Source organism: Gastrolobium bilobum, unplaced genomic scaffold, assembly GCF_033153095.1.
Source record: "Gastrolobium bilobum isolate Gb01-03AN ecotype WA unplaced genomic scaffold, APGP_CSIRO_Gbil_v1 utg17830, whole genome shotgun sequence".
NCBI classification, from domain to species: Eukaryota; Viridiplantae; Streptophyta; class Magnoliopsida; order Fabales; family Fabaceae; genus Gastrolobium; species Gastrolobium bilobum.
In genome coordinates, this window is record NW_026897053.1 from 130,565 (window position 1) to 191,512 (window position 60,948).

General features: G+C 32.6%; 9 protein-coding genes across 13 annotated transcripts in view; 3 read left to right on the plus strand and 6 right to left on the minus strand.

Moving 5' to 3' along the window:
* Window positions 1–3,567, minus strand: part of LOC133303762 (probable WRKY transcription factor 12) — a 6,063-nt gene extending 2,496 nt beyond the window's left edge. The window contains exons 1-3 of the mRNA XM_061503734.1: window positions 3,186–3,567; window positions 2,896–2,972; window positions 2,295–2,456 (exon numbers count right to left, since the gene is read on the minus strand). Coding sequence (XP_061359718.1) covers window positions 2,295–2,456; window positions 2,896–2,972; window positions 3,186–3,434 — 488 coding nt within the window. The 5' untranslated portion in view covers window positions 3,435–3,567. The remainder of the gene's footprint in view (window positions 1–2,294; window positions 2,457–2,895; window positions 2,973–3,185) is intronic.
* A 15,104-nt stretch (window positions 3,568–18,671) lies between these two features.
* Window positions 18,672–19,717, minus strand: LOC133303761 (transcription termination factor MTEF1, chloroplastic). The gene has a single exon (XM_061503733.1). It carries the CDS (start codon window positions 19,665–19,667, stop codon window positions 18,822–18,824), a length of 846 nt encoding a protein of 281 aa, XP_061359717.1. The 5' UTR covers window positions 19,668–19,717; the 3' UTR covers window positions 18,672–18,821.
* A 1,350-nt stretch (window positions 19,718–21,067) lies between these two features.
* Window positions 21,068–23,867, minus strand: LOC133303764 (uncharacterized). The gene is made up of 3 exons (XM_061503736.1): window positions 23,719–23,867; window positions 22,518–22,848; window positions 21,068–21,348 (listed from the first exon to the last, which is right to left on the minus strand). Exons 2-3 carry the CDS (start codon window positions 22,844–22,846, stop codon window positions 21,339–21,341), a joined length of 339 nt encoding a protein of 112 aa, XP_061359720.1. The 5' UTR covers window positions 22,847–22,848; window positions 23,719–23,867; the 3' UTR covers window positions 21,068–21,338.
* A 1,887-nt stretch (window positions 23,868–25,754) lies between these two features.
* Window positions 25,755–27,918, minus strand: LOC133303742 (pentatricopeptide repeat-containing protein At1g71460, chloroplastic). The gene has a single exon (XM_061503708.1). It carries the CDS (start codon window positions 27,916–27,918, stop codon window positions 25,831–25,833), a length of 2,088 nt encoding a protein of 695 aa, XP_061359692.1. The 3' UTR covers window positions 25,755–25,830.
* Window positions 27,919–32,220: 4,302 nt separating this feature from the next.
* Window positions 32,221–33,320, plus strand: LOC133303759 (uncharacterized). The gene has a single exon (XM_061503730.1). The coding sequence runs from the start codon at window positions 32,449–32,451 to the stop codon at window positions 33,031–33,033; it is 585 nt and encodes a 194-aa protein (XP_061359714.1). The 5' UTR covers window positions 32,221–32,448; the 3' UTR covers window positions 33,034–33,320.
* A 926-nt stretch (window positions 33,321–34,246) lies between these two features.
* On the minus strand, window positions 34,247–35,223 carry LOC133303760 (uncharacterized). The gene has a single exon (XM_061503732.1). It carries the CDS (start codon window positions 35,133–35,135, stop codon window positions 34,563–34,565), a length of 573 nt encoding a protein of 190 aa, XP_061359716.1. The 5' UTR covers window positions 35,136–35,223; the 3' UTR covers window positions 34,247–34,562.
* A 694-nt stretch (window positions 35,224–35,917) lies between these two features.
* On the minus strand, window positions 35,918–39,831 carry LOC133303754 (uncharacterized). Its single transcript, XM_061503726.1, has 5 exons — window positions 39,541–39,831; window positions 38,307–39,190; window positions 37,150–37,550; window positions 36,580–36,649; window positions 35,918–36,348 (listed from the first exon to the last, which is right to left on the minus strand). Exons 2-5 carry the CDS (start codon window positions 39,086–39,088, stop codon window positions 36,285–36,287), a joined length of 1,317 nt encoding a protein of 438 aa, XP_061359710.1. The 5' UTR covers window positions 39,089–39,190; window positions 39,541–39,831; the 3' UTR covers window positions 35,918–36,284.
* Window positions 39,832–45,977: 6,146 nt separating this feature from the next.
* Window positions 45,978–51,259, plus strand: LOC133303748 (cysteine protease ATG4-like). Of its 2 annotated transcripts, none has more exons than XM_061503715.1 (9): window positions 45,978–46,097; window positions 46,882–47,445; window positions 47,535–47,620; window positions 47,770–47,820; window positions 47,997–48,376; window positions 48,997–49,135; window positions 50,429–50,484; window positions 50,574–50,644; window positions 50,736–51,259. In XM_061503715.1, exons 2-9 carry the CDS (start codon window positions 46,977–46,979, stop codon window positions 50,936–50,938), a joined length of 1,455 nt encoding a protein of 484 aa, XP_061359699.1. In that variant the 5' UTR covers window positions 45,978–46,097; window positions 46,882–46,976; the 3' UTR covers window positions 50,939–51,259. The 2 variants fall into 2 exon arrangements, with proteins under 2 accessions (XP_061359699.1, XP_061359700.1); XM_061503716.1 differs by lacking the exon at window positions 45,978–46,097 and having other exon boundaries at window positions 46,985–47,097; window positions 47,190–47,445.
* A 2,062-nt stretch (window positions 51,260–53,321) lies between these two features.
* LOC133303752 (2-dehydro-3-deoxyphosphooctonate aldolase) lies at window positions 53,322–60,692 on the plus strand. Of its 4 annotated transcripts, XM_061503723.1 has the most exons (16): window positions 53,322–53,446; window positions 53,637–53,707; window positions 53,824–53,925; window positions 53,974–53,975; window positions 54,247–54,343; window positions 55,078–55,143; window positions 55,785–55,844; window positions 55,953–56,027; window positions 56,150–56,234; window positions 56,691–56,749; window positions 57,972–58,016; window positions 58,832–58,930; window positions 59,208–59,255; window positions 59,396–59,443; window positions 59,790–59,854; window positions 60,426–60,692. In XM_061503723.1, exons 2-15 carry the CDS (start codon window positions 53,672–53,674, stop codon window positions 59,844–59,846), a joined length of 879 nt encoding a protein of 292 aa, XP_061359707.1. In that variant the 5' UTR covers window positions 53,322–53,446; window positions 53,637–53,671; the 3' UTR covers window positions 59,847–59,854; window positions 60,426–60,692. The 4 variants fall into 4 exon arrangements, with proteins under 4 accessions (XP_061359707.1, XP_061359704.1, XP_061359705.1 ...); XM_061503720.1 differs by lacking the exon at window positions 53,974–53,975 and having other exon boundaries at window positions 53,824–53,921; XM_061503721.1 differs by lacking the exon at window positions 53,974–53,975 and having other exon boundaries at window positions 53,348–53,439; window positions 53,824–53,921.
* Window positions 60,693–60,948: the final 256 nt, after the last annotated feature.

The following is a 60,948-nucleotide window of genomic DNA, read 5'->3' on the forward strand; positions in this document are numbered from 1 at the left end:
AACAAATCACGATAAGTGGGCTGATACCACATCTTAACTCAAAATCTTAAAATTGTAAGTCTATGGGTCTTTTGCACTTATATGATCTTCATTTGATCTAAGTCTAGCTTACGTAGGACTTACTTCATCACTACTCATTCACACTTGATTATTTTCAACATTCTCCGCTCAAGTATGAGGCCCAACAACAGGGTTAACATGTTTTCCTATCTATAAATTATTATTTCCTCTTCGGATTAAGTTATAGTTTAAAATTTCATCATGCTACCGCCTTTTTTTTTTTAAGTAATTGATAGTAGTTTTGATGAAAACTGGTGATTTATTTTGTTGATGATTTACGAAAATAAAACTGAAAAGCAGTGGTTGTGTCGCTTGAAATTTTAAAACATACATGTAGGTATGCCACGCCTAAAACTCAGCAAAATTAGAGTTTCGTACGTAAGTGCTGAAAATTATGGAACAAGGCCATCCACGTAGCACTAGATTTTCCTGCCAATTTGTTCTTATAATCCTTATAGAGGAGGGAACTGAGAAAAGGTGCAAGGAAAAGCTAATAAGCACTGGGTTACTTAACAATAAGATTTTTCCTCTTTTAAAATTTTTATTTTACTTTATTAAGACCTCTTGTAAACGGATGCATTTAATGTATGAGTAATCTATTTACCTTCTATATCAAAGCCTAAAACTTGTCTAGATCACCACATTTTTAGAAAGATCCCGTTATGTTTCAATTGGCGCAGTCACACCTAGAACACTGCTTTTTCTTTTACCGTACCTGTAAGTGATGTTGGAACTAACTTAGTCAATTCTTAGCTTTTATATACCCTTAATATATAGCATTAAGGCACATGTCAATAACTGTTTGATTTCCTTTTATAGGATAAAACTTAGGTAAAATTTTTATGATGATGTAACTGAAAAATAATATGTGTTGTTTTTAATGGAGAACATCACTACAAGCGCATAATTAAAGGACTTTATCAAATTTTTGTCTTACAACTTAACATCATCCACAATATATTATGTCAATTGTGACTTAATAAAATTTTATTATCCTAAAACTTGGATTTATGTCGATTATTGTTAAAAAAAAAAAAAAAGATTGAAACTCCGACAGACTACTTTCAATTCAATTAAAAAGTGACGATATGACAAACATTGAGAGGAAAATGACATATTTCCCTCAGATGTACATGCATGTAAAGAAATTGTGAGAACTTTGTATGTTATTACTGTATTTGAATGGAGAGTCCATGCACGAAACCAATAAATCATTTAGATTAAAAGTAATAATAGTAAATGATCTAATATTAATACCAAACTAGAAAAGAAGGAATGTAATAGAAACAATTAAATATGATTGTAAGGTTTCTTAGATGAAAATAAACATACGATTTGGAAAAACATAGATAAATGATTTTGAGTTACAAGGAAAAACTTTACGTTCAAGTGCGACCTTTTTCAGAGATAGATGAATGTGTGGGAGCTAGAAGTTTGTCATAGAAATACCATGACAAACTGGATGGTTTTGAAGTAGAGTACGAAAGAGGGGACCCTATATATACTGCACCTTATATATTGTCAAAACTCTAATAATAACCCACACCAAATATACTCGGTGATATATCTATCCTTATTTGTTTTCTTCCCCCTTATCAATTTTGATTTGAAGTTAAAGCCGAAGGCTCTTTATGTACCAACAATCTTCTCTCTTCAGCCTTTCATATAGTATTGGAAGAAATGGTATATCTTGAATGAGAAATTAAATTTTCCTTATAATACGCTATGGATTCCCCCTCTTTCATTTGTCTCCGTGTGTTAATAATCTTTCATATATGTCTTTTTCTTTTTTTTTGAAAAGAAAAATCCAAGATAAATAACTATAATCTTGTGACTTGAGTTGTGACTATTTGATTGAATTATTCACTACCGACACACATTTTCTAAAAAGGACATTTTACCTTCATTCTTCCGGGAATAATGCCTACGATGTTGCCAGTGTACTCAAAGATACAGTTAACTTATGCATTTCATAGATAGTTTTGCACACCAAAATAAAGTAGGAAAATATTATCCGAATAGACAGCAATAATTTCTCTAATTTTTACGGGTTTCAGCATCTTGATTAGTTTATAGTTTTCTTTTCATCTCTCCCTCCCTTCTTTAACGTTTTGTAATTAATATTATGCTTCAATAATCCTAATTATGGCTTCCAATTTATCCAAAACAAATGCTGCTTTAAATTCAGTTTTGCATATATATCAATAAATCAGAAAGGGGTTAATCAGGATTACCTTGGATGAAGGCTATTCTTGACAACTTTCTGGCCATATTTCCTCCATTTGTAACCATCATCAAGCACATCTACATCACTTCTTGTTTGGAAACAAAACCTTGGTTCTCTAAGCTTCCTCCTTGTTTTCACCTTGCTCTTCTCTGTAGCTCCACTCCTCCACCTACCACAATTAATACGTACAATAAATAATATAATTATACTTTAAAATATTAATTCACCTACTTTCATCTCTGTTAATGATCTATCTTAAATTAGAACACGGTTAAGCCTTAAGATAAAAATAGAAAAAGTGATATGTTTGATAGAATATGCGAGTCAGTGATGCACTACTAGCTAGTGGATTCGAGTATCAATAAGTATCAAGACTTTTTGAGCCTTTGCCCTTGCTCCTCATAACCCAAGACACAAAAGAAGCAAACCCTTCCATATAATGGTTGTAGAGTATATATCATTCTTGTCGGAAGCCTAATGAACAGTAACTTCTTAATTAGGTATCTAAATAACTATTTACGTGCGTGCACTGTGTGTGTGAGAGTGACATGAGGGGAAACATAAAAATTGTAAATAGGGTAATGAAATTGAAGAAGGAAGAAGGATACCATGAGTTGTTGTCACCATCACTGGCATTTCCAGTGAAATTTTCATCGTTGCCAACTTTGGGATCCAGATTTCCCACCTAAAAGTTTATAGTACCATAAGCAAAATCGTTTTAAGGAAAAATGATGAAAAGAATACCCTAAAATCGAAAAGGACATAAGAAGAAAAAAAAAAAAACACAAAAGTAAATAAAATTCATAACAAATTATTATAAGGGTGAAGGTTATAGAAGTTTTAGTTCTTTTATTTATGAAGATTAATGAGCAGAAGAAGTACTCTCGAAGTGAACAACCTGGTCGTTATTCCAAGTTCTGGTGACAAGTTCGTTATGACTAAATCCGATGGTTGTGGTGGCGGCGGCGGTGCTGCCAGAGTTTAAGGATTGAGAGAGCTGAGAAGATTGAGATTGTGCTGAGGGTGACAAGAATCCAAGGACCTGATTTTCTTCAAATTGAACAAAACCCATTTCGTTCATGGCTTGTGGGGTGTTGGTGAATGAAACTTGAAGCTCGTAGTTTGGAACACCTCTCTCTCCTTCCATATCTCACTTTTGGATGATTCGAACTTAGATTCAACACACTAATTGGCTTCTTTTTTCTTTTCTTTTCTTTTTTGCTATTCTTCTTCTTAGTCTTCTTCCTAGCTAGCTAGCTATCTCTTCCTCGCGTGGAGAATACCTCAAGTTCTATTCCATGTGAACGTAAAGAACACAAAGAATGGGTAATATTTCAAGAGTCCGGGACAAGGGTTTTGTAGTTTGGTCAACGCGCTTCTATAAGTTTCTTGGAAATTATTCCTTTCCTTTTTCTTCTATGTATTCTATTCGGATCCAAGTATTGTACTTATTGTCTCTCTGTTGAATACACGTGCACATTATGTCCTCCAAACGTTTTCAAGGGAATCTGTCTCAATTGGTGCGAGATGAATGGAATCTGTAAAATTAATTATGTTAATTGCACTCTTAACACATAAAATGAATTAGTTCTGTAGTATATAGCTTTGGACTGCGATTTATTTTATGAATTTTTTTATTTTATTTTTGAAATATTCTAATTGGTTCATCACTTCACGACTAGTCCAATTCGAGGTGTAAACATGATTAAAGCTTTAAATTCCTCCCAAACTGAGAAGGATCGAATACATACTCTCACTCCCACCTGCTTAACTCCAATACGCCAACTGCACTATTACCATTTGATTTTTTTAGTAAAGTTTCAGTTAGCTAAATACAAGTTTATTATTTTAAGAGAGAGAGAGGACTACATTTTGTTATTTTGAAGGTTTTATTTCAGTTGCACCTTCCCTCTAATCCGCCATCTTGCTACTTGACTCAAATATTAATGGCAACTTCCCCTCCATCTAAACTTTCAATTGTAGACCATACCTAAGTGCACCATGTGTAGGAAATGCTATATTCTATTATATTAATTGAAACAAAAGGTGACGAGAATATACCTTAGAGGGGCGTTTGGTTCAGGAGAAAAAAATTTGAATACTAAGAAAATAGTGGAAAAGTATGTTTGGTAGGAAAATGTAAAAAAAGTTATTTGGTTCGAAAAAAAAATTATCGGAAAAATTAAGTAAAATTTATAAAGTCTATGTTTGGTTAGAGATAAAATATTGATGAAAAATGAGTTGCAATTACCAAAACAACCATTTTTATAAAAATTTTGAATCACCAAATAACCCTTTACCCATATTGAAAAGTGAGCTGTTAGTGTGCAATTATATTTGGTAGCAGATATCACTTTCAGCAATTAGATTAGGTGAGGGTATGTTCGTCAGAAAATTGTTACTTTTTGGAACATTTAGCTAGACAACTCAAAATACCTGCTCCAAAGTGGGATTGTGTTACATGTCTATTTAGTGCAATTTACATGCAAACATGGATGGTTGGGGGAATAATTTTGGTAGGAAAATATTGTAATCTGTTTAACCAAACATGGTATAACGAGATTCCCAAATTGCTAATGTCTATCTATCTTAGGAGATAGCTCGTACCAAACACAGCCTTATCGCATAAAACAAAAATTGCTACAATGTGATAGATCAGTGTAAAATGTATCAATTTTCATTAATTGAGTGTGAAATTTCAAAATTGGACCCGAACACTAAAATTGAAAAATGAAATTTCCTTTAACCAAAATACTTTTACTGTTGATTGGTAAGTATATTATAAAAAAAAACTTTTGTTATAAAATGTTATGAATTAAAGATGAATTATTTTATTTATTTGCTTACATATAACCATATATTCATGTCCAGTTATTTCTTAAATTAATAAAAATATTGAGATAAATTAAAACAGCAGGAAGGATACCTATAATTTGTCACTAAAAAATTGCTAAGTTATTAATAAATTAATATTTTGTATGACTTATCCTTCAAACATTCATTAGTTATGCATGTTTTCTTTGCCACTGTATATATGTCGTGTCCAACAATCATCTTCAGCTAATGCCTTAACTGGAGAATAGCTTAAATTTTTGTTGTCATTATGAAGTGGTACAAACACTTACAATATGCAATTTCTTGTCATTTTTATTAGCCGTTACTTACTGAACTACTTGTGCCATTCGTGGCTTCATACAGTTCATTCTGTTATGAAACGTAGTTTTCATCAAAATGATATGATCAAAGGATTGCAGATTTTTAAATTGCATGCGTGTTGTTTCAATGGAGATTGCTTATAGGAACAAAGAGATGCTAAAATGAGTTTTGAGATAGTGCTTCAAGATTTTAAAATGGCTAAGAGACACTTTGGAAGTGATTGCATGACCTCGTCAGGGGTAACGTCTCTCATTCCTAATTTAGTTTTTTTTTTTAATATCAATCATGATTACTATTTTGAGACAAATCGACCTCTGGATATTCTCATAATCTTCGATTTTTTAAGTTGACTATATAACTAATCCTGAGTCAGAAGTCAGTTAGAGTTAAAACTTTTTGAGTGACACTACTTGAAGCCTGTTGGCTTATATATACACCACTCAGCCACACCTATAAATAATGCGGCAGCATAAGAACATGACAAAACGAGTGTGGTATATGTCTATTGATAGTGTTATTATGTATTTTCTAAATCATGTTGGTACTTGTTTGTTTGCTATTGGGCCTAAAATATATCCTACTGTGTTTTTTGGTAAGGTCCACATATATTGATATCTGTTATATCAGCTGCATTAATAGATACGCTGCCGTTTTTGGTTAAGTTGAAATTGGTTGATATTATAATACCTATCCTTCATTTATCGCTGAGTCTCAGATTTTTCAGGGATAACGTGGCATTCATTTTGTGATTCCTTGAGTTCTTTTCTCTCTCTCTCTCTCGGTTCATTTCTTTTTCTCTAAACAAAAAGGGGAAACTTTGGGTTTGTGTCAAAACCTGTGAGGACGATTTGAGTGTGCAAACTTGTGAATCTCATCTCAAGGCTGTTGAGAAAGTTGTTCCTATTACAAAGATACATAGTTTGATCGGTTTACTTTCTGGAGATTCTTGCAAACGTTGGTGAGGAGGTGTTGCATCGTGGAGCTTTTCTTGGTTGAAGAAGAGGTTGTGAGCTCTCATGGAGTAATCCACGGTTTTGGTGGAGCTGGATGCATGATTGGTGAAATCTTTCCTTTACACGTCTTTAGTTTGCAAGTTCTTGTTTTTATATGTACTGTGATAGTGTACATGTGATGTATCTTTGTAGTTCTATTTTTCTTTCTCTGTTATATGCCTTGTATATGCTGTATTGGTAGAGTTACAAGTTTAGTATCTTGAACTCTTTGTACCTATTATCTGTTTCTGAATAAGAGTGCATGCTAGAGGGCGTTTGACCCTCACTGGCCAACTTGGATGTAGGAAATTCTTTTACAAAGAATTTCTGAACCAAGTATAAATTTCTGGTGTTGTTCTTTATGTTTTCCGTTTCTGTGAGTCAGTTTTCTGGGGTGATTCTTGGTAGCTCTATACCAAGAATTGTAACAAGTGGTATCAAGAGCTTAGGTTCTTGGTTCCTTTTTTCTTCTGGTTAGTATCTGTTTCTGTTCCGTGTTCTCTGTCTTTTTCCCTCTGGTCCTCGTGCTATCTGCTGTTGGAAGCTGAAGAGGATGGGTATCACCAAGGTTGAGGTGGAGAAGTTTGATGGGAGGGGTGACTTTAACATATGAAAGATCAAGATGATGGCTGTCTTGGTCCAACAGAAGTGTGAGGATGTTGTTGGTCCTGAAAAGGATCTTCCTAATTCCCTGACACCTAAGGAACTAAAAGACTTAATGGCTTTAGCTCATAGTCTAATTGTTGTAAATCTGTCTGATAGTGTCCTTAGGCGTGTTTGTAAGATAACTAATCCTAGAGAGCTTTGGGAAAAGCTTAAGGCTCTCTATCAAACTAAATCTGCCCCAAACAAGATGTTTTTGAAGGAGAAATTCTTTTCCTTCAAGATGGATCCTTCTAAGTGCCTGGAGGACAATCTTAATGAGTTTAACAAACTCACCTTAGATCTGGATAATGCTGGGGCAACTGCCTCAAATGAGGATCAAATTTTGATCCTCTTGAATTCTGTTCCAGATTCTTATAGGGGTGTAAAAGATGCTATAAAATACAGCAAAGGGGGAATGGACTTAGATGAGATAACTGAAGCTTTGAAAGCAAGGGAGGTTGAAATACTCTCCCATAAAAAGTCCCATGCTGAGGGGCTGGTTGTGAAGGGTAAAGGGAACAAGAAGGGAAAATTTAAAAATAAATGGAAGGGAAACAATAATGTATCCCAACCTAACCATAACACACAAGGTAATAAAAATAAGGAGCAGCCAAAAGGTAAACTTACCTGCTGGTTGTGTCATAAAGAGGGGCATATCAAGAAGAATTGCCCTGAAAATAATAAGGAAGCTGCAAAGGCAGCAACTAAAACTGAGTATGCAAATCTACTTAGTGGGTGTGAGGGTGCTGAAGTCCTTATGGTGTCTAATAAGGGCTTTGAGGCTGAATGGGTTATGGATTCAGGTTGCACTTTTCACATGACTCCTAGGAAGGAGTGGCTTGCTGGTTTAAGGTTCCAAAAGGGTGGAAAGGTCCTTATGGGGAATGACCAGGTCTGTCAAATAGAAGGGATTGGGGCTGTCAAGTTTCTAATGGCTGATGGCAGCCATAAAATCCTCAAAGAAGTGAGGTATGTCCCTGACTTGAGGAGAAATTTAATTTCTCTAGGTATGCTTGACTCAAGTGGGCTGTTATTCAAGAGTGAGCAAGGTTCACTCACTGTTCTTAAGGGTAGTGAAATTTTAATGGAAGGAAGATTCATTAATGGCCTGTACATATTACAGGGCCATGTTGTTTCATCCGAAAGCTGTATAACAGCAGCCAAGGATGATGAATCTGTTCTCTGGCATAAGAGAATGGGTCATATTAGCAACCAGGGTATGTCTGAGTTATGTAAACAAGGTATTTTAAGTCCTAAGAAAGTAACTTGTGTTGATTTTTGTGAAAATTGTATTTTAGGGAAAACACACAAGTTACCTTTTCCTAGTTCTTCAAATTTTTCTAAATCTGTCCTTGATTACATACACTCTGATTTGTGGGGATCATCTAATGTTCCCCTTTCTCTCTCTGGTTGTCATTACTTCCTTTCAGTTGTGGATTCATACTCTAGAAGAGTATGGACCATGTTCTTGAAGCAAAAGGATCAAGCCTTTGATAGCTTCAAGAATTGGAAGACCCTTGTAGAGAATGAGACTGATAAGAAAGTCAAGGTCCTAAGGACGGATAATGGGCTTGAGTTTTGCAATAATCAATTTTTTGATTTTAGCAATGAGCATGGTATTAAGAGGCACAGAACTTGTGCTGAAACACCCCAACAAAATGGGGTGGCTGAAAGGATGAATAGAACCATCCTAAATAAGGTCAGATGTATGCTGGCTGAATCTGGTCTCCCTAGATCTTTTTGGGCTGAGGCTGTTTCCACAGCCTGTTACCTTATAAATAGGAGCCCATCCACTGTTATAGGTCTTAAAACCCCTATGGAGCTATGGTCTAGTAAGCCACTAAGTCTAGGACACTTAAAACCATTTGGTTGTCTTGCATACATGCATGTAAAACAAGATAAGTTGAGTCCTAGAGCTGTTAAATCTGTCTTTGTTGGTTATCCTTCAGGTGTTAAGGGATATAAGCTATGGCTCATAGCTGAAAGGAAGTGTGTCATAAGTAGAGATGTGATTTTCGAAAAAAACACATTCTATAAAGACATATCCAAACTTAGTGACAAAGAGCATCCTCCTAGGACTGTTGAGTTGGAGGTGGAGCTGCCCAACAACACTGGGCAGCAACCTGATGTGACTGAAAATGAACAATAACACATTGTTGCTGAAGTTCAAGGTGATGGGAATGACATTCCCATTGAGGAGCATGATGTGGAAGTGGATAGAGATAATCTAGAGGATTATTTGCTATCTAGGGATAGGACTAGGAGGAATATAAGACCTCCAAGTCGTTTTGCACGTGCAGATGTCATAGCTTTTGCACTCCAAGTTGGAGATGTGCTGGAGTTTGATGAACCCAGCTCATACCAAGAGGCTATGAGGCTGGATTCTAAAATTCATTGGCTAAAAGCCATGAAGGAAGAGATGGAGTCTCTTGAGAAAAATAAGACTTGGGTTTTGGTGGAGCATCCAAAGAACAAGAAGGTGATTGGATGCGAATGGATTTTTAAAAGGAAGCCAGAAATCCCAGGTGTTGAAGCTGCCAGGTTTAAGGCGAGGGTTGTTGCTAAGGGTTTTTCACAAGTTGAAGGGGTTGACTACAATGAAATTTTTTCCCCTGTTGTGAAACATGTTTCTATTAGGCTCATTCTTTCAGTTGTTGCAATTCATGATTTAGAATTAGAACAATTGGATGTCAAGACTGCCTTCTTGCATGGCAGCCTTGAAGAGCTTATATTCATGGAGCAACCCGAAGGGTTTATAAAAAAGGGGGCTGAGAACAAAGTGTGCCTTTCGAAAAGGTCCCTTTATGGGTTAAAACAAGCCCCTAGGCAGTGGTATAAGAGATTCGATGATTTTGTTTTGTCCAAAGGCTTTAATAGGAGTAGTTTTGATCATTGTGTGTACTTTAAACAACTGCATGATGACTGTTTTATCTACTTGTTGATTTATGTTGATGACATGTTAATTGCATCTAAGGACATAAATGAAATTAATAATCTGAAATCATTGTTGAAAATGGAATTTGAGATGAAGTTCCTTGGTCCAGCCAAGAGGATACTTGGCATGGACATTACAAGAAAAAGAGATGAGAGGATATTGACTCTCTCTCAATCTGAGTATGTGAAAAAGGTCTTAAAGACCTTTGACATGTACCTGGCCAAACCTGTAAGTGTTCCCCTTGCTGGTCACTTCAGGTTAAAGGCTGTAGATGGTGAGTTAACCTCGGATGAGGCTTCTTTTATGTGCAATATTCCATATTCTAATGTTGTTGGATGCCTAATGTATGCCATGATAGGATCTAGGCTTGATATTGCTTATGGTGTTAGTGTAGTAAGTAGATACATGAGTAAACCATCTAAGGAACATTGGAATGCTGTGAAATGGTTGCTTAGATACCTTAGTGGCTCTGTGGATTGCTGCATTCATTATACTGCTCAAAACTCATTTAATTGTGATATTACTGGTTATTGTGATTCTGACTATGCTGCTGATCTTGACAAAAGAAGATCTCTAACTGGTTTTGTTTTCTGTGTGGGAGGAAATGTGGTGAGCTGGAAAGCAAGCTTGCAACACATTGTGGCACTCTCCACAACTTAAGCAGAGTATGTGGCTCTCACAGAAGCTGTCAAGGAGGCAATGTGGCTACATGGAATTGTCTCTGAGTTGGGTCTAGGTAAGGACCCTCCTAAGGTATTTTCTGATTCTCAATCTGCCATACACCTGTCCAAAAATGGTGCATACCATGAAAGGACCAAGCATATAGATGTTAGGTTGCATTTCATAAGGGAAATAATTAGTAATGGTCAGGTTAGTGTGAATAAAATACCAACTGAAATTAATCCTGCAGATATTTTGACTAAGACTGTTCCTCTTAGTAAATTTAGGGAGGCTCTAAATTTGCTAAAAATAAAACCTCCCTAAATTGCATGCATAGCATAGGCCTTGGGTTAAACGTCAGAAAACTCTGGTGTGCACTGGTTCTGTTGTATGTTTAGTAAATAGGTGGAGATTTGTTATTATGTATTTTCTAAATCATGTTGGTACCTGTTTATTTGCTATTGGGCCTAAAATATATCCTACTGTGTTTTTTGGTAAGGCCCACATATATTGATATCTGTTATATCAGCTGCATTAATAGATACGCTGCCGTTTTTGGTTAAGTTGAAATTGGTTGATATTATAATACCTATCCTTCATTTATCGCTGAGTCTCAGATTTTTCAGGGATAACGTGGCATTCATTTTGTGATTCCTTGAGTTCTTTCTCTCTCTCTCTCTCGGTTCATTTCTTTTTCTCTAAACAAAAAGGGGAAACTTAGGGTTTGTGTCAAAACCTGTGAGGACGATTTGAGTGTGAAAACTTGTGAATCTCATCTCAAGGCTGTTGAGAAAGTTGTTCCTATTACAAAGATACATAGTTTGATCGGTTTACTTTCTGGGGATTTTTGCAAACGTTGGTGAGGAGGTGTTGCATCGTGGAGCTTTTCTTGGTTGAAGAAGAGGTTGTGAGCTCTCATGGAGTAATCCACGGTTTTGGTGGAGCTGGATGCATGATTGGTGAAATCTTTCCTTTACACGTCTTTAGTTTGCAAGTTCTTGTTTTTATATGTACTGTGATAGTGTACATGTGATGTATCTTCGTAGTTCTATTTTTCTTTCTCTGTTATATGCCTTGTATATGCTGTATTGGTAGAGTTACAAGTTTAGTATCTTGAACTCTTTGTACCTATTATCTGTTTCTGAATAAGAGTGCATGCTAGAGGGCGTTTGACCCTCACTGGCCAACTTGGATGTAGGAAATTCTTTTACAAAGAATTTCTGAACCAAGTATAAATTTCTGGTGTTGTTCTTTATGTTTTCCGTTTCTGTGAGTCAGTTTTCTGGGGTGATTCTTGGTAGCTCTATACCAAAAATTGTAACAGATAGCTAGCTAGTCGTCAAAATAATAACAGCCCATAACATGGGTATGGTTTGGCAGAACATACTTGGTTTCTATATATATGCTAAATTTCATTCAACAAACCACGTGGTATAGAATGCATATAATATGAAGAGAGAAATATGTAATGATTATTGGGTAGAAAAATTTTGTGTAATCTACTGTACGTTTTTATAGTATTACCTCACATTTTTACATCGTCAAATGTGAAAATTACAAATTATAACATTTGTTTTTGTAAACAACTCAGTCAACAAAAATTACGAAAAGTGTACATGACCTACCATTAAACCACGGTCATTAGTAAAATTATGAAAACTTAATAATTATAAAAAAAAAAATTTTGGATAAACCACAGATATGCTCCACGGAAGGCAATCCTGTTCAGGACGGATCCAGATTAAGACTTTAAATTTCTCCTAGAGATGATACTGGGAAGGATCGAACACATGCTCTCACCCTCGTCTGCTCAACTCTCATGTGCCAACCGAGCTACCATTATTTGATATTTATAAATAAGTTTGTAGGTGAGAGTATTATGCTTTAATAAAAAGGCTAACCGAGTTGAAATAAATAAATAAATTGAAGTTAATGATAAATAATAGTCTGAATTTAGGCAAATATTTTACCAAAAAGTATAAACCGTTTTAGGTAAAGTCTTCACTTATTTTCGTTCCTAGATACATGGTTCAATCTCCATTTCATTGGATTATGCAAAATTTACATCTTTGAGAATAGCAAAAATGTCATCTGGATTTATGGCTTATATGAAAATCCCTTGATGGCTTGAATGTTAAGAGCAGCCGCTGCCTGTTGAAGTCTGCATGTATCTCTCATGTCGTTAGCATCTATATTCACATTTATTGACTTAACTAGCTTCAAATTAATCTTAATCAAACTATGTTTTACTATGCACCTTTTTTTATATGGGCTAATGTAACTTATTCTTTTTGTATTATGTAAATTAGTTTTGAAGATCGCCATAATTAACATTCCTACACTTTACTTATTTGCTCTTTGTTGGGTATATATAGTTCAGATGACACATAAGCCAATTAACTTTTCAAACATACGTTAACTTGCTGTTTGACTAGCAGCTATGAGTATCGAACTAAGTGGGAGAATTTCGAACACCTAACTGAGTATTATTCATATTTAATTTAATTACATTTTACTTTTAATTCAATCACATAAATAATTATGTGATTCCACGTATTAGGGTTCGTTTGGGTGGGCTTGTAAAAACATGACTTGTAAAGAACCATTTCAACCCAAAATCTTAAGGTGTTGGGTAAGGGCCTTTTTAATAATTTATATTATATTCTCTAATACACCCCCTCACGCAAGAGCCCTTTGGGCTTGAGCGTGGATATTGCATAGGCCCAATTTTTGGTTTACCTTTTGTGCTTTTTTTATTTAATTCCACTTGAAAGTGGGGGCTGTGAGGATCGAACTCGTGACCTTGTGGTCACTGAAGCTCTGATACCATGTAAAGAACCACTTCAACCCAAAACCTTAAGGGCCTGTTTGGAGCATCTGATAAAGAAGATAGGATAGGATAGCTTATCATATCCTATTTTTATCTCTTGTTTGGTGGGTCAATAGGATATGATTAACTTATCCTATTGTCTCATTTTATCCTATCCAATGTATGATTTCTTATCTTATGAGGGGAGCTGGGTTATGATTCAATAGGATAGGATATCAATATTGAATATCCAATAAATTCTCACGTTACCCAATATATCCCACTCTACCCAATATATTTATATTTATTGCATTATATTTTCTTTTCTTTTTTTCCTTTTTTCTTATACATAATCTTATCAGATTGCTAATCAGGTGCTCATCAAACACAGGACATGATATATGCTTATCAGCCCCATATCATATCCTACCCTTATCAGCCTCATATCATATCCTACCTTTATCTTATCATTTCCACCAAACGAGCCCTAAGGTGTTGGGTAAGGACCTTTTTAATGATTTATATTATATTCTCTAACATGACTTTTTATATCTTGCTTATTTTAATAGTGATTTTTACAAAAAGCAAAGCTATTTAGAATTTTTTTTAAAATATTTGATTTTTGAAATAAATATTTGATTTTTGAAATAAGTATTTGATTTTTGACTTATGTTTTTTTTGAAAGCTAAAATTTTTAACTTCAAAAAAAAAATATATGTTTTGACTTTTTTGTGACTTTTGTTTTCTTTTAAGTAGACATCTAAACAGACTTTATAGTGAGAAGTTTTTTTTAAAAAAAAAACAGCTTTTAAAGAGAGAGAAACTCATCCAAATGGACCCTTAGTTCTAATAATAATTGTATAATACTTTCGAAATATGGGTTTAGTGTGTCCTTTTAAAAGACATAAGATTATGTCTTTTTAGTAGTTATAACTATGTACTATGTATAATACATAATTATAATATTAAAATTGTATTTTTTTCTCTTTTCACGTTAGTCGGAGGCTTCTGAAGAGAAAAAAAAGTATTACTTTTTATTATAAGAGTTTTATAAAAGTTATGTTGTAAGAAAAATGATTGTGTTATGTTATAGAGATTCATTTTTATTTGCTAGGGACTAAAGTGGGCATCATAAAATTTGCTGAGGACCAAAAAGGATATTTACTCTATTATTTTAAAGCATAAACCAAAAGAATATTTACTCTATTATTTTAAAGCACAAACCAAACCACCCCACCCCACCCCACCACCAAGTTTTTCATTATAGCCGGCACCGCCATTTGAAAGAATACATGACTTAAATAAATATAAGGAAAAATTGCTCTAATTTTTTAATTTTTTTTTTTGGTAGGAATATTGCATTGCTCTAATTAAGCATAAGAGAAACACATCTGACTAATTAGTATATAACATAATTTAAGCTCTTATAAATAATTCTATGTATACAAATTATTTACAATTATGCACCCGGCTAATGTTCACAAATAATTATTGTTCAATTAAATAACATATTTACAATTTAGCTACAATCAGTGGCGGAGCCACATATACAACCTGGTTGTGGCCTCGATCGGGCTAAATTTTAACAAATTATACTTATTATATATAATTATATAATTAATTATAATTTTGCTTGGGTTAAAATTATAATTTGGGCCAGGCTACAATTTGTAATTTGACCTATCTAAAACTTAAAATATTTTTGATAAAAGATTTTGGTAAGGTTATGTGTTCAATTTTTATTTGTATAAAAAAAATAAAATATTTTTAGTAAAATTAAAATATTTAATAAAGTTATATCTCTTCTTGATGCTGACTACTCAGGTACTCTGTATTTAATATAATTTAATTATATTATAATATAAATTACTAAAATTAAAAATAAGTAAATACACATATAATTTTTTGACATCTGCCTCAGGGTACAATGCTAGCTTGAAGTATAAAAGTGATAGTTTAAGAACCACTTAAATAAAAATATGACAAATTATTTTTAATTAACTTAAAAACAATATAACAGTGTAAAAACTTTATGCAAAATTGGCCATACAAGTCAACACAACTAAAATATTTCCTAGGAGGAAAGTAAGATAGAAGAAACTGAAGTTTACCGACAGACCCGACATAACTCATGATTTCTATATTTAAAGTTCAAAAGTGTAATAAATAATACTCCATAAACTGGGTTACAATTTGAAGCAATATGTGTGACTGAAGAGATGGGGATAATGAGGAGCAAAAGCAGTATACCTATGTGCCGAATTCAATGAAGCAATTATGATTCTTCCATCAATTAGTAAAGACTTCAAAAATCACATGATGGTGGAGTGAAGCATCAGATATTTGATGGGTCCCATTGTCTCTCAAAACTTTGTTGCATCACTTTGTAAGTTTCATTTTCATCACCATGGTGAGTTTTAAAGGCCTTCAAGGGAATGTTCTTTCAGCGGGTGAAACATGGTCATCTTTACCAAACTTTGCTTTATCCCTAGATCATCACCTTATTGTATTTTTTAAATCAATTTGTTGGTACATAATTTTCTACGTATGCAATTTTGAGATAAGTTCTTTTTTTTTGTTGTTTAAATATTCGGGCTGTTTTAGGAGTATATTTGCAGTCTCATCTTAAGTTAGGGTGAAACAGATTTTCCTTTTCCCGGATTTAATACATTTATAAAAATTTCTACTAAATAATCATTTATGATGTTACAGTTTAGTGAATAATTATTGCTTAATGAAAAATTTAAGGAAAGAACATACTATTATATTGAACTTATAAATGACTTGATAATTCATAATCGTTTAATCTGATATACTTGCATTAGTTGTAATGTTGGAGTGTAAATAGGCGGAATTAGGTTAGACTTTGACTTAAATAAATTAGGTTTGTGTAAAATACTTTAGATCTGACATGCTGGTCTGTTAGCTTGTGTATGTCTAAATTATAAGTTTGGTATGACTTATATTTAAAAAACAAAAGACTTGGCATAAACCTGATAGTCTGTTTAAGCCTATTAGGCATTTAATAATTTAAAAAAATAATTAAAATAATATTACTTTATTAAAATTTATTAAAAGAAAAATTGATTTATTTTATTTAAATAAATAATATGATATAGGCCTGACATGTAAAAAAAAGCCTATGACATTTTCTCTAAATAGACTTTTTTTGATATCGAATTTTTCTCTATGTAATAGACTAAGCTTCGCCTTATGAGATCAATTACACCCCTGATTCCTAAGCTTCTTTTGCTGGTGGTTAGCAGCAGCCGCTAAAGGTTTCACCTTGCTTGTAAGTTGATGGCCTTAATGGTACGTAGTGGTGCACTTACATGGAATCCAAAGTATTCCAAGAGTTGCATTAATGAGGGGTCGAACCCTTGACACAATGGGGAAACGATATCAGCTTTATCACTAAGCCAATGTATATTGTGCACAATAATAATAATAATAATAATATATTTATTAAATACTTTTATATTAATTTAATTTTACTGCTTCAACCAATACCCTTCAGTGTCCTGACCGAGTCAATAACCAGTCTGGGTTCAATAACATTGAAACAAAGCAGTGGCATAGCCACTTTAGTGCCTGCTGATACTTTGGCACTAGCTCATTTTTAATAAATTGTATTTACTGTATATAATTATATAATTAATTATAATTTAGTCAGGGTTAAAATTATAATTTGGCATCACCTAAAAATTAAAACATATTTTTTTGATATACAAGTAGAAATTAAACACATAACTTAATACAAATTATCCAAATATTTCACCACCCCCGTGGTTTAATTAAAATATATTTATAAACACTTCATTTTGTCTCAAACATTCAGCCTAAGTAAAATCTCGGCTCTTTGTCTCTAATTTTAGTCTAGCTATCAAATGGAAGTAGCTTTTACAGACATGCAACCCGACATGTTACACGAAGGTGGGTCTTCTCATTACAGCATAGAGATGCAAGAAAGGGGGGCTGATTTTGATTTTGAAAGCTTTAAACAAGCTTTAAAAAAAGGGGGGAAAAAAAGTAGAGAGGAAAAGGAAAAATATGAGGTTTGAATACTAGTGATGGATTTGTTTCCTCTCATCCTCTGGTAGTCTGGTAATTTTATTTTTTTATTTTTTTTATTTTGGTGAGTTATTGTCGATTATGTTTATTTTTTTTTGCATTTTCTTGAGTTATTCTTACATGAGTTCCGACGTTCTTTACTTTGTTGGTGTTTTTTAACTTGGTTTGTTTTATTGCTTTGTTATATAATTATTAGCAATTACTTTTAAGAACCTGCTAACGTGGAGAGAGAAAAAAAAGCAACTTTAATGTTATAACTATGTTCCTCTGGGAGAACATTGTTATAAATGCGTAGCTGTAGATAAGCTTATCTAAAGTAGTTGGAGAAATATTTTTTCATATATATCTGTGAGAGGAGAAATGAGATCTTATGCCACACAAATAAAATTCGTGAGTCCCAGCGGTTTTTTAATAAAAAGAAAAGGAGAAAAGATTTGGTACAGGGTTTGATGAGTCTGCGGGAATGATTTGACTTGTTTCCGTCATTGCAGAAGCTTAAATCCCTATATATATATATATATATATATAAAAGCTCCACCCCATATATATTATATATAACTAAGATAAGGTGATTCACACAGAGTTTGTCTTAATTACTGCATCTAATCTCATATATTCATACAATTCATGTTCCAAAAATACTCAATAATACAAACTAGTAATCTGAGAGAACTGAAATCAAAAGGAAAGAGCAGGGAAGAATCAGAGCCAAACTAAAGTCAAGCGTACTACGTGAAGTTTCAGCCCACTATCAACAGAAAACCCAAACTATACCAAAATCAAATAGAATCAGACCCAAACTAATATCGCCCAAAAGAAGAGTCTATAACAGTCTTCCAAAAACAAAAGTGTTCCATTAGTCATATAATTAGAACAGTATTTATTGAAAGATAATGAAATATTTGTTGATTTTTTATATTTGAAAGAGAGAATATAAAAAATCATCAGATATGCACCTAAAATATAATTATTTCACTTAAATAACACAAAATTATATCATTAGAAAAAAAAGTATTTTTCCCTTATTTAATATGGAAAATAAACCCAAATTCTAAAGGAAGAAAAAACACACTAAAATCTCTTGATTCGCACGCCAAAATTTAGCCAAGTCAGTATAAGTTACATAATTGAAATATTTACTTATAAGTTTATAATAAAAAAATTAATACATGTTAATAAAACATTAGTTCCCTATTCTTTTTCTTCTTCTCTATCGAATTAACGTTTCTCATAACATACAATGGAATCAATGCAAATTAAACAAGTTCACTTCCACTTCGCGAAGAATTTGTCATCACCCCACAGCAACATTCTATTCAACGGAATCTTCACACCTCTCTCCTTCAAATGCAAATGCCGAGGCACAATCCTCTTCTCCAAACTGAACCCAAAGTACTGAGGAAAACCCTTCAACTCCTCCAACTCTCTCTCCATCTCCTTCACCAAATACTCAAACTTTGGCCACAGATTATTCTCCACCCCATACCCGAATATCGCCGGCAACCTTGCACAAGCCTTCATAGCCTCCTCGTTCGTCAACCCCACATCCTCGAGGAACCTCACCTTCACGCGCAGCTTCTCCACGCGCGTGTTCAGCAGGTGAGCGTTCCGGTTCGTCGCCCGGTTCAGGTCGCCAACCCCAACCTCCCGGAGAAACCGCAGGGTGGGTCGGAGGCAGAGGTCGACGTCTGAGAAGAGGAGCTTGGGGCACCGGACGATGAGGCCCCGGGACTGGTCGGCGGTGGCGAGGAGGTCGGCGGCGAGGAAATGGAAGACGGGGGCTATGTCGGTGGGGTCGACGGCGGAGGAGAAGAGGTGGGGACAGAGGAAGGCGAGGCGGGGGATGTCGGCGTCGGAGAATGAATGGGATTTGAGGAAGTTGAGTGTGGCGAGGATGTGGTCGACGGCGTCGGGGAGAGGGAGGTTGTTGGGTTGGGTTTTTGGGTCGATTATGGTTAAGGTTTTAAGGTAACGCAGGTTTTCACGGTAGTTTGTTCGGAACTTGATGTAAACAGTTGAGTTAGCATTATGGTAACGGTTACGGTTATAGTTAGGGTTTGGAGAATGAGTGTAGGAAGAGAGGGTTGGGAGATGATTAGAGTGAAGGAGCATTTCTGTTTGTGTGTGTGGTTCTTAGAAGTGATCAAGTGATGTACGTGATGATAAGGAAAAAGGATAATCCCACCTTTTCTTTTGAACCCAGGCAATTCAAGATATCATCTTCAAATAGTTAAAATGTACAAGAATTTTGACCCAACTGAAAATTGAGCAAGATTCAGGTAACAAAAATTCTTTCTAAAAGACTGAAGTATTTTTTGGGTGCTCTGTAAAAATTACGGAATCTATTTTAATTTCTTATGAAAAAAAAAAGTCGATTTATGATAATTATAAAATTCAAAATAGATTCAATTAGTCAAAATTGTGATTATTTTAAAATTCAAAGAAGACTTATATTAATCCCTGAAAAAAACTAACATAAATTTATTTTGAATTTCAAAAAGTCCACAAGTCGACTTTTTTTTTTTTCCTATAAAATTAAATTAGACCCCGTAATATTTATTGAAGTACTTTATTCTTCTAAATAATTAATGGATTCATATTTATTTTATTTTGTTATCGATGCTTCTACTCGGTTTTTGTTTTTAATCAAACTCTAAATCCAACAGTGCTAACTTCTTTTGCAACTTGGATCAATGACTCATCTTCTTAATATTTTTCCCCTCATGTTAATCGTGTGTGAAGCAAATTTTAGTAACACTATCAAATCTTACATATTCTCAGCTAATAAAAAATAAGCTCAAATTATTTATTACAATTCAGATAAAATTTTACTTAAACATAGATTGCCATCAACCCCCTCCCCCGAACTCATGCCAATTTTATGTTCACCAATTTTTCTCGCTGGACTACCCACTACTGGGAAATGACTTTTGTGGCTGTTGTTGTGTATAATAAAGTGCGCCAAAGGGAAAAGACCTATAATTGATACTTATCTTTCATCCACACCCGAGATGCGAACTAGTAATCAATGTAATGCACTACAAAAAGGCACCGTACTTTTTACTAAAAAAAAAAAAAAAGGCACCGTACTACAAGAAGTTCTTCTATAAATTAAGCTAATAAAAAACTGATGCACCAATGTAATTCATTAATGAAAAATAAATATTTGATTGATATGAAATGTTGTTTCTTATTTGATAAGAAATAATAATGTGCCAATTTATTAGCTTAATCTACAAAACTAAAAGAAAAGGGACTAGAACGACAAAAAAAAAAAAAAAAAAAAAATTAAACCTTCCATTAGAAATCTGATTATAAGTCTTACCCCTTACAGAACTTTTTAATATTTTTTTCTTTCCTGAAATGAATAATATTCATCATAATCTATTTAAACAAGTGACATGAGACTAGAAATTATGGAAATATGTTAATTCTGTTTTGTAAGAATCATATGATGAACATACTATCCCAGACTCCCAGTACAAAAAAGTAGCGCTGCATAAAACTGCTGCTTGAAAATTGTTTCCACCATTACTGAGGAAATTCAACATATATATAATATATTCACCCAGATCAGGACTTAACCAAATAAAATAACCGTTATCATAAAATGTCTAATTTATTCATAGTTAAACAGATTTCAACGATGCATCTGAAACCCAAAATCACAGCTACCAAAGTAGTACATATGAACCCAAACGCAATTTGAAAGTGCCAACAACAAATTACAAAATAACTGTAACTTACACCAACCATATTTGATGCAACAATAGTGCAATATTCTCATAGACCCCTGTCAAATTGCAATAGAATATATCAGGACAAATAGAAGCAAAATCCAAACTTACAAAATGTAAACATCACAAAGACAAAAAGAGAAAATGTTTGGGCAAAAGGGAATGAAAGTAGAACAAAATCTACAGATTGGCATGATATAATATGCTTTTGATCCAATTTAAACTTTAAGTTTATCCGAATCCCACAGTCAAGCATTGAAAAAATAAAAACCAGGCAAGCCCCCATAAAATTATCAACAAGAAAGATCAATGGCTAATAGATAACAAGATGTTATTATCAAAATAAAGTTCTCAAGTACCCAATATTATTATACACTCAGAATCAATGTTAACTAACATTTCCAATTCCAAAGATGATAACACCAACTCAAAACCACAGGAGAAACAACTACTAGCATACGAGGGAATACTAAAAACCAAAAAATGCCTTTACATTTGGTTGGAAATGAATGCTTCCAGGATGCTAGATGTTGAGTGCTTCTCCTTCAATCCTTAATTTTTATGAAAAACTAAATGTCTTGTCAATTAAAACAGCTTTTTCAATAGTTTGCAACATGTGCCATAGGATACCATTACTTACAAACTTAGAATTATTAGTGAATAAATCAAAAGTTCCAAAAACGTCCGAGATTGCAGGATAAGTTACTATTTGGGGCAAAATTACTTCACTTAAGCTAAAAATTCGCATATCAATATGCTCAGAGATTGCAGGCTAAATTAATATATTAGGTAAAAAAAATTCATTTCAGCTAAAAATTCATATATCCACAATGCTCAGAGATTGCAGGTTAGATAGAGAAGATCGACCTACAAGATATGCTACATCTTTGTTATCCAGATCCTATTTTCTTTCTCAGAAATTCCTAAAACACTAAGATATCATTTGCCAAATAACTGAAAGGTAAAGGTAGAAAAGCATGAGAATTACATAGGATTCAATTGTCAATAATTTATACCAAGGGAAATAACATTTGCAGTTGCAAACAACGTAATGTTGTTGTCACTTAAGATAATTCACACCACTGCAGGATATTCTTGGGAATTTAGCTAACATCATGTATTTAAAGTATTGCTGAAAAAATTAAAAATATGATGCAGAGTCAAGGTGCATATTTTGCTATGTTCTAACGGAGAAAAATGGGTCTTTGATATATGCGCTAATTACCTGACTTTCTTCATCATAATGGCCTTGAGTTTCCTAGAAAGGTCCTCGGATCGAATCCTCCGCTCCAAATTCTTTCGGGCTAAAACACGCTTCTCAGAGTTTTTGATATGGAATCTCTGTTCTTGCTTTATCATCCTCTCGATCCCACTTGATTGCATCTTGCGCTGCATCAATCCCAATGCCTGTTCCAAATTCCCATTTAAGACCTTCACTCGTATGCCTCTGCATTGCTGAAGCTGCTGCAGTTGATGATGCCCGTTATTCAAGGGTTCAGTTGTGCAAACAGACTGTCTGAATAAGCTTGATAAACGCCTCGCAATTGAGTTCATATCTAAGGGATATGAATTCGTTTACTACTACTCTTCCTTTTAGAACAGGTAAAAAGGCAAAAGATGAAACTCAATTTTCAAAAACAGAAACAAAATATTGCTGTATAGATTGTTCTTGAAACAGTTTCATGCAGAAAAAAGAAAGGTCAATTATAGTTTGTATTGTTTATAACTTTACTAGAATTTCCTGGGAATCATTGTTGGGGGTTTTAAATATAGTTATGAAATGGGGATCGCGACCTATCGTGGCTAACCCAGAAAACGATATAGCAATATATTGGGTTGTGGTATAGCGAAATAAAATCTAGATATAACACAAATAGAAATATATACTGACTATCATCCCAAAACAAATATTTAGATTCTAAATATTGTCAATAGAATTTTGTTCAGCGAACGTGAAGAGACAAGAAAAAGAACAATGTGAAAACAAAAATATGAATAATGTAAATTAGAAACAGAACAATATGAATACTGGGTATTTGAAACAAAATATATTTAATAATATGCATACAAAATCAGCAAAACAAACGTAATTTTGATGTTCAATAACTATTTAAAGATGGCAAAGAAAAATTTAACATATTTCCTACTAATAAATTTGATAACAGCAAAGCAGATCAAAATTTTCAGCCAAAGGAATAAAACTATTTCCTACTAAACATTTAACAATTGTAAATCGCCAAAATAAAGGAAAACTCTTTCTAAAAGCAAAGGAACCAATTTTCCATAGCCCTTTCGATGTTCAGGTGCAATATATAAATATAATGTAGACAGAGACAGTGCAAATGTGATTTTGAGTCAGAAATACAGAAAGCATGAATTTTTACAGAGACAAAGTGACAAACATTGGAGACGAGATATATGAGTACCTCTGTTACGCGCGCGAGAGAGAGACGAGTCAGAGACTTGAGGGAGTGAAAGACCAGAAATCAAAGAAATTTTTGGCAGAAAAGAGTGAGCGAGCGACGCAAGGGATATGCGTATGAAGCGAGAAAATGGAGAGAGAGAGAATATTAAGGGTTTCATAAAACCCAGTAAAAAGAAAAGAAAACAAAAACAAAAACAAAAACCCAAAAAATTGGACACTTTCTTAGTTATTGGACTCTCTAAATTAAATTGTGACAAAAAATAATGTGATTTTTGTTTTCGAAACAAAATCTTAAAAAAAAATTCAACATTTATTGATGGGCATTACTTTTTTGTGGTGGGTAAGTAGTAGTGTATGACTTAGAGAAAAAAAAAAAAATTAAAGTAAAATTATCAGGATTTGATATTATATATTAATAGTTTTGTGTCTGTAATTGACACAGTATTTATGGCAAAACTGCATAAATATTTTTGCTTTTATTGATTAGGAAAAAGTACAATACAATTAGAAATTTTCATCAACTCATTCAAATTGTGATGACCTAACTAAAAAATTAATAATCGAATTAACTAAAAACTGAAAAACCAAAACAAAATCACATGTTTTATTTAGATTGGATCAATTTTTGATTTATCCAAAACGATTCAATATATTATGTATTTATTATTTTCGAAAGATTGTGACTCGAAATCTTGAATGTTATTAATAACAACTATCTTGTTTTAATTTTTTATTGTCTATTAATCTATTTTAACTTTCCATGAGTTTTAAGATTTATTTTAGTTTGAAGAGTTCTTGAATTTTTATTTGAATGACTTTTTTTTGTGAACAACTTTGAATGACTTTATTTTGATATAACTAATAATTTGTATGACCAAAATTTTAAACTTTTCGAAAAACTAAATACTAATACAATTCAAATCGAATAAAATTGGATTGGATTGGATCAGATTTAGAAAAAATATAAACTAAATGAATAATTAAATCATCAAACCAAAGAGATTGAATCAAATAATTTTTATTTCAAAATTCATCCAATACATACCGAACTCATTAAAATTTTTTTGTATGCGGAGAATAATAAAAAACGAAGCTAGAAGACTGGACTTGAGGGGAGATGAATTTATGTCCCGCTTTGTATCTCATTATGTTTAATCCTTTTTTTATTTTTAAGATTAAACATGTTATTATGTAATTTTTTTATTTTTCCAAGTAAATACTTCCTAGCATATTGAAAAGTATAGTTGTGTGAGGATACCTCCAAATTATCTATAAAAAAAAAAAGTATAGTTGTTTAGAATATTAATTAAATTTTTTAAAAATAAAAATAATTTAAATGACTAAATGTTTAAAGTTGGTAAATTATAATTCTAGCTAATTTACCATATGTTTACCCCAAGTTAAAAGCGGGTAATTACGTTTACGGAAAGAAAAAAAAAAAGCGGGTAATTACAATGCTTAGAATATTTACTTATTGAATCTGGTTTTATTTCAAAAGTGTGAAAGTTCTAAACGTGCTGGGGAAATATACGGATTCAATAGAGGTATTATACTTATACACTCTTTTTTGGATCATATTTATACACTCTTTTGATCTGTATCATGGTAAGCTTTTGCAAAAATATTTATTTTGAATAAAACATTTTCATTGATTTTAATCCGCATCCTCAATTATTACAAAAGTAAAATGTAATTAGTCATACTCAAAAATAAATTTTCTTATGTTAAAATTTCATATGAAGAGGTCATATTAAGATTCTGTATTTATTTCTCTCTTCCTGCACATTAAATAAGTGAGGTTTAATTATTAAAATTTATCAATACTAATGAAAAAAGAATTAGACATAAACTTTTAACATAAATAAATTATGTAAAATTTTAACATGAGTATATTCACTTCATTGACACCTTCATTGGAAGCCTTCTCAATAAAGGATGTAAATAATTTTGTTTAATTCATGCAACTCTGCGATTTCGGAACAGTTGTTTTATATAGTATGGTGCAAAATTACAAACAAATTGCAACTTACAGATTCGGAACCAAAAAGTTACATGTTTGCAGTTCGGGAATTTTTAACAAATCTTTCAGAAGGAAAAGGTTATGTTGCCTCTTCTATAAGGAAGAACTCATTTGTACAAATCTCTGAGCTTTCTCTAGTTGACCATACCGGGTAAGAAGTCGGATCATTATATTGAAGTGTTCCTTAGTTGCATCAATTTTACATCTAGGCATTATATTGAAGATTCTACATGCATCATCAACAAATCCAGCTCTGTCACATATAGATAGAATGGCTTCAAAAGTGAAGTGGGTTGGAGAAAAACCATTTGATCTCATCTGATCAAAAATGTTGATTGCATCCTGATACAATTCATTATATCCATAGGCCCTTATAAGAGCAGTCCATGTCATAGATCCTTTAACGGGAACTGCATTAAACACCAACTTTGCCTTATTAACATATCCAAAAGTGCCATACATATTGATAAGTTCTGCAGAAACAAAATGAACTGATTCAAAGGCTCTTTTCAAGAACTGCCCATGAATCTCCTTCCCAAGCTTTATAAGTTTTAATCCACCACAAACACTCAACATCCTTGCTATGGCAACTGAGTCTGGCCTATGCTTTGACAATTGCATTGACCTTATCACACCAAGTGCTTCATATAGATACCCATTTTCTACATATGAATCAATCATTGACGTCCATGAAATCACGTTTCTTCGCTCCATATTATCAAATAGTCTTACAGAATACTCAATCACACCGCACTTAGAGTACATCATCATCAAAGAAGAAGTTATGGATACGTTAGGCAGAAACCAATGTTTCAAAGCATAAGCATGAATCTGCTTCCCTTGTTCAAGAGCCCTCAACTGAGCACAAATTGGAAGAACCGTGGCAACAGTCACCACATCAGGCCTGAACCCTTCTTGCTGCATCCAAATTGTGGACCTTAGTGCCTGCTCTAGCCTTCCATTTGAAGCATAACCTGACATCAAAGCTGTCCAACAAACCACATTTCTCTCCAATGTGCTATAAAAAATCCGTCTTGCTGAACTCATATCCCCACACTTGCAATACATATCAATCAAAGCAGATTGAATTGGCAGTTGCTTAGAGTACCATTTTGCCTTCATTACATAAGCATGAACCTCCTGACCTAACCTTATTGCACTAACTTCCCCAATTACAGGAATAACAGTAGCCATTATAACTGAATTCGGGTCTACTCCTTCCTCTACCATCCACCTTACATACTCCAATACTTCCCTCTGCAACCTGTTATGCGCGAAACCTGCAAGCATAGCTCCCCACACAACAACATCTCTATCGGAAATTTCCTCAAACACACGGTGTGCAAGCTTAACCTTGCCACATTTAAAGTACATATCAATCAAACTAGTCCTGAGGATGGAGCTATCAACCAAACCATTCTTGATCAAAAGGGCATGAGTCTTCAAGCCTTGAAAAAGCGCCGGTGCACCGGCGAAGCTCTTGATGACACTGGAGAAACTGTACACATTCAACTCAACCCCCAAAGACCTCATCTCTGAATAAGTGTTGAGCACATCAATGTATTGCCTCTTACCCGAAATCACAGTCCCTCTAAGCAACGCGTTCCATGGATAAACGTTCCAACAGGGTAACCCATCAAAAACTTTTCTAGCTTCTTCCAATGACCCACAAGAAGTGTACATATGAACCAGTTTAGTGCGCAAAAAATCGTTGTTTTCAAGGCCATTGATTCGAATATGGGTGTGAACTTCCCTTCCTTGTGAGATTGAATTGGTGCGGATGCAAGCAGCAATGAGGGAAGAGAAGGTTGTGATGTTAACAGGGATACCCTGTTGGTCAACGTAGTCCATGATGGTGAGAGCTTCCTTGAGCTTGTTCTCGCGAGCGAATCGCTTAATGTCCTTGTAAATGGAACGTGGGTTTTTGGTGTGGAGGGGTAAGGAGCATGGGAAAACATCTTTTTCTTTGAAAGGTTTCACCTTGTACTTGTTGTTATTCTTCTTGGTGGTGATTTTGGGCACGTTTCTGTGATGGGTTGTTGTTGTTGTTGTTGTGGGTGATTTAGGGGGTGGTGGTGATGGTGATTGCGTGGAAGGTTTGAAGCAGAAGACTTGGAAATTCGAAGAGAAACGGTGGAGTTGAAGGGATAGAGATGCAGTGGCTGTAACAGAGTTTTCCATGGATTGGATATTTTGCCACCAAATTGAGTGGATATTTTGAATGATGCCATAAAAGGGTTAAAGTACAAGTATTTTGGCCAACAGAGAAATTAATTTTAAATAAATATTTTTAAATAGAAGTAGTATCCTTTGACAGCAGTGTTAAATAAAAAAAAATCAACGACTCTGGTTTGTAAGCATGTGACATCATTAATCTTTTTTGATCTAACGGCTCTCAAATGAGGTGTCAAACTTCAAATTTGACACTAATGTCAAATGATCCTACCTCTTTTAAATATAAACTAAGGAAAAATGATTTCTGCATTAAGAGAGAAAAAATAGACTCGGGTCTAGCGGTGTTATTGGCCGACCTGGATTCTGATCTTGAAAGATTAAATTTGTATTTAAATGTGTTAGACTGACCTAGTCTGTAACCTATTATACATATAATTATTGACATGTGTCTTGATTTATTTATAAAAAATAAAAGTATGGTTTAGTCTGTTAAAAAAAATAAGACAATAAAAATTTATCTAAACAAAATATATGATCAATAGCATTAATAATTTCACAAAGATTCATAAATTTAATGTATATCCAAATAGCATAATATAGAATAAAATCATTCAAAAAATATGCTTAATCAATAATCTAAAGTAGTACAAAATATGCACATCCAAAAGAATTAAAGACTATAAATTCTGCGTAAATAATTTAATATATTGCAATGTTGCATCTTCTTACATAAAACAAAAAATAGGTCAGATTATTCTTGACATTCAATTATAATATCATAAGATATAAATAAGTAGTATAAAAAATATAAAATAAAAATAAGAAGAGATAATATACCAAGTCGGCCAAATAGGCTCTAAGGCCAAGCTTTTAATTAAAGCTCGGAGTTTTTTATTAAATGAGTTTTTACACGAGTCTAAGTTTGTATCCAATAATAAAAAAGTGTATATGCATACCCAGAATTACTTTAAAGCATGACTACCATAAATTGCTACTCTGCTGTCAAGTTTGAAGGCAAATTTTGTGAATTTTATAACTTAAGTACTTGGCCAAAAATTACAAACTATGTATCATTTTAAAACTAGAGAAATGTAGTTTAATGATCAAAATTCTTAGGATTTTTTTAGGGGTAAGAGAGTTTTCCCAAATTTTTAAACAAATCAATGCTGTTTAAAATTGGTATATTATTCCTTGTCAACTTTTATGATCTGTTTTTTAAAAATCATAACTCCTTCATTTCTTGTCCAAATCTAGCAAGTCAGATATTATTTTAAAGCCCTTTTAATGTCTAATTTTAGACGCCAAAGTATCTTGATTTTTGGATCTATGGGTGAGTCCTAATATAAGTCAGAGTTGCTAATAGTGACATAAACAAGAAGCAGAAGCATATACAGTATTAGTAAAACTCAAACAGTCCTCTTAAGAAAGCAAATATCATCCAAGAAGACTCACTTAAATCTCACAATATAACTTACTATTTCTGTAGCTGAAACCTACATAACCAGCATTAATTATCAAGCAAACAACTACACACAAACAACTCAAAAAGTAACAATTTTTAAGCATCTTGGCAGTGGTCACTCAAACTAAAACTGGTAGCGCATCATTAATCCTTAAGTTTTGAGATTTGGACAAACGAAACTAGATATGTAGGGCTTTCCATTGATATCTTATTCGTTAAATTTGGTAGAGAAACGAGGAAGTTGAGGATTTTTACCCTTCGTTTTTGCCCTCAACATGGTACAGTTCTCGAGCAGGCCTTATTCTAACTAGAACTAGGAACACACCATAATTCCATAAATCATGATATTTTGACATGTAAAACTAGACATTAGGAGCTTTAAAACGATATATTACTTTCTAGATTTGGACAAGAAATGAAAAAGTTGTGGGTTTTTTATTTTATTTTTACTAACAGGTCATATAATTTGATAATAGACAACATACCAATTCTTGGCGGTCTTGTTTTAAAGTAATATTAGGATGGCACTACTGCCACATAACTTATAAGAATTTAATACATGAAAGTAGCTAAGCTTTTCATTGATACCTTATTTGTTCTATTTGGATAATCATTGGCTGGGTTATCACTTTCAGAGTTTGGCTATACTAGGTAACTCGTGTAGGAATTCGTTTTGTGAAAATTAAAAAAAAAAATTCAAGCTCTTAGAAAGGAGGGATTTAAATCAATGTTATTAAATTTCGACCCATCATCGATCCGGTCAGAATACCGAGTCAATGGATCACTGATTCAATCAGTGGGTCACTGAATCAATCACATAAACTGGATATATATATAATTTATATTTTATACTCAATCATATAATAAATATCTTAAATAGTATAAATGAATCAAGAACCAAGAACCAAATGTAACTTAGTGGTAAATACTATAATTTATATCTTCACAACAAGGGTTCGATTCTTTGTTGGGCATCCTCATTATTGAGCATCCTCATAAGACTCGAGTTCGAATTCCAGGCTGTAATATTGGAAATATTTTTTCCAAAACTTATTCATCGATTAATACTAGTTTTCTGGGTCGATACCGGACCAATAATATATCCGATCCATTATAAGAATTGGATCGATTTCTAGGCCAACCGGCTGGGCCGGTCTAATTTTAAGAATACTGATTTAAATCATTTTCAGGTAACCAATCAAGTCACTTTCTCCGATAGAATAATTTTGTTACTTTATTAGTCTTTAAATAAGAAAAATATTATTTTATTTTATTGTTCCCCTCTGTTTCCAACCCATCTTTTTTCCTATCTATCTCCACTTATTCCTTCCACCAATGAAAAACATGCAAACGTAACCTTATGTCATTGTTTATTAGTATAGTACTTGTGTGTATATGAACTGTGTTAGGTTAGGCATTATTTCAAATATGACAATAAAATAAAACATTTTGAGTGGAACATGATATGTTAACGTGATATAAGTTAAACTATAGGTTCGTACGAATCTATATCTAAAAAAAATAAAAAATTGACCTAAGCTAATTAGTCTGTTTAAGCTCTCAAAAATTGAAAAACAAAACAAAACAAATGTTATTTTATTATTTAAATAATATTATTATTTATTTTATTCAAAATAAATAATACAACATAAGTTTGCCTATAAATTTATAGGTTAGACCTCATAAAAAAAGAGGTATAATCTGTGTTCTAAAGAGACACTTTTATTATTATTATTTTTAGTAAGAGATTTTTTTTGTTTATGAACCATGAGTATCCTTTATAAGAGACAATTAAATAGGCTTTTTTTAATGTGTAAGTATCCTTCAATTGAGGGGAAACATTTTTCCTCTGACCCCTAAAGAATTTCAAAATTACTTAGGCCAAGGATCGAATCTGGACCAAACAACCATGAGCGCTCAACTTTGTCGATTGAGCTACCCTTAAAGGTTAAAGTGTTATATTTTACTTGATATATTAGTCAAGTTTGATAATTGTCTTGTGAAAGGAATATCCTTGAAGTATATCTAATGAAATATCAAGAAATAATCTGTTATATTTTACTAGAAATACTTTAATGCCAAAGTAACGTCTAATGACTATAATCATTACTTGTCTACCAAATGTTGTGCGCAAGAGAGTTAATTTGATTCCCTTGACAGAGCAATTTGTAATTGATCAAATTAATAATTGGGAGTCAACCTTTATTCTTCCTTACTAATTGATCAAATTAATTTTCCTTGGCAGAGCAATTTGAAAAAAAAGTAATGATTATAGTCATTAGAATTAGACATTAGTTTGGCATTAAAGTCGCGTGGAGGCAAGAAATTGACTGAAAGCAACATTCGAAACCACAAGGAAGGTTGGCTACTCAATATTGGACTTTTCTTTATGGAATTTCTAAGATACTTACCAAGTCTTCTCTGGCTCGTTCAACCAAAAATATTAACAGTATAAAGATAATATATTCTATACAAAGCGTTTCAAGAAAAATCTTATTTTAGAATAGTGATATTCTCAATGTTACTTATAATTACTTGAAAATTCTATTTTTTATGATACAATGCCTATCCAATAACAAAGAAGCTGCAGAACTAGCTCCACAAAATTAGGATCGAAGAAGAAGAAGAACAAACTTGTACAGAAGTAATTAGACAGACAATAATCAATGCACATGCCAAATGATATGATTTTCTAGAGAGGTGTTGAAAATTACCCTAAGTTGTAAAATACAACTTAAATTTAATGCTTCTCTTTTAATAAATTTATTTTATTTATTAAGATAATATAGACAAGACAAAATTCAACACGCAAATATAGATAATACTTATCATCAAAGTCTTCGTATTCAAAGTCATCCTCTTAGAAATTCATGTTCCCTGTTTTCCCTTGATTCTATATATGTAAGTATCACAAAGAAAGTAAATACAAGCACCCATCTCGCTCTATATCCTTCTAGTTTTCTGTGATATTGTGATTTGTGAACAAATTTCTATTACTATTTGTTGTTCAACTGGAGCAGTTTTTCAATTGAGCCATTCTTTGATCTTCCAAATTTCACTCACCAAGTGTTATCATGGCAAATTTTGGAACTACACAGAGGATACCAACCTCCTCAACACCTTCATCCACTGTAGACACTCATGAACCAAAAGAACCTCATGAAAAGATGCACAGTGATTTCAAAATCTCTTGCCCCTTTAACATTCCTTTGACAGCAGAAGCTGCATCAGTTCGCATTATAAAAAACTTGGTGAATTTGGGGTTATATTACACACTCTTTGTGTGGATCATACTCTTCATAACCCTCATCCCTCAACGTAAGGTGTCCTTGATTCTGTTGGTTATCATGACATATGTGACAACCCTTTATCTTTTACTGCTAAGGGCATACCCCAATTCTGTTGTGCTTCATAGAATCATAGATAAAAGGTTTGTGTTGACTTTGTTAGCAGTTGCAACTGCAGTGCAGTTGATTTTGACTGAAGCAGTTATTCATCTTGCAGTGACTTTAGCTTGTAGTATACCTCTTGTTTTGATTCATGCAGTTTTATGGGTTGGTTTTGAGGCCTTTGAGATTGAGGACGCTTCTGTTACAGGAGAACTTGTTCCTCTTGCTGGCCATGATGAAAGTGGTGCTGGGAACTCAGATGCTGTTTGATTTTATTTACATCCTGAACTTTTCTACAACAATGTAAAAGAAAAAAAAAACGATATGGATGTTATAAAACAATGCAGATAGATAGATGTAATGTTTGTAAGGAGCATGAATACATGTACCAAGTATGTCTGCAATTATGTTTGAATAAAACTTGAGGAAAAAGTGTTAAGTTCTATTTTCTTTCCCCTTAGATTTTAAGTGTAACTATTGAAATATGTTTTCTCCTAACATTTTGATTAATCACATTACTCTTTCAAGGTCAATTGCAAATTGTAGAACCAATTATTCCTATAATTCCTCTTTGATAAAACAAAAAATAAGGGGGGGGAGGGGGGGGTTGAATTAATTGTAGGACAAGTTCTGACTATTGAAAGAATGATTTTAACCCCCGAGTTGTCTCATGGCATTATAAACCTGCCACCAAGGATTGTCAAATAGCAAGAGTTCAAATCTTGAAGAGATTCTTAGTAGTTCAAATAACTTCAACAACGTCTTTTTTTTTATGATATATACATTGCTTTCGCAATTTCAACTTGAGTATAGTGAAAGTCAAAGGTCTTCCTAAGAATATTTCTCTAAGAATCGAACTTTAAATCTTAGGATTCAAACAATCACTTTTAACCACTGCGATGGGCACCAATTCAGTGTCATGTCTTTGTTTTCGCTGTTCGTTTTTGAGCTTTTGCCCTCTCCACTTGCTAAAAAAAATTATCACCATTAGCTCTTAGTAAGGCTTTTAGTATGCCTATGTTTGTTCATACATATAATATTTTATTAATTTCATTCCCCACAAAATAATTTTATCATTTTGGTCACTGAAGCTTTCCATTCTTAATAATGCCTTGTAATCTTACAGGGTTGGTTTAGCTTGATGATATGTGATGCGTAAATAGACAAACATTCACAAATTCAAATTTTAATTATGTTCATCAACCTTCGGCATCAATAGAGAAAACAAATTATCTTAAAGAAACAACATCTGTTAGACTCGGATTTCTTCACACACAAAAATTTCTGCATTTGTTCTTCTAATATACCGTAAGTTCTATTGTTTTACTCTCTGGTACAGATTTTTTTTATATAATATAGATCCATCTTGACTGCTCAGATTCTGACCCTTGTGAAATCGGATATATTCCAATTTCTAATGTCTTACTTGTTATCACAAGTCACTCAACAAATTTAAGGAAAAGTCATATTTTAATTGGGGAAAAATTATAATTACAAACTCAACTATGTATTCCTAGGAATAGACTCGGTTAGAAATGCATTCTCGGGTAAGAGTTTGCAAACAAGTAGTTTGTAAATATAACTTACCTCTTATATAAAAACTTCTACCTAACTAATTTAATAAGATAGTATATATAAAGTCTTATTAAATGAATTATGAATAAAAAAACAAATGAAAGTTGTACAAACTTAAAATAATTCCAAGCACACACACTGTAACCTGCATTGCAATAATCGCTTACAATTTGCAATTGCAAGTTAAAACTATAGAGAGGATTAATATATATTAACAACAAAAATCAAACATTCTCTGCTTCTTTATGGCCAGCAAGATGAGCCATTTCTTGAGTACAAGAAGAAGTATCCTCAATCTCAAAGGCATAGTGACTAACCCATAAAACTGCATGCAACAAAACTATAGGCACAGCACAAGCTAAAGTCACTGCAAGATGAATACCTGCTTCAGTCAAAATCAGCTGCACAACTGTTGCAAATATTAACAAAGCCAATACAAATCTTTTATCTATGCTTCTATGAAGCACAACAGAATTGGGACATGCCCTTAGCATTAAACAGTAAAGGGTAGTCACATAGGTCATGATAACCAACAGAATCAAGGACATCTTACGCTGAGGGATGAGAGTTATGAAGAGTATGATCCACAAAAAGAGTGTGTAATATACCCCAAGATTCTTCAAGTTTCTTATGATGCGAATTGCTGCAGCTTCTGAAGTCAAGGGAATGTTAAAGGGCCAGTAGATTTTCAAATCACTGTATAGCTTTTCTTGAGGTCCTTTTGGTTCATGAGTATTAATAGTGGATGAAGGTGTCAAGGAGGTGGGTATTCTCTGCGTAGTTCCAAAATTTGCCATAACACTTGAAGTGAAATTCGGAAGATCAGAGAATGGCTAAATTTGTTCCAAATGTCTCAGACAACTAGAAGGATAAAATTAAGATGGGTACGTGTATTTACTTAATTTCTTAGTGAATTTGGATCAAATTCATACATATATAGAATCTTAGATCAGTTTCTAGTCCAGGGAAAGGACCCTATATCATAGAAGACATAGCAAATATCAAGGAAATTTCATGAAGAAAAGTTCAATATTAAGGAACCTTCTTTGTTGTTTCTAATGTTGCTTTCAGACAATTTTTTGGCCCCACGTGACTATATGCAAACTAGTGTGTAATTTAAGTAAACTTCATTTTTGTTTGACAATTTTAGAAAATAACGGAGGAAAATGATGTTGAGTTTGAAATCTATATATATACTTGGTTTTTATAATGATTATAATTTTTGTTCTTAATAATCTTAGTAAATCACTTAGTTTATATTAAAATGTGATTCTTTTTTTATTACCTATAAAATGATGATTAAAATGTGACTGTAGATACCGTGAGGTATGTGTGAGCGCTTCATAAACTAAGAATTTGAAGTCAAATTCCAAAGGTGAAGAAAGCCTAGTATATTCTAATATTAGCTAGCAACATGTACAAATAACAATACCAATATTTATACATCACTTAATATGTTATACTAATATATGATTAATACTTTACTGACTAAATAACACACGTTATTGGCTCAAAACTACACCATTAACAGGAGTAAAAATAGCGTTAAAACTAATTTACAACAATCATCTTCCTACAAACAATTAGCCAGCAACACATAAAAACAATAGAAAGTTTCAAGATTAAATGCTTTCAAATTACTACAAACACTTAATTTATCTCACTTTGGCTATAAATATAACCATGATAATAACAAAGCATCTGATCAACATTCTTTTGGAGAATTTAAAATCCATTCACTACTTGTGAGTTGTCTTCCATGCAATCCTTCTTTTGCTCAGTTTTGTGAGCCCCTTGAGGTGACATATATAAGTATAAAGTGGTAAGCATTCCTTAAGATTTATACAGAGACTTTAAGTATACAAACTTCAAGTTATTTGATCCCCACGAGAATAATCAAAGGAACAAGAACATGTGTATAATTTTGGGGAGGAGAGGGTCAGCAATCAACTTTGACGAAACTTGGGCCACACTGTGATTACTCCTGGTCTCATCTCCTCAAATCGGTATCTGCAGAACAATAAAATGAACAAATAAGATAATAAGAACCAAGGTAAACCTTACTTATTCCTGTTTTTTCTAGAGACCCACAATGGGTAAGCCTCATGCACTAGGAAACCATTTTTTATTCTTATTTCAATGTCCTCAACGAAGTTAGAAGAGTATTTGAAAAAAAAATAAAAAAGTCATGATGGAAGGAAAGGCATAGTATATAATATAGTGCAGGTAAAAATATTCCACCTGTTTTCATTAAGGAAACTTCTCACAGCTATAGGAAGTGCAGCTTGTCCTCGGCTGTGGTTGCCAATGCCTGTAATAATATGAAAAGGCAATTAAGGCCATCCTTAATGCTGCTTGCTAACCCCATGTGTGAATACAGGTTTACTTAATAAACAATTAAAATACTGATTTTATATTCAAGAAAATTGACAACTACTCTATGAAATAAATGAATTCATTGACCTGTTCATGGGAAAGAAGGAATCCATAACACAAACAGAGGCATGCAACAAAAAGTAACATAGCTGGGGATTAGGAGAAAAAGTTGGAAAAAAACACCAAAGTAGAAGTTCTTCACTTCTTTGGTTAAAAGCCACGTTTTTGCAGTCAATTACTACATTGTGTTCCTTCATTGTTCATATTACCTGCATAGGATACCTCCCAACATATTAAAAACCTAAATGCTACCTACGGTTGAAGTGCACATTAGCCTGTGCATTTGCAATCCAAAAGCAATTCCAGAGGCAGAAAAAGCACAAGCATAAACATAAACTTTATAGGTTATCCATGGTAAAAAAGAAGTGAAGGTACCTGTTATGACATGCAAAGCTAATGATCTAAGCCTTAATGGTGCTTGTTTATCCAAAATTTCCCTGTCCTTGAAATTAAGAGATCCCAGAGTTGAATGTGCAAGCTCATTCTCCTTCACACCATTCAAAGTGGCTGATCTCTTTGAGAAGCCTTGACTTTCAATTTTATGGAGATGCTTTTGCAATGCTTGAATAGCTTCTGCTGCATGAAGACCATGCAAATCCAGCCTCCATATATCATTTTCACTGTTCCTGATACTTAAAATTTTTGTGGCTGCCTTAGAATTAAGTTCTTCGGCAGAATACCATTCCTCCCGAGCTTTCATTGAATGTTGTTCAGCAGAAAAATGATCACCTCTTAGAAAAGCACTATTGGCTGCCCTAGAATGTCGAGACGCTGACCTGTTCAATTAACAGGATATAAAATCTCGAATCCTAGTGAATATCTAAAAGGTGTAATATGGAAATGCAATACTTGCAATAAAACAAGACAGTTAAATCCAAAAGGTTTAATATGGCCAATTACAAAATCCCAAGGATTGAAGATGATTATTCTGTCCTAAAATATAAGCAGATATTTAAAACGTCTTTTACAAATGAAAAGTCTCAAAGAGGCAAATAATAGATAGTGTAGATTAAATAGATCTTTGAATCTGACTGAATATCTAAGAGAATATGCAAAAAATAAAAAATAAAAATCTATTATATAAAGTCAGAATAGGCTAAAGCTCTTTCTCAAAAAGTTTTTGCAAATCCAAAACCAAATCACTGCCAAAAAACAAAATAGAAGGCACCGCCATGGAAGTATATCCATTACTTGATCCTACTTGTGCATTATACAGGTTATTTAAATCAAAAATCTAAGATTGCGAGATTTTTTATTTAAATCAAATATTCGGCACATTTAGGATAATGCAGATCACAAGTTGACGATTGGCACGAGAAGTTCTCAATGCTAGCATTGATCAATATGTTTCACTGCATGTAGATTCCATCCCTCACTATATATGTTTTACCACATCATCTTATATAAAGTAAACATAGACAATAGAAGAGAAAAATGCTAATAAATAAATGACCATACAACCAAACACACGCAAGCAAGTGAGAACTAATCAATGCCATCTCAAGAAAGAATGCATGAGTTAGCATTCATGCCTCATTGTCGTCAATGCATCCTTTCGATGGCTAACGTAAATATCATCGTCCTCCCATTCAGGCTCAACAGGAACAGAATTCAAGAGCTCCATTTTGCATCTCAGGCTATCAACATCATAAAGCTTATGACCTGAGGAAGCATTTCTATCCTCCACGTCTTTATCATTATCTTTGAGATTACCAACAAGATAAGAATGGAAGGGAATATCATCCTTGACCTTTTCTAAAGTAAGACTTTCATCAGTTTTCTCATATGGAATATCAACTGAAGTAGTTGTTGGTCTTGGATCGCTGGATACTTTGCATTCTTCGAAGTTGACGGCAACGGCCATTGTTTCCAATAAAGATGAGGCCTTGTCAACATTATTATTAACAGCAGCCAATATATCCTCTATCAAGCTATTTTCAGCCCAAAGATGTTGCTCTTTGAGCTTTTTGATAGCTAAATTAACATCTTCCTGAGCAGAAGTACCACAATATTTTCCACCAGAATCAGAACCTAACATTGCCTTTTCGATATTCCCATCCTCTTTCAAAGGTGGAAAAATTTTAGTAGGAAGAAGTACCGAAGAGAAAGGCTTCACAGGGACATGGTTCTTGTTGATTAACTTATCACCATGTTGCATAGAATCAGAAATGCCTATAGGTGGGAAAGGGTCCTTGTCAACATCAGATTCAAGATTGTTCTTCTTTTTCTGTTTGAGATCAAAAGCTGCCCAACCAGATGATTGACCCCTAGCCCACGACATCTTCTTAAGGGAAGATCTGGCCGAAACGGTCATCTTGGTCCGTACACCATAATTTGAGCACAAACCACTATGCTTTCCCTCTCTCTGAAGACTGATGCATATACAGAAGAACTCAGGAAGCCGCAACCTGGAGACCTGGCTTGCAAAAAGTCCAAGTCGTTAATGGTAACCATCATAAACATGTGCTAGTAGTTAGAAAATCAATGTATGATATATTGAGGAAAACACAATGTGATCAAACATCTGGTATTACAAGACATAATTTGAACTAGCTCAATTTTATAAGTCAATCATGTAAAACACCATCAATTGAAGACAGAAACAGAATTCAAAGCAAGCAAAACACAAAACATATGCTTTAATAATCTCAAAACAAGTCATTCCCAGCAAACCCAGAAACTAAATTTGAAAAAACAAAAAAAACAAAAAAAGAGAAGAAAGAAGAAAATTTGAGCTGAAAGCAGAAAACCCAGATGAAAACTAACCTTTTTATTTATCAAAACGGGTTCACAGAATATAACACAATAAAGAAGGTAGCTTCAATGCTATTTGGGAAGACCAAAACCCAGAAACCGTAACCAAGGAATGAATCTATACAAGGGTTGAAAAAGCGATGGAACGACAAAACCAAACACTTGTTGTTGGAAGGAATTTGCGACGAAATCCAGTTGCAGTGAACCAAATTTGCATCCGTTATCCATAAATCTGCTCTGTGGAGATTGCAAAGAGGGGAAGAAAAAATTTGGGGTTTTTCTCCTTTTTCCTCCCAATGGGTCTCTCAGAAACCACAGATAGAATCTACAGACAGAAAATTAGGGATTTGATAGCCGCCGACGTTGACGACAACTTAGGAATTTACGAATTTCGCCCTCGTTTTTTCAATAGTTATCGAGTTTAAACTGATTTTGGTTTTAAAATAACTAACTAAAAATATATGAAATTTTGTATGGATATCATTAAAAACAAATCAATATATTTTTCAATATAATAATTTTGGAAAAAATATTTTTACTTGTATAGAATTATGTCATTTTAAATGGAAAAAGATATAATCTAATATTTTTATTTAAATTTTAAATTAAAAAAGTCATTTACTTTCTCTCCTACTATTTTCATTATTTATATTTTTCTCTCATTCAAAATAATATAATTTTATATTTTTTTTTAAAAATAATTACTTAGGGCCATGCCCCTCCTTATTTACAAACAAAAATAAACACTAAACTCAATAATTTTTTATTTGTTAACGTCATCATTAAGCTAAAATTAAAGTTAATCTCCTAAATATTTAAAACATATTCATAGTGAAGAAGGATTATATTTACAACCCAAATAGTTTATAAACTCTTACAATCATATCTTAATTGTTGATTTTCGTCAATCAACGGTTGTCATTTATTGTGAATTTCGATTTGTGAAAATCTTAACCGTTGATTGACGGAAATCAGCGGTTAAGATATAGTTGTAAGAAGTTGTAAACGAAAATAGGTTGTAAATATAACCTTCGTGATGTTTGTGACAAATTAATCCAACACGTGGAATGAACATTTTTCCAATAAATAAATTTATAAAATGGTCACTCATATATATATTATTTACTCACAATGTAGTATTTTGGATATTACATGTGTAAATTATTCAGTTAAAAGCATAATTTTCTAAATAATGTAGTTAATATAATTTGCCGGTAAATATATACTTCTCCATTGTTCATATGGTTTTAATAGATAATTTGCTTGTGAATATACTTCATATACTTGTATTCATCAATTAAGATAATTTATCTATCATGGATAGTGGATCACTTATGATTTTAATAATTATATATACCTATAAAATGGTCACATGCATACTTATCATCCATTAATACGAGTCTCTCCAACCTTCCTATGAAATATGACTTTTAGGAATTAAATCTATTATCCTATAAATAGTCTAATTTGGTCGTCACAGCCTATTAAATCAACAACCTTGGTTAAACAATTTATTTATATAATGCCAATGAATATACTTCTCAAGCATTTAGTAATGATTATATGTTTAAATGTTAAATATTAAGATGCTTTTGTTTATATATTTATAATTCATAAATAAATAATATTTTTTTCAGTCTCACATTTTATCTTTCAATGATAATAAACAAATGAAACAATGTTATTTAATAATATTTTGAGTTTTTTTTAAGTGTATTGCAAGTCTTAATACGTGATAATTTATAAAGAAGTAAATTTGATAAATGTGTAAATTTACCTCACCAAAAAAAAAAAAAGTGTAAATTTATAACTTTAAAATTATCACGAAGTCATAAACAACGGTTTTTTACCAAAAAAATGCAAATTTCAAAAAAAATTCCACATGTTTAGTTCGTTGACCAAACGTTTTATCGGACTAATGCAGGAAGACACGTTTCAGGTGGTTACGCATTTAGTCGCACAACTGACACATGCGCGTTTCTGACAAATCTGAACACGTCTGTACCAGGTATGTGTCTGAACACGTCTGTACCAGGTGTGTGTTTCTAACAAGTCTGACGAGCACAATATTAAGATGTGTCATATTCAGGTATGCATGTCGCGTCACAGTCAGAATTGCACATCTGGTACAGACGTGTTTAGACATGTACCTGGTACAAACGTGTTCAGATTTGTCAGAAACGCGCATGTGTCAGGTGCGCGATTAAACGCGTAACCACCTGAAACACGTCTTCTTGTATTAGTCCGGTAAGATATTTGGTCAACGACTAAACAGGTGGATTTTTTTAAAATTTGCTTTTTTTTGTCAAAATCCCATAAAGAACAAATAGTTAAATCTTCGATTTCATGTATGTAACAGATTATATAAATATTTGTTATTGCCTAGACTATTTTGAATTGCTTTGGATTTATGAAAATGAGATAATAGACAAATAAAGAAAGTGAAGATGAGAGATAAGAAAAATTAGAAAAAGAAGAGAAGATAAATATGAAAGATCATAAAATTGCATAAGAAGAGAAGATAAAAATAAGATATTAAAAATAAAAAAAGGGAAGACAAGTATAAGAAATAAAAAAATTAAACAAAATTTGAAGTGTTTGTCTTAGTTCCTTTTTGTCTAGTATTTATGAGTTCGTCTTTTTTATAGTTAATGTACATAAGTTATCTACATTGAGCCCAAAACGCAGTGGCGGAGCCGGCCCAAATATTTAGGTGGAGTCAAAAAATTTGACATATCAAATTATCAAAATATTTCTTGTAATCACAAATTTATCAGGAAAAAAAAATTATGAATTCTAACATAATTATCTAAATTATGTACTAAATAATGTCACATAATATTGAAAATTCAAATGAACAATTGTCGTTGATTATCAAAGCAAACATATAAAAATGCACTAACATTTTAGATAAATATTTAAAATATAAGAATTTCACTTTCCTCTCACAACATAATAAGTAATGAACCAAACATTATCCTAAGGATAAGAAAAACACAAATATAATAATTATATGTATAATAAGTTCTGTCCTTCCTCTCTCCTTTCATTATCTATATTCCTTAAATTTTCAATATCTCACGTTAGAGAACATCGCCCTTGTTTGCAATAACCATAAGCACGATGAAAAGTTCTCACATTTGAAAATTGGGTTTTTGACTATTTATTGTGTGTGCAATAACCCAAAACTTTGGTTTCATGATTTTTACTTTCAAGGGTTAAGCGTTTGTCCTTTTAAAGTTCACAAATTGTGTCCTTTTAATTTTTATAACATGGAAAGTTATTTTTTTTCTTTCCACGTCAGCTAAAGTGTTTGAGGAAATATAATTTTTTTTTCTCATATCATAATTATGTTTTATTGATAAGATATAATGTCAAAAATTAAAATAAAAGGATACAACTTTGTATCCTTTAAAAGGACAAACCTTTTTTCCTACTTTTGATTTAGTTGGACCCAAATTTTGAAATAAGTCAATTAATTATTTTTGTGATTAGGTTTAAAAGTTTTTTTTTTTAAATAATAGGAATAAGAATAAATAACATACCTGATTAGAATAAAGTATAAAAAAGCAAATATATTGGATAAAAAATACAAAAGGTAAAACACAAAAATAACCACACTATACATGTTCTTTATTATTTGTTTGCATTTAGATGGTTTGTTGTTACTTTGTATTGAGTATTTGATTTTTTATTTAGGTGGTGCTAAATTATAATTTTTATCTTAATTAATTATAATTAATTATATAATATATATAATAAGTTAAAAAAACTGGTTTGTGTGTGGCTACGCCACTACCAAAACGATGTCGTTTTAGGTGAAAAATCAAGGTATTTTTGTAATTATAAATTATTTTAGGGTTATAATAGTCTTTTTATTATAATTTTTTATTTTTCAGCCCAAAACGACGTATTCTTAGGAGTGAATGTAGGTAACTTTTCTATATTTACTGTAGAAATATTAAAGCCAGTATTTATACTATTTTAAAATGGGTAAAGCATTTCTCTAGTCAATAAGTTATCTCCGGTGAGTATAAAACAATGTCGTTTTATGGCGGATTTCAATGTGTTTTTATAATTATAATTTATTGCAATATTATATTAGTCTTTATCATTATAATTTATTAATCTTACAATCTCAAAACGATGTCATTTTGAGCTCACTAGAGATAACTTTATCTCTTTTAAAATTAAGTAAATATATAACTTTTGTATTGTGTTGTCCCTTAGTTTTTAGCAATAGCCAAACATACTAGGGAAAGTGTTATAAATATTTATTGAAAAAATGTTTAAAAGTTATTCCAGGAAACTATTATATTAACCCAATTCGATTATAAATAAACTTGTTTATGAGGAGGATTTTGTCATAGGAAAATATATGTATTATTAGGATTTTATTTTATTTATCTCATCATAACATTATAAATATTTTCCTTATGTATTTTATGAAAGGTATACCTTCGATGTTGATTAATTACATTATTCTTTGTATATTCTCTTCTATATCCTTTGAGTATTTTATACTTATTTTCGTAACACATTCAAACCAAATTTATAATAAATTATATAACACACCTTACGTAGTTTGAAGTATTTGACATCCACTCTGATGCCTATCTACAAGGATCAAAACATAAAAAACAGAATAGAATAAAGTCCTCCAATAATGAAAAGAAAAACAATTATAAACCGAAGTAGCCAGCCGTGGAAAGTGGATAATAACAAGGGTTGATAGTTTCAAGATAATTTTATTTTTTATATATGTATAAAAGTGTGTAAGGTCTATATTTTTTTTTCTCTTTGCTCTTTGTATGGGCTTATACGAGTCTGATGCACTTTTATATGTGTATACAAAAATAAAATTATCTCTTATAACATAAAAAATATTAAATCCTAATAACCAACTATATAAAGATAATCTTTCCATATAATTATATTTTCGAGATGAACTGTGAGTCAATTTTCTTCTCTTTTTTTTTTTGTTAAATTACATATATATTTCATTAGAGACAATTCTGTTTGAGTCGGGAACATCCACATCATGATTGGATTCATTCTTCCAAAGAGTATTTTTGTATTCACAAAAACTTGAGTTCAAGACATTACTTATGTAAAATTAAATATGTATCACTTAACCTAAACCAATTTGCTTGAGTTGAACTTTAAATGCATTATTTGTACACCGGATAAAAAAGATGGGTTTAAATCACTGTTGTGAAACCCGGCCTGACTCGGAACTCGACAAATCGATCATCGGACTGGTTCGGGTCAAACATTGAACCGGCCAAACCCGGACAACACTGGCCAAACCCGTTGACTCGGCGACCTGGTCGGGTCATTAATTTTTATAAAAAAAAAACCAAAAAACTAGAAAACCAAAATTGTTTCATCTTGTAGAAAAAAATATAAAACTCATTTTAATTTTTTTTGTTATTTTATTTGCTAGTATACTCTTCTACAATGATTTCAAATTTTAGCTTCCAATACTTAAGCAATTTGTGAAACAATAAATTAAGAAAACGTGACATATGTAATTTTAACGTAAACGAATTTGAAAAATATGAGTTCAATGTCATTGAAATGTATGCTTATGAGAATTATGAGTTGCAATTTAAATTAACATAGTAATAGTGTGCATTTTCATTTATTTGTGCATTATAAACTTATAAAAGTGTGATTTGATAATTTTTGAGCTTCTTCAGTGAACCTTGTTTAACTCATTTTAGATAAGGAGAATATAATTAAATTTATATATTCATATTTATATATTTATACATATCTGAGTCAACCAATCTAATCAGTAACTCATCGATCCAACCAGTGACCCAATAACATATTACCTCAACCGGGTCGGTTTAAATCACAATTTAAAAAATCTGGCTTATTATTGATTAGTTACAATCTCATTGGCGATAATTTTTTTGAAGCACTTTTTAAAACATTTTAAATATTCTATTAAAAAACCTAAGAATAATAACAATTATGCAAACATCAATTATACAAAGAATTATTCTTCCTAAAAATACCATTACTATCTATTTTTTTGGGATCTAATCACCAATTTAATGATAAAATATTTTCATAGAGGAAAGGGACAGAAGAATTTTCATTAAATAATGCCTTAATTCAACTGCAACTTTTTTTTTTAATGGTTTAGTAAAAATGTGTGAGTGATTTTCTTAATTAAATTTGTTACTTACCCTTAATTTTTATAATTTATTTTTTAAATGTTCTTTGTTTTACTTTTGAGAGTTTGTATAATTACACAAACATACCTAAGAGATTGAGAGAGAGAAAGAAAGAAGAGAGAAAAACAAGAGTCCGAAGCAAGTGTCATAGCTGAGTTCAGGATCGGAATTCTGTCGCCGTTCATCGTTATCTCAAGATTCTCGCTCAGCTTCGAACGTTTTCCTCGTACGCTACGATTCCCGCGGTTTAATTTACCTTTTTCTCCCACGATTCGTCGTTTTCTGGGTCTCTCTGCAAAATTCCATCGTCGTTGGATTATATATGCCTTGAAATTCTATTTGGGTCTCTCTGCGAAATTCCATTTCTGGGTTTTTTTTCGTGTTGGTTCTAAACGCTCATCTTTCATTTTTCTGCTTTGAAGCTCTGAGGAATTTTTTTTTTACCTATGTGCGATGAAATCGTTGATTCTTGGCATCGATTGCATGTCTGTGTAATGCGTATCTCTTATATTTAAGATGGTTCTGTAGATTTGGGGTACTTGACTTTGCATCCATTTTTTTTTTTTTTAAATATTGATTAGGGAATTAAAGAATTCATGGATATATGGGGTGCTTGATGGAGGATACTATAGGTTAATATTCAATTATTCATTGATAGGAATTCAAGTCTTTTTTTTTTTCTTGATGGGAAGAAAGTTTTGTTTTGAACTTCTACTACATATCCATGTTTTTTGTGCAAAATAATGGTAGTAAGATATATGTTACTCCATTAGTACCAGTGAGGGAACTAGTAGAATGCATGGGATCCCAATGGGGCAGCAGAATCCTACCTAGTAGAATGCATGGACTTCTTCTTTTTTATTTTTTATTTTTTGTGGTGGGGGGTCTTGTTGGGGAGGGATGACCATCAAGCTGGACTACTAGTCATAGGTGGGATTTGAACCAGTACATGTGCAGAATGTAGAGTCTTATTTTGGATCTTTTTAAACAGTGGTGTTGGCAGTTTCCCCATATTACATCATCCCCTGTGTGTATTTGTAGAAGTTGAAAATGCAGATTATGATTTTTTTAAGGGTAGCTGAAGAATGAGAAAAATTGCTTTTATCTTTGTACTCTTAGATTGTTAATGAATAACAATGAGCATGTGTTTTTGGATGCTTTTCAGGTCTTTGTTTCATTATTCACCTCTTTACTGGCAAATATTGGCACAAACTTAGTTTGCTTCTATGAGCCAAATCTTGTGTTTTCTGTGGCTTCATAATGGTATTGAAGAGTTTCTGTGAGAGGATTGTTGCTGCAAAATGTTCTTCTAAAAGCTCTACTGAGACTGTAGATAATACTCCTCAGGTGCCTGCTTGTTCGAAAGCAGGTTCTAGTGACAGTAAGTTTCCCAAGGCTACCTTATGGTCAAGCTTCTTTACATCTGGTTTTCCATTCGTTGAAACATATAGTGAATCATCGGCTTCTGAAAAGAAAGCAGTTCATTCTCGAAATAGCGGGTGGGCAGCTGCTCTGAGGAAAGTTGTTACTGGTGGCTCAATGAGGAGAGTTCATGAGCGTATACTAGGGTCAAGCAGGACTGACATTTCGAGCTCTGATGGTGATATATGGTTTCTAGGCATCTGCCATAAAGTTTCACAGCAAGATTCTACTGGAGTAGATACTAGTAATGTGTTTGCAGCATTTGAGCAAGATTTTTCCTCAAAAATCCTAATAACGTATAGGAAAGGTTTGTTGAATTTATACTACCTTTTTTGGGATATATTCATATGATAGATATTAGACTACAATTTTTTTAATATATGCTCTTATCTGTAGGCTTTGATGCTATTGGAGATTCAAAGTATACTAGTGATGTTAATTGGGGTTGTATGCTTCGAAGCAGTCAGATGCTTGTTGCTCAGGTATTATGCCTTCTATTTAATGAATGCTTTTCAAAATGGTATTGTCACACCATACCTTCTAATAATATTTTTCATTTTTTTGGCCGTGCTTTCTTCTCTTTTTGTTTTCTTTCAAAATAAGGCTGCTAATGTGGCTTCCTCATGTACAGGCATTACTTTTTCATAAATTAGGTAGATCGTGGAGAAAAACTGTTGATGAGGTCAGGTGATTGATATGCAATCTGTTGTTTCAGTAATTAGACTGTTGCTCTTTTTTCTCTACCATTGTTTTTGTTGTTCTGTTTTTCTTTTTATCTAAACATGTTTATATGTTTTGATTTGTCTTGAGATATAATGCCATTATGTTGACTCATTGTTGTATTCTAATGATTTACAGCCACTGGATAAAGAATATATTGACATCTTGCAACTTTTTGGTGATTCGGAGGCTTCTGCTTTTTCTATCCACAATCTTCTTCAAGCTGGGAAAGATTATGGCCTTGCTGTTGGGTCATGGGTGGGACCATATGCAATGTGCCGCACATGGGAAGTTCTAGCCCGTAACCTGAGGGAGACAAATGACCTTGGAAAACAGCCACTTCCAATGGCTATCTATGTTGTTTCTGGAGATGAAGATGGGGAGCGTGGTGGAGCACCAGTTGTCTGCATTGAAGATGCCTCCAATCGCTGTTCTGAGTTTTCAAGGGGCCTAGCTGCTTGGACACCTCTACTTTTATTGGTTCCCTTGGTACTTGGACTTGATAAAGTCAATCCGAGGTGTGTTATATTTTCAAGGTTCTTTGGTGCTATATAATTGACCCACACTTGAGCCTAATAGTATTATTATGTTTATTAAATAGAAATGTTCCCTGCCTATTTGGATTCTTTTATATATAAATAACAGAAGTGGCATTCCGTAAAGAAATTTCCTTTATCTTAATTCTTAAATAAAATAAGCCAATAAAAGACATAGAACTTGACATAACATTTTACTATAGAGTGTATGTTGAAATTGTCCAAAGCGACAACAGTTCCTTCCACCTTTTTGTTATATTTTCAGTTACACTTGTTATGGACGTTGAATCACACAGATAGAGACTCCCCAACCAGGTTAACCTTGTATTTTGTAGATATACCTCATCAACCTTGCAGAAAAACAACTGATGGGTTCAAACTCTAGGCATATCTTCGTAGTGATGTAACATGATAATTGGTTTCTCTGTCTTTGTCTAATGAGTTTGTACTTCGTGGAGATAATAATTCAGTGTAGTAGGTGCATATATAGTCTCATATTCATTGGTAATTGGCATATGATGTTTTTGAAATATAATTTGAAAGTTGTTCAGTTTTCACAGTAGCTCAATCACTGATTAGTTGCATCTATAATCTGTTATCAGGTATATTCCATTATTGCAGTCAACTTTTAAATTTTCCCAGAGCCTTGGCATATTAGGTGGCAAACCAGGTGCTTCAACATACATTATCGGTGTTCAGAATGAAAAGGCATTCTACCTTGATCCACATGATGTTCAGCCGGTATGGCAGTATCAACAAAACTATTATTACTTACTCACCTTATTATATACTACTAAGATTGTGAAACTTGTTGTCATATGGTTATATAATAATTAACTTATCAAAGTTATAATTTATAGAATGGTGTGCTCCATTTTGATTTCATGGTTTATCACTAGTCTCCATCTGGTGTACGAAGTTGCCCTTTCTAAGGAAACAGAAAAGTTTAAAAGAATAACCAAGAAACTACTCTGGTTTTGTTCTCAACAAATGCATGTGATTCAAGCATGATTTGGTAAAATGAAATAACAATGTTTGCAAAGATTGTATTGATGAAATCAAGACAAATATCTGTTCAGATTCATTTATGATTGCTTTGCTGATAATAATAGTAAAGTAGTAGTGGTTCTTTGTACTTTGAAGCTTTTTGCATAGAATCAATCAGCTATGATAAATCAGAAAATGTAAAGAACATCTTAGGTATTTCTCATTACAAATGAAGCTGGATCAGCATTTGCTTCCTTCACGTGACCTTTTACAATAATCTTACTTTTTGGCTTTGTTGGTGGGTAAAGCACAATGATTGAGGAATTGAATGATTTCCATTGATCACTTGTGCTTGTTATGAACTGAAGTATCAAGAGTTCATACGGTTCAGGCAAGAATTGTAATTTTCTTGCTTCTAAGCTGAAGAACATGTTTAGGGTAATTCATGTCACTTGGGTTCGATCTGATTTTGAAAAGATGTTGCAACAGATTCAGATTGATTTATTTTTTTGGAACCTAGGGCCATGAGTCTTTTCAATACTTTGAGTTGCAAGTTACTACTCATGTTAATCTGGTTTTATATTTTTTAAACTTTTACCATTTACCAGTATTTCTTCAAGAGATCTTCCACCCTTGTCCTTTGAATGTACTTACTTGATTGATTGTTGTGACTCAAATCATAGGGATGTTTTATACTCAGACTTTCAAGCCAAGATGTTCCGGTGCTTTTAACAGTTGGGATAAATATACTTTTATGTCTCTTATGTTATGATTTATGCTTTTCTTTTTTAAGTAATAATTAATATTTTGTATCAATTAAGTTATTTTAAAATATTGTTACGACTATATTTAGTATTCTTCTCATTTTACGTATGGTTAAGTTGTTTTGTCAATTCCTAATTTAAAATTATTACGTTTGAGCATTATACATCTTTATATGATATATTTTAACCTATCTTTCATTGTGTCTCTCGGTACGATCTATTATTCACAATTTGAAAATTAGCTTGGTGATTTGAACTGGGATTTTATAACCTTGGTTTTCAGGTTGTTAATATCAATGGGGACAATCAAGAGCCAAATACTTCATCTTACCATTGCAAGTAAACTTTTTACTAGTATTGATTTTCTTTTATATTGTTAAATACAACTCGTTAATTCTTGTTTGTCTAATTTATAAAGCTCTTTCCAGTGTTATCAGGCACATACCCCTAGATTCAATTGACCCATCTTTGGCTATTGGATTTTACTGCCGAGACAAAGGTTTGTTGATTACTTTCATGAGTTCAATAATTGTGGCTAATATATAAGCTTTCTTGTTGACCCTCATCACCTTGTTAATGGTGGCTGCCAGATGATTTTGATGATTTCTGTTCCCGGGCTTCTAAGCTGGCAGAAGAGTCCAATGGTGCACCATTGTTCACTGTAGCTCAGTCTCGAAGATTCTCAATGCAAGTTACCGGTAATGATGCCTCAGCTGACAACAGTGGATTCCAAGATGATGTGGACCTTGTCAATGATGCAGGAACCCATGAGGATGACTGGCAACTCTTATAATTGCAAGACATTGACATGAATTTTAAAGTAGTCTCTCAAAAATTTGTTGCTTGATTCTCTCATGAGGCTAATTGCCACTGCTGGGTTTGGTTGATACCTGGCCTTGGACGGGACTCCCTCTCTTCAAACGTTGTTTAATAGGGCTTGCTGAAAGTAATTTAAACTCATTTTGATTCATTGGCTTAAATTATTTGCTCATTTGTTCATATAGCTAACCAGGTATTTGTTGTACATTACACGGCTAGTTCGTTCATATTTGTTGCGTGTACCCTTTTATTGGCTACAAACTTGTAGTGGATAACACTTTGGGACTATCAAATAAATGGTAGAAAGTAGTTCATATATTGAGATGGGAATGTTTTCTTAAGATAGAAGATAGTATAAACGAAACACTTGAGTCATTTAAGTATGCGTAAGAATTTTATTACATGCAATGCTACGTCATGTGAATGACATGTCGATACTGCTATTGTTTTATTGTGTTGTGCTATAGAGACCACTTTCGTGACTGATTTCAGTATATAACCATGATTGAATGAGATTGGAATGAGGATACAGTCAGAGATAAACTACATTACAGAATTTTAATGTTAACAAAGGCTACTGGGTCAGTAAAGTAACTAGTAGAGATTGGACATCCAAATGAACCTTTCAATGACATAAATTGATATCGGATTTGTTTTGGGTACAAAATGTCATGGATTTAAATCCTGTCATCCTTAATTACTACTCATGCTATGAGTAGTAACAGTATATAGATTAACGAAGGATATTTTAGAAATTTTAATTTGTTTCTTATTGTAAGAATTTTATAAAAACACTCTTCGTTCAATTCTCCAACACCCAAAACGATATAGTTTTGAAGTTAATAGATTAGAGATAATTTTATCCTTGGAATGTAACATAGAAATGATAAATCCTAAGAATTGTCTTGTATTTTGTTGCCCTTTTGGAATGTATCCTTGGGATTGTTTCAATGTTTTTTTGTTCTTAATCAATTAGTATGTTTCTAATCAATACAAAGCACCTACATATCTTTGGCCAACAAGAAAAAGAAATAAAAAGATATCACTAAAGATTTTATTACCATAGGAATGTCTGATTATTGTGCAATAAAAAAGATTTGTCACATTGAATATTCGTTATATTTAAATTTTTTAATAATATGATGACATATTATTATATGATAATATAAGAAATAAATTAAAATTAAACCTAAAAAATCTTGAAAAAATAAATCTAATAAACTACAAAAATCTAAAATTAATCCAGCTTTTAAACAATACAAATTTTGTAGCATATTAATAAATGTAGCGATAAAATCAATTTTTTTTTGGTAGTCAGCCATAAAAGCATTTTTATACATAAGTATATGCGGATAAAATAGTTCTATTTAGTTAATGGATTTTATAAGAGTTATGTTGTAGAAAAAGTGATTGTGTAATGTTATAGAGATTCGTTTTGCGTGTTTTTTTATTTTTTTTTATTTTTTTGCTTTAGAAAGTGTGGCCCCACAAAATGTTGTGTGTGTAGAAAAATTGTTGGTGTCATGTGACATGATAGAAGTAAATCCCTTAGTTAATTAGTATTGAAGTATTTTGCATCTAAGGCTTGCTTTGATTTTGAATACTCCTATATAATGCTACAATTATTTTTTGGAAAATAGTTATCTTATTTCACATAAGATAATTGTCTTATATTGTATATTCATGGAATCTTGTGTCCATTTTTTTTTAAATTGAGGGCCCACAACTTTATTTCACTCACATAAGATAACTATCTTATGTCACATAAGATTATTAACTCCCTTATTTTTTAGATAAATATAGTCACAAGTTTAATATATTTTTGGTTTTTTTTATAAATATACTAAATTTTAGTTTTAAATTATTTAAAATTTGAGTTTTAATTTATATTTTCAAAAAAAGTAACATTTTTTGTCTCTGTTATTATCATATGGTGATTAAATGTGTACATGCTATTTTACCGTGAATTGAGATCCATTTACTATGCTAGTGCTTAACCGAGAAAAAGTTATTTTAACAAATCTCAAAATGATATGGTTTTGGGAATTTTTTTTTAAAAAATAGAGCATTTTAAAAAAAAAATTTCTCCTTGTATTATAAATTTTATTAAAATATCCTATATCTCACCTTTTTATAATTTTAGTAAAGGAATATATACTCCCTTCGTCACACTTTAGAGTTAAAATATTTATTTGATTAATTTTCACCTAGTAGAAACCATTTGTTCTAGACACATGTTTCAAAATATAATTATAATTTATAACCAACCCTGCACCTTTAACTTCTTATTTTATTTTTCACAAATAATAATATTATTTAGTATGATTTTTTCTTTTTCATTTTCCTTTTCACAGTAAGGGCCATCGATGGTTGTGGCTGAATAGTTGAAAGTTGTAACTAGCGAGTTTCCGAAAAGTACTTAGCTATTATCTTTCGTCTGCAATCCTGGTTCTATCGTTATTATTAAGGTACAAGGTACAAGGTACGCACCTCCATAAACCATTCATTCTTTTCTTTAACAGATCTCACTTTCACTGTTGTGAAAAAAAATGACTCGAACTTTCTCAGCTCATTGTTGTGCATTGTAGTCTAATACAGCACATGTCTTACTGAATCACTGCACATTGGCTTCAAAATTCTCTTACTTTTTCCTCTGCGCTTCTTCTTTGTAGCTTCATTTTCCTTGTTTTCGTGCGTTTTGTGAAAAATGGATCCACCGGGAATTCTGTATAGCAAGCTCAAGGTTCGTAATTTCTCTCGGATTATGAGTTTCTAGACTATGAATATTCGTGGGTCATGGTTAAAATGCTTTTTTATCGTTCTCCCTCTGATGGGTTGTGTTTCTATGAATCTCATCAGGCTGCAGACCCGTTCTTCCTGCTAGCGGGTCCAAATGTGATTGAATCAGAGGAGCACATTATGCGGATGGCTAAGCACATAAAGAGTATTTCATCTAAGTATGTTATCTCTATTCAAGTCTAATGCTTCTTTTATTAATGGGAAATGAAGGTGTGATTTAATGGCAATCCATTAGTGGGCAGGGTGGTTGTGATTGTTGATTTGAAGTTAAGGATCTAATTTTGATCCACTATCTGTGAAAAAGTGTTTCTACACTAGCATCACACAAAAAGCATGGCTATGGTAACAATTACTTGAAAAGTAAAACTCTTTTACACTGAGGATCAAAGTTAAACTTGTACAGTAAAATGGTCAGTAGACATGATATTTGGTTTTATATTTGTTGATGTCTAACATGATCTTGAGTATGCATGTATCTTTCAGAGTTGGAATACCATTGGTTTTCAAGTCAAGCTTTGACAAAGCTAACCGAACATCGTCAAAATCATTCCGTGGCCCGGGGATGGTTGAGGGACTGAAGGTTCATATTTATACTTCTTTGTTGTCATGAAATCACTTTGTGGTTTGTATCTTGAGGATTCTAGTTGTTATAATTGTCTGATAACATGTGATTATACTTGTTCTGTATAAAGTTTTCAGGACTTTTGTTATATACGTGTAATATAAAATTTTCTATTAGAATTGGAAACGGATTGAGCCTAGCTCAACCACAAATGCCAAATTGAGGGGGGAAGGATTTTAGTTATTATAACTTTTAAGGGGTCCTTTGGCCATATAGCATATACCCAGCCAATGTGGCATCTTGACATTGTCCTTGATAATTTTTTTGGCTCCATCCATCTCTATAGATTTGGATTAGATGTTGTCATAGGTAGCATCTGTACAGCTTATGGCAGGACCTTTGATAAATCTCATCTAGGTCCCTTGTAGGGGTTTGCAAGGCTATGCATTTGGAATGCTTCTATGGGTCAGATGTCACGTCTTGCAGTCTTACATTTTTTCTCTAGCCAAAGGATAACACTAGTAAAATTTCAAGTCATCTTTGTAGTATGTGGGAATTACGGCAGAAGTCTTACATAGGAAGGAATTATGACCTTTAATAGCCGTTAGCACAACTGTTGGTACGGTAACATACATTTAGTATGTTTGTTTAATGTTAAACTACATCTAAATTGCAGAATTTTGTACTGGATAAAGCTATTTTGTCTTAGTTGAATGTTTTTCCTTCTTTAAATTTTACTGTTTTATTGTCAGATACTTGAGAAGGTTAAAATAGCCTATGACATCCCTATAGTGACCGACGTGCATGAGACCATCCAGGTAAAATATTTTTAACTTTCCTTAGTGTAAGCTAATTGGTTTTTTATTTGTTTTTGTTTGTTTGATTGTGTTATATAGAATTCATATTTCATAGCCTTGTTGCCTTGGTCAAGGTTCTTATGCAGTAGTAACATTATTAGGCATACCAACTAGACTAATTTGGTCTTGATTATATGTTGTTCTGAAGGGACATTATTACATGTCTCTCAGTGCTAAAGGACGAAAATAACACAAGGTTTTCTTTAAGTGATGCTCAGACAAACGGAACTGCTACTTAGATAAAATTAAAATCATGAGATAGTTTATATCTAGATTAAATTCTTATATGTTCTTTCCTCGAATGTATGTGGGTAGATGACAAAAGCAATCAGTCTATGTAGGAAGAGTAAATAGAAAGACATTTTGCTCGGATCATTCATTGGTTTGAAACTATATCTACATAATATTTTCCTTAGCAATTGATTTTTACCCATCTAAATTTGACAATCAGAATGGTTAGCACCTTTTTTATTGATAACTACATAATATTTAAATAATTGAGCTGATTCTTCCAACATATACTTGCAAGTGGAGTGTGGTGATGACATTTCAGGTTCTGCCTCCTGATCTGCCTTTGACACATTTATCTTTTCTTTTGCCAGTGTGAACCAGTTGGCAGAGTTGCAGATATCATTCAGATTCCAGCATTCTTGTGTCGCCAAGTAAATATTTATTACATTGAATTTCAATATCCATTGTAATTGGCTAGCTATTAAATTTAATGGTTGTGCCAACATCAATTGTTTCAATTATTTTGCCTCTAATGGCAGACAGATCTTCTAGTTGCAGCAGCCAAAACTGGGAGAATTGTCAACATCAAGAAGGGCCAGTTCTGTGCTCCTTCTGTGAGTACACTATCCAATTTTATGAGATACAATTTTAAAGTTAACAATAAATTAAGCTTCAGAATGAACGATCCCTGTTTTTTTAGGAATATTCATATGTTTCATAATTTTCACTTATACAGGTCATGGCAAATTCAGCTGAAAAGGTTCGGTTGGCTGGAAATCCTAATGTGATGGTTTGTGAGAGAGGAACTATGTTTGGCTACAGTGAGTAAATAACATCTATTTTGAGGTTTTCTGTATGTTTTTAATGATGTTATTCTCGCAAGAACCATCCAATGTCAATAATTGCTGTTTGTGGAGTTCCTGGAATTACAATTTTTTCGTTGTACTTCTATTTCTAAAGCACTTTGCACTTTGCAGTATTGCAAGATTTGATTTAACAAAGAAAAAGCATATCAAGTGATGCTAGCTATTTCTATGTGCCCACCTGTTGCATTTTCATTGTTAGTCTTGTGTTTTTTTCAGTTATCTAATTTAAAGTTGAAATCTCAATTTTATTTTAATAATTTATTGCCCACCCTCGTGGCCTATCCTTTAGTTCGAACTTTTAATGTGTATTTGAGTTTTAACTTTGCCTCAAAAAGTGAGCATTGATTCAATGCCCTTTGCCTTTTTGTTTTCATAACCTAGAGTTGATTAAATTCCTTTCCTTTTCTATAGATGATTTGATTGTTGATCCACGTAACCTGGAGTGGATGAGAGAAGCCAATTGTCCTGTTGTAAGTAAATATTTCTTTTATAGTATGCTTCTCATTAAGATAAACTATTTGAATCTTTGTATCCTTTCTTATTGAATGAAAGGATAAATTGAAGAAGGTATTTTCTTCCTGCACCCTTCCTTGATAGCGTTGTCTGCTAACCATTTATTTGATGAAAGTATAACAGTTGATTAAATGGGATGAATCCCTGTGAACGCAATCCCCTGATAGACTCCTTTTAATTTTGTAAAAGTTGCTTTAATTGCTAACTTTATGGAGGCATTATCTCTCAAAAGCTCAAATTTCTCCCTTCTCTGTAACTTAGGAGATGGCTGATTCCGTAGTCCCTAAAATGTTTTTCTTGACCTGGATTTATTACCTAAGTGTTTTGATAGATATCAACCAACACAGGGAAAGATTGAACAGAACTAAAGGAAGTTTGATATTGATATAGAAACGTGTAAACAATACAATATTACAAAATAATATTTGACAACAGTAACAGTGATGGAAACTTAAGGAAAATGCAAGAAGGAAACTGAAAGGTTAAATATTTCTAGAGCAGTTCGAGAGCCGCTCTGGAGGTCTCTTCCACTCTGGTTTCCCAGCCCAAGATAGTCCTAATTTCCAGCCGAACCTCTCACATGCCACTTTCACTATTTGACCAATTCCTCTTTCCAACTCAGCCAACTCAACAGAGAGTATTCTAGAATATTCTACCCACATGCTGAGTCATCTTCGGGAGCTAATCTTCTACAGCACTTTCTATATTACCTCTTCAGAGGAGTCTTATCATGTTTATGTACAGATGTTCTCATCAATGGTATTTTATAATATCCATAGAAGGCTAGAACAAGAGCATTTCACTTCGAATTTGATATACAAAGAATGGATTCTTGTGTGGTTCAGAGGACCTATTTAATTTTTTTTTATCTTTTAGAGTTTTAGTTTAAAAATTTATAACATTTTCTATTCTTGTGATCCCAAATTAATATAGTAGTTTTTTAACCAATTATTAATCAATTAAGAAGTAAGCCAGAGTGCATGCATTTATTTGCCTATTGGTAAGAATGGGATTGAACTTCATTCTTTCCCATGCCCTTACTACAGAGAAGAGAACTATCTTATAAGCGGCTTTTTTGGCATCAATCTAAATTTTCTCATGGTGAAGGTTCTTTTCACTATATTGTATGCCATTTATTTTCTAGAAAACTAAATTATTTGATTATGGTTTTTGCCTCAGGTAGCTGACATAACTCACTCACTACAACAGCCTGCTGGAAAGAAGGTGTTTAGTATTGTTAATTCCCATATTTGCTTGATACTAACATGGTTTTGCAACCTTTTGTGTTCTGAGCTGTATATTTCATGTGACATTATTTTAGCCTGTGACGCTTTTGAAAATCACAAAAGAGAGGAATAAACATCTATTACTGGAGTGTCGGTGCTGAGTGCTGACAATATCTGTTAAAACATTTGGATTCTTAGTGTTTTATGAGTTATTATGTTAGTTTTTATTGGTGGACTTGTCGTAGATATGCTACACTAGAACATTACCTAGATTATTAGTATAAGTAGGATTGTTAGTGGTTTGCTTTAAAATACGTTGCGTCAATCTGATATCAACCATTGACAGTTCTTTTTCTCCCTTTATTTTTCACATCTTTTCCCCTTAATTTCAACAATTACATTTTTAGATTTGTATTGGGCATGTCATAGTGTGTGATACATCAAAGGCAATAATGTCACTTGTTTAATTTCACTGGGAGAATTACAGATCATAGTTTTCTTTTCAGATTCGTGATGTCAAAAGTTCCTGTCTGCCTTCTATGCTTTGCTTGTTCATGAAAATCGTTTAGAATCTTTGAGTATTGTATTTTTCTAGTGTGTATGTTGTGTAAACCTGCTTCTATGCTCTGGTCCTATGATATCATTTTGATGGTTTTTTCTCTGTACTTTGGTGTTTCACATGACCTTTAAGTATATTACTTTGAACGCAATGATCAGATCTGACATCTATAATTCCAGCTTTTAAATAACTTTCTCAAAGTACCTTTTCAAATCTTACTCCTGGTGGGGTTAAAATTATGCTTTCATGTGTAGTTGGATGGGGGAGGTGTAGCAAGTGGAGGTCTTCGAGAACTAATACCTTGCATTGCAAGGACAGCAGTTGCTGTCGGAGTGGATGGGATCTTCATGGAGGTAAAGGGAATGGCTGATACCTGTTATAACTTTTTAGTATTATTATAAAAGAAAATATCGTATTTTTCGTTTGGGTTCATCTGCCACAAACCTCAACTAGTTTGGGATTAAAGTGATGTTGTTGATAATGTTGATTATAAAAGAAAGTAGTTTGGGGTAAAATTTCAGGTATATATTTACCATACTTGTGATTCCTAGATCTGCTATTCTTAAAGACTATCTTTATCTATTTAGTTTGTCTACCAGTGAGCTTCTAAAAGTTTTCTCGGGTTTTCAGGTGCATGATGATCCACTCAGTGCACCCGTTGATGGTCCGACACAGTGGGTGAGTTGTTGATTATCATAGTTATTCAGATTTATAAACATTATTTCCTCAATGTTTGTTTTCCTTTGGATGCTCCATACATATATTTTTTGTCAAATAGCTCATTTAATGAACTATATACAAAATCACCTTATTGACAGCCTCTGCACCACTTGGAGGAGCTACTTGAAGAGCTTGTAGCTATTTCTGTAAGTTGTTGCTTGAAATTTATGATTGTAAGTTGCATAATATAATCTTTATATAGGCTAACTGAACTAGTCTTGACAACCCTAGGGCCTAAGATATATTAAGTTTGCTTATTATAAATAGAAATCTTAATTTATCGTTGAATATATTCTCCAACATTGATTAGCTATAACTGTGGTATCTCTCATATGGGCTGAGAAGGGAGAATTCAGAGAGTATATGGTACACATATATTGAAAGTGACAGTGCATTTACTTTTCTGCTGAAAAATAGAAAACTTGAATGTTGTGTTTTACTTTGTAGTTTTGAACCTATACATTTGATTAACTCCAGCTTGATGTATTGTAGAGGGTAAGCAAAGGGAAGCAACGATTCAACATTGATCTCACACCATTTCGTGAATAAAAAGAAGGGTAAGAAATGCTTCGTTTAATCACTTTATATTTATGTATGTTTTGTTTCTCCAGCAAGTTAAGAATCCTTTTTCTTTGTTGATAATTGACTGAAATTATATAACCAGTATACTATAAATAAGTATCTCATAGTCTTAAATCTTATTGTGAAAGCATGTTCTTAAAAACGTCAAAAGGATGTAAAAAGCTAAGATTTTACATATTACATGAAAATATCTCTTGCAAGAACTTGTAAATGATATACATCCATTGAAGTCAATCATTTACGATCTTGCTTACATATTGCTTAAAAAGTCATATAAATAATCCTTAAACTTCAATTAAACATTGACCAATCACAAAGTTATAAATAAACTTCATGCAAGCATCTAAGCAAGGTTTAAATAATCAAGGACTTCTAGTGCAAGACATGTCCAGGAATGCAATAAATTAATTGATAAATTCAGAACTAGTTAAAATAACCACATTACTGACTTTTATCCAATTGTGATTTGAGTGTAATCAGAAGAGCTTTATCTATTTTTAAGGATGAATGGATACACGTTTCATTTAATATAAATTTTGCTTGCAGGTGATGGTTTTCAGTTTATTCTGGATATAATTTCCTAAGCATTGGTCTTCTAAGATTGTTCAAGGTTGAGTGCACAACTGTCTTCATTTCCTAGCACAAGTTCAAGTGCCTTTATAAGGATGGTTTATCCTAAAGACATTTTTCAATGATGCATGTTTGTTTCTCCATAGAAGTAACACTACCAACCGATGTTTGTCACAGATCCTGTGTAGCCTTAATCATGTCGGTTACTAAAGTTGAGGCAATTGATTAAATATCAAACTATAGGTAGTTTATTAATTAAATTATTTTAGTGTTTGATTAATGAATATACGGACTAAAATGAAAATCTTCTTTATAAGCCAACTTTTTTTTTCATTTCTCCCAAATACTTTTCTAAAACATTTTCAAGCCATTTTCAGTCCAAAACATATGTTAAAGTAAAATGGGCCTCTAGTGTTCAAAATCTTGGTCATGTTTAAGGTAATTATAGCAACTGAACATGGTGTTTTGGTTATGGTTTGGCATCTTTGAGTTAGTTAGA

Bases quoted from the DNA above. Each gene is read 5' to 3' on its own strand.
- LOC133303752 (XM_061503723.1), top strand. From the start codon at position 53,672: ATGGATCCACCGGGAATTCTGTATAGCAAGCTCAAG. The intron at 54,344-55,077 runs GTTCATATTTAT...TTTTATTGTCAG, and splicing joins GGATGGTTGAGGGACTGAAG to ATACTTGAGAAGGTTAAAAT. The intron at 55,144-55,784 runs GTAAAATATTTT...TTCTTTTGCCAG, and splicing joins ACGTGCATGAGACCATCCAG to TGTGAACCAGTTGGCAGAGT.
- LOC133303759 (XM_061503730.1), top strand. From the start codon at position 32,449: ATGGCAAATTTTGGAACTACACAGAGGATACCAACCTCCTCAACACCT.
- LOC133303748 (XM_061503715.1), top strand. From the start codon at position 46,977: ATGGTATTGAAGAGTTTCTGTGAGAGGATTGTTGCTGCAAAATGTTCT. The intron at 47,621-47,769 runs GTATTATGCCTT...CCTCATGTACAG, and splicing joins GTCAGATGCTTGTTGCTCAG to GCATTACTTTTTCATAAATT. The intron at 50,485-50,573 runs GTAAACTTTTTA...AGCTCTTTCCAG, and splicing joins ACTTCATCTTACCATTGCAA to TGTTATCAGGCACATACCCC.
- LOC133303754 (XM_061503726.1), bottom strand. From the start codon at position 39,088: ATGACCGTTTCGGCCAGATCTTCCCTTAAGAAGATGTCGTGGGCTAGG. The intron at 37,551-38,306 runs GCATGAATGCTA...TTAATTGAACAG, and splicing joins GATGCATTGACGACAATGAG to GTCAGCGTCTCGACATTCTA. The intron at 36,650-37,149 runs GTACCTTCACTT...ATATTATTACAG, and splicing joins AGCTTTGCATGTCATAACAG to GCATTGGCAACCACAGCCGA.
- LOC133303761 (XM_061503733.1), bottom strand. From the start codon at position 19,667: ATGCTCCTTCACTCTAATCATCTCCCAACCCTCTCTTCCTACACTCAT.
- LOC133303742 (XM_061503708.1), bottom strand. From the start codon at position 27,918: ATGGAAAACTCTGTTACAGCCACTGCATCTCTATCCCTTCAACTCCAC.
- LOC133303760 (XM_061503732.1), bottom strand. From the start codon at position 35,135: ATGGCAAATTTTGGAACTACGCAGAGAATACCCACCTCCTTGACACCT.
- LOC133303764 (XM_061503736.1), bottom strand. From the start codon at position 22,846: ATGAACTCAATTGCGAGGCGTTTATCAAGCTTATTCAGACAGTCTGTT.